This window comes from Populus alba, chromosome 1 (genome assembly GCF_005239225.2).
Source record: "Populus alba chromosome 1, ASM523922v2, whole genome shotgun sequence".
Lineage (NCBI taxonomy): Eukaryota > Viridiplantae > Streptophyta > Magnoliopsida > Malpighiales > Salicaceae > Populus > Populus alba.
This window is the reverse complement of record NC_133284.1, coordinates 31901231-31972557: the sequence shown is the minus strand read 5'-3', so window position 1 is coordinate 31972557 and position 71327 is coordinate 31901231. Positions and strand designations below refer to the sequence as shown.

Sequence of the window (71327 nt, the reverse complement as noted above, 5' to 3'; positions counted from 1 at the left end):
AATATTAAAGAACATAACGGGGAAAAAAATTAACTACAAAAAAAGATTTAAAATAAAAAAATGATAATTACAATAATGAGGGTAAAAATCATAATAAAAAAATTGAGGGCAACTAAATTTTTTTGATTGGAGGTTTAAATTGAAAAGAAAAATAACTAAAAGAAAAGGAAAGGGAAATAAAAGAATGAGGAAAAATTGAAAAAAAATAACACAACATAAATTTGGTTTGAAATGTGAGATTAAAAACTAATAAAAAATTTATAAAAGAGTTAAGGAAAAAAACAGAGAGAAATCCAAAAAATAAAGATCAAATAAAAAAATATATATGAAAAATTAAAATTGAAGTACTAAATCGAAAATAAAGAACACTTACACAAAAGGGAAAAGGATTAAAAAAAGAAATTAAAAGAAAAAAGGACACAAATTTTTGTTTGGAGAATTAAATTGAAGAGAAAAATAACTCCAACAAAAAAAATTAAGGATCAAATTGAAAAAAAAAATAGCACAAAATAAACTTGGATTAAAGGGTGAAATTTAAAAAAATAAACTTATATAAAAGGGACAAGTAAAGAAAATAATAAATAAAAAGAATAAGGATCAAATTAAAAAGGTATTAATATATTACAAATTGAAATTGGAGAAATAAATTGAAAGAAAACAAAACTTTTGTTAAAGAGTCAAGAACAAAAATTAAAAGAAAATTAAAAGAAAATGGATCAAATCATAAATACTAAAAAAACAAAAAAGACCAATTAGCAATTTTTAGGAGATGATAGAGAAAAAAAGAAGAGAAAAAAGAAAGGGCCTAAGACCCCGTTTGTTTGTTGGAAAGTAGTTTCTTTTTTTAAAGTGAATTTTGAGGAAAGTGAATTCCGAGAAAGTGAATTCCAAGAAAGTATTTTTTGATATTTGGTAGTGTAATGAAAAATAAGTTGGAAAACATTTTTCAGTGTTTGGTTATGTCATGGAAAATGAGCTGGAAAATAACTTATTAATATTTTATTTATCTCAAGTTTATTAAAATAATGAGGAACAAATCTTACAAATTAAAAAGTTGAATGAGAATGAAATTGAAAAGAAATATAATTTCATAAATTATTTCAAATAAAATAAGTAACAATCAAAAGAATGAGGACCAAATTTGATAGACAAAAAATTTCAATAAAAAAATGATAACGAAAAAGCAAATAGCAATTATAAAAATAAGGACCAAAATTAATATAAAAATAAAATTTTAAGAGATGAAATTGAAAAATAAATATTCAAAACAAAATATATATAGCAATCAAAAGTTTGAGGATCAAATTTTCTATAATCAACAAATAATGATATTTTTAAATTTTTCACAACTTTCAGAAAGTGTTTTCCGTCCAAATTTTTCAGGAAAACATTTTCCTGAAAACCAAGCTAAATTTTCTCTTTACTGGAAAGTGTTTTCTGTTGACCAACTTTTCTAATAGCAAACAAACACAAGAAAGTTTGAAAAGTGATTTCCTGGAAACCACTTTCCAGAAAACAAACACAGTTAAAAGGAAAAATATTTTCCTGAAAACCAAGCCAAATTTTTCTTTGAGTGAAAAGCATTTTTCATTAACCGGAAAGTGTTTTTCGTTGACTAGAAAATGTTTTCTGTTGACCGGAAAGTGTTTTTCGTTGACCAACTTTTCTAATGGCAAACAAACACAGGAAAGTTTGGAAAATGGTTTCCCGAAAACTACTTTTCATGGAACAAACATGGCCTAAAACAAACCACCAACTCGTTGATGACACGTGCTACACTAGTTGAAAAGGGACACGACAACGCATCTAACTATACATCGAATGGTCAAGTTTAACAATGGGGAGCGCCACCTAAAATACACGGGTGTCTCCCACGTGCCAACACGTGCAACATCCATGCCAATAACTTTTTGAAATCTAATATTATTTTATTATGAAAAAATACAATAATATCATCGATAAAAATTGAAAAATAACAAAATAACCAATGTAAAAAGACATAAATATCCTTTAATTGTTTTGGTTTAAAAAGTATTTTGGTAATCTAACTTTAATCTAAAACCGATAATACTATTTGACTAAAGCCATCATTTTTTGTCTCCAAAAACAATTTAGTATTTTTAATGTTCATATAAAACAAACATAGCTTAATACTATTCTAAGTAAGTCCATTTGTTATTTGAGTGAAGAGTAAATTAATAATTTTACTGCTGGAGTCCAAGTGAAATGTAAGCAGGAAAAACACTGTTAAAACGTCCCTTCACTTTTAGGATATCTGTCACAATAATACAAGATTGCCAATATTATCTGCTCTGGAACGTTTCGCTAACATTGACAAATGAGACTTTGTGAGAGAGAAAGAATTTAATATTCTTTTTTATATAAATAAATGGAAAAGGACTCTGGAATTTATGATAATACAGGAAGAAGGATGTGCAATCTATCACGTATCTAAATGGAAATGCAAGCTGTTGCCTCTTCTCCATCCTCCTCCTTACCATGTAAACGAGGATTCGTTTTTTCCTGTAATTTGGGCGCCTGGAAAGGTAGACTTTCATGGTTTGTAAGAACGCATTGCTAGCTGCTCAGGCTTTTATTTGTATTTGGGAGGGGATGATATATATATATATATATATATATATATATATATATATTAATGATTCTTATTATAGAGAGATTAAATTTATTAATGAGAAATATAAAAAAAAAATGAAAAACAATTAAGGAAATGGAAAGATGTACAGCCAAATAAATGCTTGAATCTATAATGGTGATACTTTGTGAAGTAAAGAAAGTTAATTGAAGGGAGGGAAGCTATTTTAAGACCTTCATTTTTTATTTCTTCAGACATTGTTTCTTATCTGTTTACGTTAACAAATTAAAATAATTTTAAATAAAAATAATGTACCGAGATCCGGGGTAGCTGCCAAGGGCTAACAATCAGGTACACGAAATGAAAAATCGATGCAATGACAAAACGCACCGACTCCTTGCACGGCGTGTTGAGTTCGACTACTGCAAATGTGAATCCTGCACTTAAGGTCTTCTGATTGTGACCTAGAAAAAGACTCCGATAAGATGTCGGTAAAGCACTCCTCTTCATCATCTTTTAATTAAACAAAACTCCATGGTCCCGCTCTGGGAAACATGGTGTGATTTCTCTTCCATCTATCAACCAAGTTAGGTTCTGGACAGTATCCTCCAACTCTCTTTATTTTTATTTTCACCGAGACAGTTTGATTTCCACTGTCCTCACGTTTCATATCTGAAAAGATTGTAGTCAATTAGCCACTTGGGTTGACAAATTAACTCTTCTGTCCACACAAAAATCAACTTGGGTTGACTCTAAAACCTGACCCCCTTTTTTTTAACATTTCACCATTTCTTTCTACCTGTCTCACAATAATTTTGAACTCGCGATGGCAACATCATCCAAACAAAATATGAAAAAACCCCTTTAATTTGTCACATTTCCTCTTTCTCAGGTCCAAAGTTCTTTTTTAAGAAATAATTAAGGAGGAGCTCTTAGTTAGTTTGGCGGGAGTTATTGTAATAATAATTAAGCATGTAGGATCATTTATACTTTATTAATTATAAACCGGCACAGTAATTGTCACAGCAAGACAGTGGCTACTGGCAAGTAGTATCAAGAGCAATGCTGTCACAGCCAAGAAGCAGTAAAAAACAACCCCAATTCCATAGTGAGATGAGATGAATAATCCACTGATCGAGAATCCATTTGTAGTGTCCGGCTTAGAGGAGCACATACAATGCTCGTTGATCCTAAGCAACAAGATGTAAAACTTCAAACGGAGCACGTATTAGCACATTTCGGCTTCATAAATAACACTCCAATGCTATTAAAATTGTTTTTTAATATATTTTTTATTTAAAAATATATTAAAATAATATTTTTTTATTTTTTTAATATGAATACATCAAAATAATCTAAAAACACCAAAAAATTATTAATTCAAAGAAAAGAAAAAAAAATAAAAAATAAATTATTTAAAAAAAGAAAAAAAAAACACAAAAACACATTGTTGTCAAATGGTTGCACGAGCCATGGTGCAGACTTGAATCAGCAAACCTGTAAGTGAAGCCCAACACGTATTTGGCCCGACAAGCATCCATACATTGACCCAAAAGAAAACTAGCGACTTAACAAACATATAGCATAAAAAAAAAATGCATGACTCCAAACATAATAGTGTCTTTGACATAGAAAGGACACCGTTCAATGACTTATTCCTGAAAGTTAGGGTCTGAACCAGGTCACTTGTAACCCGTAAATAACATCATACAATAAAAATAAAAATAAAAAGTCTTTCTTCTATGGACTCTTAAGACCATGCACATGAGACTTCCAATCATCCATATAAAGAACTTCTGATAATATCAACATGCTACCCTCCAGCTTCTGGCGCTGATATCATTCCCTGGCACTCTCCCAACTAGAGCTCTGAAGTTAACTGGCACAGAACTGGTTGAGCAAGCTATAACATATCACTGTAGACTGAGACTATACCAGTAATCCAGAAAACGGAGAGCAGAACGAAAGTTTAGTAGGATGGTGAGTACACCATATCTTTATTCCACCGACTCCTCCGAATATAAGCCCAAAACCAACAGTTGCTCTTATTAACATGTTCTATCTCCAACCCAAGTAACCAGACCAGGCATTTACTTCTTACAAATTTCACATCATCAGGATGTTGCAATACTTGTCTTCTCCATGCAGGAGAGCTCCGCGAAATCTGTTTTTGAGATGGTAATCAGTGCATGCAATATACAGCACATAAATGCACTACTTAACCAAATCAAACAAGTGCTTGTTGAATAATCTAGTCAGCGAAAAAGTAGATAGATACTTACCTGTTCAATAGCAAGTGCCCGCAAAGGAGGCTTTCTCCAACAAAAAGTTAAATTTTAAATTTGACAAGGCTGCTGAGTTGGAGTTTGTATTTGGTAGCAAAAGGATGCAGTACATTCGCCGAAATCATTCTCAAAACCTCAAGATAAAAGGAATTTTGTGAGATCAGGACAACATTCAATAAGAGAGCTTACACACCAATGATGGGTGAGATGCAGTGTGTAAGCCTGAATCTTACCATCTATGCTTCCATGCTGATTCACACAATATAACGACCACCCCAGATGGACTGTCCATGATATTGCTCAGGAATTGGAGAAAACTGCTGGTTTCCATTAATGAGTTGTTGCTGCAGCTGGTGTTCTTGCTGTACTCGTTGTTGCTCAAAACCCAGATAGTTCTGCCAGCCTTTCTGTTTCTCTGCTTGGGTTTGCACTGGCGGTACCTGTTTCCCTGGGAAGGGAAAGCTGGCTGTCCCACTCAAGCCATTGCTGTTACTTGTGTACTGTGGTGCTGCATGAGAAATGACATTAGCAGAACCATTGAGCCCAGAGACTTTTGCTGATGATGGCAGCTGATAGCCATCCAACCAGCTATAATCATCCTGCAGTGGATTCTCAGCCATCAAAACTGAACCAGAAACTGGTTCACTCGCTTGCTTAGGAGGAACAGAATTAAAACCTGGGGGAGGCCCAAGGTGCCTTAGAGGTCGGCTAACTGGACTTTTTCTGAAACCTGGTGGCAAAGCTGCCGATGTCTTCACAGCCAAACTTTCAGCAACAACCCCAGAAGGTGCATAAGTATCAACCTTTGATGGAACAGCAGTTTCTGCCACTTTTGTCTGACCATAAAACATACCAGTATTTACATTCAGAGATTGTTGGACAGAAACTGGACGAACAGCAGGATAGGCCATGCCTAAATCTTTCTGCATCTCATGTTCCATGACATGCCCATTTTCCATGAACCTGACACCTTTCAAGCCATTGGCAAGAGAAGCAGCTTCTTCAACTAACCACTTTGAAGTATGAGGCTGGATAAGTTGGAGATGCGGAGGGACAATAGTACCATGAGATACAGATATCTGAGAACCTGCATCAAAAGCAGCCTGCTGCCGAAGATTATCAAGAGGGGCTGAAACAGAACTGCCATAAAAGTGCAAATCATCTGCTGCATTTCGACTAGGTTTCAGACCTTCATGAGGGGCCCATTTTGGACTAAGCACATCATTTCTCTTCTCAGTCACTACTGGCTTGAAAACAATCACTTCATCTTCCTCTTCACCTTCAGTGTATGGGTGTGGATTAGGCTGCAAAGCTACCAAATTCATTGTTTCTTCAGGCTGCATTTCTTGAATCACATCAGCAGCTCTCAACAACCCATCATCTGAAATTTGAGGCTCAGCACCAATAACAAATTTTTTCATCTTTGAATCAAAATATATTGTTTGCTGATCGACCCTAACCATATTTGCTAAGGCCTTCCCTGCTGCTAGAATCCTTTTAGCACGAGCTATTTTTTCCTTACTGCCATCGCTTCCAAACATGTGCTTCCTTGAAAAGTCTAAAATAGTATGAGCAGGAAGAAGTGGTGAAAACCCTCTCAACTCAAAGTCTTCCCACAAAGCAAGCCGGTTTTCTGTTTCTCCTTCTTCATAACGGCTCATGTTAAAGAAGCACATCTCGTCTTCATTGTCATCAAGAGACATTGAGCAACATGAAACAATCTTGTTCAAAAATGATATGCAGTGATTCCAAAAGTTCAATCTTACAGCTGACTGTTTCTCATCTATGTCACTGCCTGATGCTATGTCAGGACAACAAGCCAACCATTCTACAAAAACCATAATGCCAGGTAATAGGTAACTTGAAGAGGGATCATGAAGCTGTGCACACCTATCTAATATGTGTCCCATGAACTCAAAAACAGAAGTAAAGGCATTCTGAAGCAGAACAGCACGCTGCACGATTTCTGCATATGTCTGACCTTCAGCCTCCTTCTTCACATGGTGAACAGTAAATATAAGAATGGAGATGAGGCGAACAATAAAAAGTCCATTTTCAGAAGCATCTGCACCAAAATTCAGCTCCTCTTCTGGTCCAGAAGAAAGAAGCTCTGAGAATCCCATGCTAACCAGTGCCAGAACTTCCGAAAATGTCTCCATGCTGGACCAAGAAAAAAGTGACGCTAGGGAAATTAGTCATCAGAAGTAGGCTAACAATCTATTAAATTAAGAAAACTTCAAGGTAAAATACCTAGTGCGTGTGAAAAGAATGCCATTCAGTCGGACAAACCGAACACAGAAGGACTTGTACATCTCACGAATATTAGATGTCTTTTCCTTGACAGCACCTGCTTCCAGTTTCATATCCTTAGATGCAGGGTTTGCTTCTCCCTTTCCTCTACCTTTGCCAGTCACGCGCACAGGTGAATCCTTGACACCAGAGACTTTCGCATCCCCAAGCAGCTGAGAGTAGCTAAGACGATTCTGCCAATACACAAAAGATGACCTTAACTTGAACAGAAATATTAAAAGGTTAAACTTTGCATGTAGATGACTATACAATCAATCTGTGCATCTTTTAGCTTTAGCAGAACACTTAGCCTTCAGGACACAAGTCAAGCTACATCTCCATACTCAGAATTTGCTAATCAAGTTTTAAGATGAGGCACATAAAAACAGAAGATCACAATAAAAAAGATACCTTCTCAAAAGCAACAATCAAGTTATCTCTTGCAGTTGCAAAGGGATTATCCACTGCCAGACTCCTAAAATAGCGATACACAGCCACCAACTCATCCCCTGAATAGGAAGCCAAAATGGCAAGCTGCAAAGATTAAAGCTCTTGTCAAACAGGAGATCAGGATCACCATAAAAAAAATTTCAAAAAGAACTGTGATTGTATGTGCTATTGAGACCAAACCTGGTGATGGGGGTTCCCGCTTGATGGCCACAGAGATGCAGCTTGCAAGTAGTAACTTGAAGCTGCTGCATACTCACGCGTTTTGGAGTCACCATCCCCATATAGTCCTTTATACCTAGCCAGGTCACCCAAGTATATCAAACAACGGTGACAAGAGACCAAACCTTTCTTAACATCAGTCTCCGTAACAGCTCGATTATCTGAATCCTCAGAAAAATAACCCAGAGGAAGCCCATACTTTGCTCTGATCTTCAGAATCAGATCGTGATAAAATCCAGTTGCTTCTGAAAGGAATGTTTTAAATTGAAGCCTTATCTTGTTGATTCGATCAGGTCGTGCAGGAACTTTCGGACCTGGAGGTGCATTTGAGCCAGTAGAAGCTAAAACAGCACTATAGTGAGATCTTAGTTCCTCTATGCGCCTATAATGCAATTGCCACAGAGAATATTCTATATTGTGCTGCTCAGAAAAACCATGGTCCTCAAGAATTATCGCTTCATAGTTCTCACGCATCTGTTGCCATGAATTGGGATCAGATGGAACTCGAGCCTGAGCTGACCTCCGGCGCTTATTCTCCAACTCAAGGTTCTGTGCAAGAAGCAAATAGAAATAAGCCCATGATTGCTTCACTCTAGAGAAAAGGGGAGAGGGAAGATCCTTGTTTTGGGTTTTAGATAACAAGGAAAGGGCTGAGTTTGTAGAAGAAGAAAAGGAAATACCTTCTCATACAGGCGTTGGGCTCGCTCCCGTGGTAAAGGAGCAGACATTTTATCCATCTGCACAATCATTATCCATCAAATGTATTTGACTACTTGAAATTGCACTCAATCTGCAGGGAAAAAACTAGAAAAATAATTAGAACAGCTTAGCAACAATATAGAGAGAAATTCAGAATTTATAGAAATAAATGAAAAGCATGGAAAGGAAACGGAGAATAAAAAAAAAAGCATTTGAAAACAACTAAAATAAGTCACCTTCATCCAACATCAGATTCGATCTTTAAGGTTTCATTACAAAGATTCCCATTTTTATATACAACACCACAGACCTTCCACACTCTACAATAAATTCACTTCCCCCTCTTTAGGGCATTTAAAACACCATTCAACATTCAAGAAAAAACTAGAACAAACCGATCAAGACCAACTAAGCCAAACATTAAGATTTCATGTCCTTCTCATGGTCTTGCACAGCACATCCACAACTCACTACGACAAATATTTGATTTCATTGTTATAATATGACTGGCAATCCATTAAAATTGAAACCTCATAAACTAATCAACTACCTTAACGCATATCAATAAAACTTAAAATAAATCATATGCCTTACTTCTCAGTCGACTACCTTAATACACATCAATAAATTTAAGAAAAAAGAAGTATGAAGTCAAGAGTCATTCTCCGTAATTTTGCACAAACTCTCCAGCTTGGTTACTAACAAAAAACAACAAAGAAAATAAAAGAAAGCTGGCTATCTCAAATTTTCCCTGTCCGCAGAGAGCAGTAAAATTAAAATTTAAAAGGGGAGAGAGAGAGAGAACGTTACAGTTCAGTTTATTTCAGATTCTAAAAATTAATTAAAAGAAAAAAGATAAGAAAAAATCATATGGTTCTAAAATTTCTTTTTCTTGCAAGGTTTCCTCAATATCCTCAGCAGCCATACAGAGACTGAATTTCTTAAATCAAATCCATAAACGAGTAAAAATAACGCGTTCCCAGAAGCAAGAAAAAAAAAAGAATAAGAAAAGGAAGAAATAAAACACGACTACTAACCGATCTGCAAAGAGTGGATGATCAAAGCAATAAAAACACATGAAAATCAATCGGTTAGAAACCACAGATTCCAAGAAATAAAGAGAGGGTATAAGAACAACGCATACCAGAACAATCAGATCTGAGACGGAAAGAGAATTTCTTCTTCTTCTAATCAAAGCATCGATGAGTAGAATTTGATTTTCAGTTAGGGTTTGTTTGGTGATGGTTCGCTGGAGAAAGAGGGGGAGGGAGGGGGGGAGGGATGTGTTTTAGGTAAAAGGAGGAGATGATGAGGCTACAAATTCTATGCGTTTTCAATTCCTTTCTATTTCTTTCTCTCTCTTTCTTTTTTTGCTTTTTTCTTTCAGGCGGCTTGCTATTCTCGAAACGCCACCGTTTTGTTCACTATTGACGAATAGGATTTTTAAGTCTTATTATCTGGTGTTATTATTGTTAATTAATTTTCTGATTATCATCAATCTTCACGCTCCGTGCCACCAGAGTTTATCTCACTCTCCTATTACTATTTTTTTAGAATGTAAAATAATATTTCATTAATATAAAAAAGACGTAAATATATTATATATCACTGTTTTTACATTAGAATTGTGCAAAAATAACAAAAGAATTAAAAAGGATATTGAGAGAATGAACTGTGAAAACTAGACTTTTCAAGCACCGAACGGTTATTTCATTGGCTTTGATAAAACTTTTAAATTTAAGCTGCTTTTATGGGAATTTGTAGCAACATGTGATCGCATATGAGTTGAAGTCATCGTGAATCAACGAGGAATAAACAAACATTATTAAGCTTCACTGAATGAAAAATCCATATCCGTCAAAATATCTAAATCTTCATTCAATTGAAAATAGTTTAAATTGGGTAATTAGTTTATAAAATAAAAATAAATAGCTAAGTAACATTGGATGAAAAAAATTTGACGAAATAATAAAATTTGAGGATATTAATGTCTATAATCATGACATTTAATCAGGTGTCATTATTTTTAATCACGACATCAGTTAGCTAACCTTTTTAAAAAAACAGCTAGATATTTTAAAAAACGATTAGGCGATAGTAAAAATGATCGGATTGTATTGGCTATTGTCTAGTTCTAGAAAATTTTGGTGTTTTGGGACTGCAAAAGTTTATAAAATCATAGTTTCTGTTATTCTGAAATTTAATTTATTTTATGATTTTTAGGAAGTTAAAAAATTTATAATTTTGATAAATTTTAGACAAAGTTTTTTTCTATTTAGAAAGTATACCTAAAATTTTATCCCGCTTAAAAAAAATGCTAAAAAACACAATAACCCCAATGAAAAAATTATAACTAAACTCAACAAATTCTTACATTTCATAATAACAAAGTAGCTCCAATAATAGGAAAAAAAATATATACATTTTAAATGAATCAAGAATAATTCAATGATACAATATTCAAGTAATCTCAAAATATATAAACATAACTCATTTATCTATTTGCGTCTACGTCATCCACTAGACGATCCAGGCTTATCAGCAACACGACTAAATCTAGCTTTTTCACCTTCTTGAATGGCCTCGTCCTCTACAATGTCATCATTAAGAATTAACCTCTCTCCAAATGCATCAAGTCCAGTGTGGCAAACATTTAACCACCGAGATGCAACAATGTGAATTTCACTTTATTAATTAACATTACGAAGATAAGATGTGGCTTCTCGCCCCTCCCGTAACATGAAACCAACCTAATATTAATAAGACATTAATGTTAAATTAAAAGATTAATACATAAAACCCAACGTTTAGCATTTTATAGTTATGAAAAGATTTTATTACTTACAAGATTTTGAATTTGTTGGGCATGTTGCTCATACAGCATGTGTTTAGGTGGAGAAACCTTTATGGGATCCAGATTAATGACTCGACATGTGATATTCATGTACCAAATAATATCTTCATCATCTGTAATCACGTGATGCATCTCTACAAATATCACATTTCTCTATGCATCCCATTGTGAAACTTATGCTCCATGCTGGCTTAACCAGTCATAATCATTATTTTTTACCCCGACGAGTTACAGTGTGTAATGTATCACTCGTGTTGATGTTGACTAGAATGTGTTGTATGTTATCGAACTGTCGCATTACCCGATCTAGACAATGTAGCTCGACCCTCTAAAAAAAATTAACGGGACCACTGATGTCCATATGTCCATTCCACTGGTGCAAACAACCGGAGTAACCGTTGATCTTTACTTCGAGTAAGGTGTTCACATGACCTATAGAATATTGATTTTTTAAATATTAAACAACAATAATTTAGTGAAGTGTAATGATTTTTACAACACGAATGATTAAAAAAATACATGAATAGCATATTATGTGTCTAACTCACTCCGGTAAAATACCAACACATATGTTGGATTATTTTAAAACACTTTATCAGTACACCACCTAATATTAAAAATATGTTAGTTTAATTGTATTTTTTAAAAGTTACGGTTATACAATATAAATACATATAATTTCAAAATAACATCATTATAGCTGCACCTGAGTGAGAGATGAAATGTAACCCTTTTCGTCTAGACAGTCATAGATGGCAATTGGGGTATATGGGGTCTACACACATAAAGATGTTCCCACGATTATAATTGTTATTCAATAAAAAAACTTAAAGTAACAATAGTATATCTTCATACCTATAAAAATAGCAAACATCTCTTAACCCATTTGACCCACTTCATGAACACAAGAAATAGATGCTTGAACAAGCATACCAAGATAGTAGATCTCCAACTATATATAGGAATAACATCAAAACCATCAAAGAGAGTCACAAAAATTAAGGGCACATATCTTTCTATTAGGTAAATAAATAACACACTACCAAACATATAGAGTATACATGTTCTAACATACCTATATGAAACATTAAAATTATCATAATAATTCATGCAAACTTAACAAATAATCAACACATTAAATTCATAATTGATTTTGTACCTTCGTAAGACCTCTTTGTTAGTATCAACTAGTGATGTTGTAAATATCTCATCGATCTATTTAAGACGTTTGTTACCCCCTTTTCATTCAGAAGGAGGGGGTGTCAATCCAAATGCTCATTCACATAACATAATTCGTAAACCTATAAAGAAAATACCAAATTGGTGCTCTCTTGCCTTAAATCATCAAGCGTAGTTAATTATATTATTAGTTGATTTCAACAATATACACAAAATTTCTAATTCAACAACTTAACATCAATTAAACAAAACACATAATTAATTAAAAATATTATTTCATAATTAATTTGACTTATTGTCATGTTTAAATATATCAAATTATCTCTAAATAATGATGTTCTTAACTAATTTCACATTAATTTAACAAACCCTAAAATCACAATAAACCTTAAATTCAACCTAAAAAATTATTTTATTTCAACCAAACAAAACACAAATTTATAGCAATGTAGTATATTTACCTTGCTTGTAGAGGTAGAAAAAAAGTTGGGGTGGCGGCGGCAACGGTGGTGGTAGTGATGGCAACGACAAAGAGAACGGTCAATTTTTTGTTGTTTTAAGGGCAAATAAAAGGATTTGGTGGATTTTTTAAAGAGATTGTAAGGGGAGACATATGGTTTTAGAGAGATAAGGAGAGGTTGTATGGTTTGTATGTCCTCTTGATCAGGCTGCATTTAAATTTTAATTAATGTTATGCTTTAGAATTGCGATATCTACCTTGTCGCTCTTTTTAATAGTGACACTTACTAAATGTTGCGCTTCCAAAGCATCAAAATGTCAAACTGTGTTATTTTGCCATATCTTTTTGAAACAGTGCTCTTCCACTGAATTTTTATAATTACTGTGCTAATTTTACAAAAAAAAAAACAAAAACCTTGAAATACTCACTAAATCTTTATTCGAAGGGAAAAAAAAAATCTCTAACAAGTAGAAAAAAAAAACCCCTCTATACGAAAGAACAATTTACAAAAAATAAAAAACTCATGGTAACACAAATATTGATAATAATGAAAATTTATCTATGAGCATTAAAAAAATCCAATTTAAAAACAATTAGATGTTAGATCTTTATTAAAACAATTTTTTAAAAAAGAGGAGGGAAAATGAAAATAAATAAAAATGAAATATGTGATCCTCAAGTACTAAATAATATTATCGTATTAGTTATCCATACTCTTGCGTTGTCTTTTTTATTATCGAGTTTTACTTTATATTTTTTTCTATCATTCTCTTCTAATTTTACAGTCCTCTCTTACCTTGTAGCTTTTTTCCTAATACAATGAAAAATTAAATTAATTTTTCTTTATCCCAAGAGGTTATAATTATAAACTTACTTGTACTCAATTACAAGTTGTCAGGATTCAATGATTGTATGTTTGTGTTGATTATGACAATGTGAGTTATTATTCATTTAAAAGATTCAATTAAATTCAAGGCAATTATCTAAACTTTTTAAATGAAATGTGACAAAGATAGTGATGAAATCTGGTTTTGGTAATATGACCCACCCTTCCTTGGTGAAAGCACGGGTAAATCATTGTTGTTACTTGCATAAGGGTCCTTTTATATATTTGAGAACTCTCAAAAGATTAAATTAGTATTGGTTTAAAGAGAAATTGATTGTACTTTCTAGAAAAAGGCTTCTAAGAATTGATGCAATCATCTTTTTTATCTTTTATTATAGCCCCTTGGGTGCTTCTCTTTCTTGCAAGAGAAATGTTGGCCTACTATATTATGATAAAATATCTCTAATTTACAATCTCATCAGAATAAAATATCTTTAATTCATTATGAGATGTTTGGGCTTAGCGCTTGGTTATGCTCAATAATGATGGATCTAACAACTCATCAAATCAATAGACGTGTAGGCTTAGATATTGGCTACACCCATGAATGATGATCTAACAACTTACCAGATCGATAGGGGTTTGTGTTTAGCGTTTAGCTAAGCCTAGACACATGTGGGTCTGGTGACTGGGGTTTGCACTTGGCCGAGCTCATGGATGATGAGTTTTAATCTTCTCACAATTAATTCTTTGGAGAGCAATTTGAAACAAATAAACAAACAACAAATATAGATACATCACATTGTAAAAAAATCATTTGATGAATTCAACATAGATGTTTTCATCAATTTTAACATGTTATGGTAACTTATTTAAGAAAAATGACCGATATCGCTAAAGAAAAATATAAGCAGCGCTAACATTAATTCACATACAATGCATGCTTACAATAAATGTATTTAGTGGGGTTGTGTATCAATTAATGTTAATATTTTTTTTATTGAAAAAAATCAAAGTTAGTATCTTTCATTTATTATCAATGACACATCATATATATTTTATTGTTCAATTAATTTTTTTTTTATCTCGTAGAGGAAATTGTAAAGTTAAATAGATTGGTTGCAATATACTATTCAAAACATATCATTCTATCTTTTTATTTTCATATTTTTTAAATCTTTAACATTTCATTCTTAAATCTTATTTTCTCAGTGTTTTTTCTTTATTTTTCTCTATGTCATGCCAAAAGCAACCTTAACAAGTAAGAAAACAGGCACATGAAAATGATAACAAGCACAGAATTAAAATGTTTCAAGAGATTATTGTTGTTTTTCATATTAGTAAAGAAAAACGAGTGTTGTTTTGAACGCGCCAGAGAAAGAGAGTGAGCAAAGAACTTGCCAGACGCTGACTGGCTGCAAGATTATAGAGTCGGTCCACGCTTTGATTAGGACAGGCATCGGAAATAACGTAGCGCCTACTCAACCATGATTCCACACCCTATCTCTGCTCTCCATGAACCCATCATGGAAATTTTCTTGCCGCTGTTTGAATTCATCACGGCCGTCAATATAGTTTTATCTTTGACCTCCGACGGTCATAAAATCATGGCCATGTTCTACCTTTTCCGCTTTTTTTTTTCCCTTGAAAACTAACTCTGAATTACTCAGGAAAGTGCCCAGATCACAAGAGCTAATTTAGAAAATCTTTTTATAAAATATTAATATCTTAATTAAAGTTTATCATCATATATGCAGCACACGAATAATCTTAATATGAATTGATAAAAGACTATTTTAAATTAATGAAATACAAACTAAATATATATTGACGTGTAGTTTTCAAACCTATATATATTTGGTTATATATTAAAACTATTTGTTCAATGCTTTTGAACCTTGTTTTTTTATTCAAAGAGGTATTCTTATTAATTCATGTTGAAATTATTGAAATGCTGTGTTTGTAATTGTTAATTTTAATGAAAATAATCCATAAAAAAAAACATAACAGATAACACAAACAAACAAAATATTATTATTGAATGATTTTTATGTAAAAATATCAAGTAGAAAACTGAAAAGCATGGGTTTTGTTCATTTTCGCACTGGATGAACTATATATACAAATTTTTTTGTATTTTCAATTCTTAAACCTCTTTTTTTTTGTGATTGCATTTTTTTTTATCAAATTCAAGGATAATTGAATAAAATTTGCCGGCTAATCATGAAATTGAAAGATTAGGGATCAAAATAGAAAAAAATACCATAAACGGGTGATGGTTTCAAAATTAATACAAAATGTTTAATTTGATCCTCATATTTTATAAATTATAAATGTTCGGTACCTCAATATTTTATCAATTTTATTTTCATATAAATTTTATTTTGTTATTTTTTAATTCTTGTTTGAGAGAGGAAAGAGAGAAGTTGTTGCGTTCCGGTATAGATAAAGAAAATATTGTTGACATCGATTTATGTTATAAACGGTCGATCCTTGTGTTAATGAGTTTTATTTGATGAAGGGAGTTCATATTAGGTGATTTTTTTATCTTGAAATTGCCTTAAAAAAAATCTAAGCCTGGAAAGATTTTTGGTTTTAGATTGATTTGGGGTTTGAGATGATTTTTTGGGTTTTAGAGGCCAATGGTAGGTTTTATCACAGCTCCTATGATGTTTTTTGGGTGTTTCAGGTAAAAAAGAGTTGAAAATAGATTTTCAAGTCAAAGAACCATTTGATCTATTTTTCAGTCATATAAGTGGTTGGATTATGGTCAAGCGATGCATTATTTGATTTAAAAAAAAAAACAAAAAAAAGACCTATCTGAGGGGGTAGCGAATGAGTGAGGTAGGCTGGCCTGACTTGAGAGACCCAACATCGCTTGACTTTTTTTTTTTCTAAATTATTTTTTTTAAAAATTATTATTATTTAATTTATATATATACTAATACCCTTTTGAGTTGAGATTCATACAAACTCCATATTTAAATCTTATTTTAGAGACTCACTTAATAAATTAAATTTACGAGATAAGATAATTTTTTAATATAGTATCAAAGTTTTGATTATCTAATGGTCATGAATTCTAATTTCACTACCTTCTAACTCGAGAAAATATATTAAAAATAATATTTTAGAATCTTTCATTTAAGAGCATCTCCAATGAAAGATGTTATTTTAAAAAGAGAAATTGATAAAATAATATAAATATAATTTTTTTTACAATGTATACTCTAATAAAAAAAACCATTTGAAAAACTAATTATATTATAATAGAATAAATAAGTGTTTTATTTTTTTTAATGATTTAAATGTTTTTTTATCTGACTATATTTAATTGATTTATTCTTTTGTTGGTCTTATTTTATTAGTTTTGATTTTTTTTAAAAGATATATAAAATTAATATTTGCGGAAAAAAATCATTTTACCATTTTATTTGACTTTCTTTCAAGGAAATGAAAAACAAGAAAAAAAAAAGTTAAAATATTATTTTTTTAATTTTTTAATCTCCATTTAACAGCGGCGTTGGAGATGCTCTTTACACTGCTTTCACCACGTCAGCAATCAAGGAGATCGGACGGATGCTGGGGAAGAGAGTACTATTATTGTTAAAGGATTTAAAGTTGAATTCTGACAGAGCAACCCTTTGATCACATCTAAATTAATATAACTTTACCTGCTCGAATGAGAATGCGTCTTCGATGATAAGATAACTGTGGATTAATGAAGAACAATTCATTCATTATCGGTTTAACCTAGCCAGGCTATATCATCCAGTATTAAATTAAATTAAATTAAACAAGGAAGAACTAGCCAATCCAGTAACAGTGCTGACGTAACTGCTCCGGTCATGGGCCAAAACAGGCCCAGGTCGGAGCTCACGAAGGCATATTAAAATCTGCTCGAGGCATGTTTAATGACGTTTTTTTTTAGGTTAAAATTTTGTTAGGAAATGATCTACAATTATTACAATATGGAATGTTAAAAATTAAAGATTAATCTTGAAAATATTTTAAAAAAAGTTGCCAAGATACCAAAATTTTAACCATAAAACTTTGTTCGGAAAAATAAAAACTCATTTTTTTTTCAAGAGTATCCTATTTGTTTTTTAATTTTAAAAGTGTTTTTAAAAAAATTAAATTCTTTTTATTTTTTTATTTTAAATTAATATTATTTTGATTTTTTCAAATTATTTTGATACGCTATATTAAAAATAATTAAAAAAATTATTTTATTATATTTTCAAGTGAAAAACATTTAAAAAAATAACCACATATTAATGCAATATAGCTTTTAACTCCCGTTGGAAAAATAAAAATCATTTTTCTCTTCCAATGCCTATATACAAAGGATTTTAGCTGGTTTATTAAAATAAAATAAAAAGTTGTTATTTTCCTCTTCGTTTCATGTATAAATATAGTTTTTCAAGTTGTGTTTCAACAGGCAATTACGATTTAATCTGTTCATATTTTTAATTTTTATTAATCATTAAATGCTGCTTTGTATGCATGCCTGCTTTATTGCTCGAAGCATGTAATTTGATGTATAATCTAATATGCAGTTTTATTTATTTCTCAAGAGATAAACTAAACATTAGTTGAATTTTATATCTATCTAATACTTGGCTGCCAAGTTTTTCCAAGAATGGCGAGACACGACAGCCGGAGGAGCTCTGCCGGCGGGCCAGGTCGTTATCGATACTGCCGTTCTGATATTGCTTTTATGATTTTACTAGCGGCACCCACGCGGACAGGAAAAGCAATAATTTTAAGACAGTTTCATGCATTGGTTGATCAATCCAGCCAAGTTTATTTTATTTTATTTTATGGACTGCAATTATGATAAATTAAATATAAAAAAGAGCACACAACACATGGGATGACCAAGACCCACGCAGATTGTCTGACCAGTTGAAGATGCTGACCAAATTCACGAAGACGGCACCTCTTTTGGGGTCACGTGAGAAACAGGGGACGACTCCTGTTCACATCTTTTCTGCCGGGAAATGGGCCCTTGATCCAGCGGCAGAGGACTGGAAGCAGATATTCAGAAGGACTTTGAGCCCACCCACAGTATACATGGCTTAAGCCCAACTTACTTGGTTACAGCTGGAAGTGGAGGAGGGTAAACCAGCGGAATTGGATGGCGAACTAGGAGGGAGGGATCTCTGAACCAGAAGTTATAAGAGGTGCAGACCAGATGTATGACGAGTTTTGCCAGAAAAAGCGTTGCAAGCGTGTTTAAAGCAAAAAATTGAAAAGGAAAGGGGCCACAATTGAAATAAGAAAAACAATGGAGGACAACTTTTAATTTTGAGTGGCCTGACATGTTTTCTGCGTGGAAGAGAGTGAGAAAAAGGGTGGAGAAAAAATCAAACCACTGTCTAACCACCACAATGAGCGTCACATGCATCATCCTTGTGGATGTGCCTCTATATGAACTATAGGCAGAGACGGTGGTTGCCACTCCTGGAAGGCCCCGTAGGCGTTGCTCCAAGGGTGTAAACGCTCCACACACACACCAATAATTTTTTTTTAATTTATCAAAAGACTTAAGTGCTCATGATTTTATATGATTTATTTTAAAAGTAACTCAGTAATGTTATCATGTTAAAAAAGTTTAAAAAATGAAAATGCCTTTAAAATATGACTTTTAAATATTATATTGTATAGATAAAAGGCTAAAATACCAATATATTCTTATTCAATCCTATAATAATAAATACGACTCGTGAAAATAATAATTTTGCCTAGAAGCTAGTTATATGATTTCAATCGTGGAGGGCAAAATGATAGTATCATAAGTGTCTTTTAGCTTTTTTCTTATACTCCCTCCGTCCCACCTTTCCATTTTATTAACCTGACTTAAAAATTGAACTACTAATTATTTATATATTATACTTGACCAACACTTTAAGGCAAAAAATAAAAAAAAAACATTTACAGATGTAAGGTGCGCGGAGAATGAGATGGGGCAAAGGCTAACAATACAAGTCAAGCAGACATAACTTTGATCATGAACATGATGATACGCTACTGTATCTTGTCGCATATTAATTTTTCAATTCTCAAAATTAAAATTTTTTCCCGAATTATACTGCTGATTTCATGAAATGATTTGCACCTCCTTTTGACCCAAAGCTTTTTATTTCTTTTCCAATCCAGTATGGAAATTCAGATTTTCTAAAAATTCTAAACCCTTGCCAGATTTTCTCTGAAATTATTTCGGAAAATTACTCGGATTTCCCGTTCTCTAAAGTTTTGAAAGAAAATTTAATTCGAAAAAAATTCAGGCAATTCAATTTTTTTTTTAATAGTGCTGGTATTGTTCAAATGAATCCATGCTATCATATGCTAAAGGATAACTTCATGAAAGATGAATGAATCACTTAAATTGTATGAAAAGAGACTGCCGTAACGAGGAAACAGATTTCTGTCAAACTTAATTTTCAGAATGTTTTAAATCAAGAGATTTCATGGATGAGAATACTCCATTCCAGATAAAAATAAATATAACAAGGGCATATGAACAAACATAACTGTGAACAATAGCAAGCAAGTCCTGGGATTATTTACAATAATACTATGTGTATGTGCAAATTTAAAATGAGATTCAGGCATCTCAATCTCCAAGAGAATCCATGATCCATAGGCACCTTACCTACCTAGAAGCACCAGGCGCCGGGCCGCAGCTAAAACATAACAACGCAACTGAAACCCATGCGCATGCAGTGATTTTGCTTTAATATTGTAACAGGCTACTCTGAGAACTGGTTATCATCAAGTTTTCTGCAAATTCCATCTTCTCCATTTCACTTTGCTCAGCCACTCAAAATTTATCAAAGGTTGACCAGACCGTAATTTCACAAGGTGTGTTCTGTATGGTATAAGCATGTTCTTTAAACCTATAACACATTTTAAGACAATAAAACAGTTAGCAAACGATGTCATTTCTCTCTTTCCATAACCAAGTAATGCAAACACAAATTTCAAGCAAGGAATACCTGTGATGCACATCGTCTTGTAAACGTGAGCTACGTGAGCATCTCCTTTGGTAGCCATATGCGGCCTCTCCAAGCACTGAAGAAATGCCAAGTCAGCCTTCAACAGTTCAGCTTGATCATGAGAGTCGTAACCAATATCATGGCAATAACAACAGTAATCCAACCAATCAATCGGTCGCTTATCCCAAAGAAGAGAACCCCCATCTTTTCCACTTGACCAATTTGGCCCACAATAATGACCATATCGTGGAAATAACTGAGAAAGAAAGGCTCTTGCACCAGTATGCCACGGGACCTTAGAAACATAAGGTCTAAACCGCAAAGGATTGCCCCTACCACCACCACTGTCAGCAACCCCACGCGACTGGGCGTGTCTTTTCAACTTCTTGTTTATGGTATCTGGTGCTCTAATTTTATCTTTCGCATTGATAGCCCATGGAACAATCGTTAAAAGCGACCATCCCCAGAACTTGATATCAAAACGTGGTTGTTGCCCCGGCGGTCCCATCATCGAACCCATCATAGAACCCATTGATAAAACCGCAGTTGCTGGTTTAGGATTTGTTCCCGAATCCTTATTTGAAGTCATCTTGAACCATGGGGTATTAACCTTAAACTCTTCAAAGTTCATTATCGAGAAACACAATAAATCACCATGTCAAAAAATTCAGAACTGATGTTCTAGTAAACCTGCCAATAGATAATTTTTAGTATTATCAGAATCTATCATTTGATTAATTCACCAAGAAAGAAAAGGTGTGATTACCAAATTACAAACGTAACCTACTTTCCTTAACCCTGTTTGGTTGCTGAGAAAATTGTTAGTATTAAAACAACACGGACAAACTTGAAATTACAAACATAATTCAGTAATTTGAACTTCACGGCCCTTTTCTTTTTTCCATCCGTAAAATTTTAAGAAACGGAAAAAAGAAGAAGAAGAAGCTGAGATTAGCAGAAAAGGAAGTAACTTTGTTATAGTTTCATTTTCCTCCGTTTTCTCAGCAACCAAACAGAAGCGAAATCACAATTTGCGAGAATCAACAGTTACAAGCTGAAATTAAGAGAACTTACTTCATCTTTCTTCATCGATTATGTCTGCTAGTCTGACAATTTCTGTTGGCGGACAGAAGTTTCGCGAGTAAAGTTTTTGGTTTTCTTTTTTTTATGGTCTCGCTGCCTTTCTCTGGTTCCGGTCCCGTCCCTCTCTTTATTTCACGGAGTGGATCACGTATGACCCCGCTCCCTGTTTATAATCCACAGGAATCCAAGAGTAACTATTATCGTGGGATCCACCTGGCTTAACGTGGCATCTCCTTACTGGATTATTGGGATATAGTGTACTTCTCAAATCGTTTCTCGTAAGGGAAAGGATTCGAGTGCAGTAAAAGTTATTTTTAAGTGTTTTTTAAATATATTAAAATAATATTTTTTTTAAAATATTATAATAATTTAAAAATAATTTCTTTTTACTTAAAATAAAAAAACTCCAAAATTTAAAAAAATACAGTTGAACATAGAGTCAATGAGCATCTAGTTCAAAGAACGTTAGATTCCTCTCCTTTTCAAAGATTTCATGTTCAAGGCTCTCTCTGTTATAATTAAAAAAAATCTATTATCGTGGGATACACATGGCTTAACATGACATCGACTCACTAGATTGTTGGGATATACTGTACTCTTAATAATCGTTTCTCACATTGACGAGACTGTTTAGATGTTGTTTTTAAAATAATATATTTGAAAAATAATATTTTTAAAAATACATTTTAAAATCATTTTTATATTTACAATAAAATATTAAAAATATATTAAATTATTGTTTTTAATGTTAGTACATTAAAATAATTTTAAAATAAATTCTTTTCCTTAAAAAATACAGGTATTAAACTGCAATGCTAAACAGACCAGTAACTTCGTCCACATGACGTCGACAATATAATACAGTTGAAGCGCAATGCTAAGGTAACTTCCACTCTGATGTCGACAGCATGCTGTTCCTAATTTATCATGTATCTATAACGAGAATTGGAACCCACCAAATTAAATCCAAAAATTAAAATGGGATCAAACCGTCATAGCGGGTCCAGAAGATTCGAATAATTAAGCTAGCATATTCGATAAGTTGGGATTGATAATTTTGGATGATTTGAGCAAATTGGATTGGACGAAATAGAGATGGAACTGGAAGGTCTCCTCTGGAATCGAAATGCGCGAGGCCAAGTCAAAATTACCTTCAAAATAGACTAGATTGAGTTACAAGCATTTGAACATGAATATGCATCCATATTGTTCAACAAAAACAAAAATAAAAATAAAGTCTCTTCCAAACTGTTCAATTCACATCTCCACCTAATATTGACACGATACAGCATACAACATTTTGTGACAAAAGAAAGAGCAATGCGATGACACTGAGTACACTAGATCATTACGAATTCAACAATATCCGCACTAGAAAAATGCCCGCAGAAACGGAAACAGGAAGAGAGAGAAGGAAAATTGAAGGTAAGAAAGGGTACAGGGACAGAACTATATGCAACACTGAAGAATGTACAAGACCACGAGTGAATTTCGTGGGCATCACCATATTTGGTCAGTTCCATGGAGGGGATGATGGTCTATAAATAAAATCTTGTGAAGATGTTGTGCCGTAGTTCAGATCAAGGTTGTGGAGTTGTTCCATGAGCTGAGAACGCCTTTCCTTGAAAAAATCCAGCCGAGTTGTTAATTCTACCAAAGCTGAAGATGCTGCTGATGGATGTCTTGGATAGTCCATCACCTGCAACAATGGTGAGTGACAACATGGATTAAAAAAAATATATCATAGCATGGTATTACTGAAAAATTAGCTCTCTCAAATATGCAAATTATAGGACCATGTGACAGGTTAAGGTCTTGATAATAGTCAACGCATCCGTGTGTCGAGCTTAACTATAGTCGTCAAAATAATTGTAAGCAAAGAGTTACCTCCACCGCTCTGGAAGTGGAGGGAGCAGAATCAATACCACAAAGCTCATCCATGGACATATTTGTTGATGCCTCGGTACTTTTTGAGTCACTAATACTTGCTGATTCCATAAATTGATTTCGAGGATGTTGCCTGCTGCTGCTTCCCGTTGCTAACCCCGGTCCTTTAAGAAGTCTCCGATCAGTCCCCAACAAACCCTCCTGCAGCATAGCAGCCATGTCACATATTTAAGAGCACAAAACAGGTATTATTTGAAACAAAAGGTCATGCTATAAATAAATGACTTCAGGATGAATTAAACAAAGAGGCACCACATTATACAGGAAATACAATTGATACATCACCAGGCTCAAAAGACTTTCCATCAAATGCACTCTAAGTTTTCCTAGAGAATGTTTAACTGCTCATCCAAAAAGTATATTGTTTTTGAAGGTGCTGTTCCCAAAGTTATGTGGGTCTTACCTGTCACATATCTCCATTTGTTTCCTGTTTATTTTTATTTTCAATTTTATAAATCATTTTGGAGAAAACACAATGAATCAAGAAGCCCTAGAAAAGGAGCTTCTCCATCTCCTTGATCAATTAATGTTCCAGACATTTATCTCAACCTTAAATGATGTCTAACTCAAAGCAGGTTCATAATCAACATCATAGTAAAATGACCAGAATCTCTAACACAACATATTGGCATGATATCCTGATCAAGGGACCTTATTAGCAATAAAGCTTTGGCAAAAAATGCAGAGGAACATATGAGAAGGAACAGTTCATTAGTTAATACTAGAAAGCCTTGCATTGAAATTTTCCTTCGTCATGCCATGAACTTCAGTTTAATCACTGTACTTTATTTATCTCTATCTCAAAGGCCAAAAAGTTGGAAGATTTTTTGGCAGCCAGGCAGACAATCCTAAAAATGTTGAATAACAGTTAAATTATTGGTCATTTTAACTAACAATGGAGGAGTATGAGAGTATGAGTAAAAAAATTGGAAATAGGAAAGCAAATGATGATGATGATGACCACCTCATTGAATAACAAGTGAGATGCATGGGTAGGGTGGATGAAAAATAGAAGGTATTGCAATTCAAAAAAAGGATGGCACAATCAAACAGGCTGCAAATACCATGTTAAATAAGAACCCATTACTATAAATGCTTCAAGCACATGCAACTATGTACATCAAGACCAATAAACTTAGCTTGCGGTAAGGAATACAAGATTAAGATGAGTTGGAGTGATTCATGCATCTCCTTTCTCAAGCTCATAAAATACGATTTTTTTTCCTTCTTTTTTATGAAAATCTCATATATGCCATTCAACTGTAAACGGAGCTCCACAATACCTCAGTTCTTTGTTTCCTCTCATGATTAACAAAAGCAAGGGTTGTATCAAAATCTTGCTGCAAAAATCTCCTGCAGAAGTCAAACACAATAAAGGAAATATGATAAGAATTTGATAGCAGTGAAACAACCTATCTCATCTTGGTCACTGCCACATACGCCACTAGGTGAAACAATGCATCTCTATTCCTTGATAATGACAACATTGTTGTTCTGTTTAACAATCATTGTTACCTCAAGGAAAAGTGACATGCAACTAATTGTAATTATTGCCACCTTAGGTGGATAAATTACAAAGATGATATGACTTTGCAGACTCACTGTTGAGGGTTATGATTTTGAACATGTTGATAACAGTCACTTGCATCCGAGAGTGAACCATAATGATGCTGTCTTTGCTGATTAAGTTGATGGTGAAGTTCTGCAACTTTTTGCTTCAACCTGGTCACATCTGCTTCAGCTAGAGCAATCTCCTCAAGCTCAGCCCTTGTCTTCACATCAGGTAAGTCATAAGAATGATTGTTACTCCAGATTTCAAAGAAAGAAAAAAAGAAAAACAAAAGAGGGGGAAAATGCAAAGCTCCTCAGGATCTACACACACTTTAGAATCCATGCCGCGAGAATTGGAAAACTGTCCAGAAGACATGCTCAAACCAACTTCCAATGCAGCTCTAAGATCTCTTTCAGCTTGCAGCTGCTCTTGCAATCTTGCAACCTATGAGGTAATTTGCATTCAGTCAACACAAACACAGTGTAGCAAAACAACGCTATTAGTTTTATTCCATTGTACAGGCTGATTAAGTAAGCAAACAAAGGCAGAAGAAGACCATAAAAAAATTCAAGGGCTTGAGAGAAGATGATCACAATGCAGTTCCAGAATACTAGAAACATGCAATAAGGTGTACATTCAACATGAATCTGGCACTAAGGATAGCTAAGCAAGCATAAAATGCCTTTACTGTCAAAATTGCACAGATATTGGCTAACTGGTAGTGTTCTTCCTTATTTGTTCTGTTCTTCTATGGTGGAACTGGATTGAATTAAATTGTGTATTCCACACATGTATATTGAAGTAAAAATACCGCATTCGAAGTAGGCATGCCAAAGTTTTTCCATCACCAATTTAACATTCAAAGCAAAAGGCAGCACACAGATAAAACCTGGTTACATTGGAAAGGGAAAGTAGCATGTAATGAGCTAAAAATAATTACATCTTGTTCAAGTGCCAAGCGACGCTCATGCAAAGCTTGCTTTCTCCTCTCTAAGCTTGCTTGTAAAATTGCATTTCCACGAGCCTGGAAAGACACAATAGTCTATCCTATCAGGAAAAACTGCCAACATTTCATAATTGAATAGAAAACACATTTAAAGAAAGTATTGAGACCTCCTTTGCAATTCTGTGCCTCAAGTCATTCTTTGCAATCTCAAGCCTCTGAATAGCAAACCTAAAAGGAATACAACTCTATATAGTTAAATAGAATAGCACACAAATATGGATCAGGTTAAACATGAAAAAGCTATTTAGTGACAGTAGATCATGCTTCAGAGAAAGACTCAGAAGCTAATGCAAGAACCTATTGAACAATTACTTCAGCTCTAAAATAGAATAGCACGCAAATATGGATCAGGTTAAACATGAAAAAGTTATTTAGCGACAGTTGATCATGCTTCAGAGAAAGACTCAGAAGCTAATGCAAGAACTTAATGAACAATTACTTCAGCTCTAAAATAGACTATCAACACTAGAGTGTCTTCATGTATTGAGGCAAGGATATGATGGAAAGCAAGAGCTGCAATTCAGAGTAATTTTACCAACTTTTTTTTAAGAGAAATGGAGACAGATAATGAAAATAAAATCATAATTAAGAAAAGCATAATCCAATGCATGTTGGTTCTGGTAAGCTCAAATTCTTTACTTAGATACCACTATATAATTTGTGATTCACATTTGTCTACCCAGATTTAACTTAAGAGAGATGTTTTTTCAAATATATTTTTGGAAGGGAAACGAGCATATGATATGCCAAGTTAGAAAATTATGTCACTTGAGAACTTTCAAGGAGAAATGAGGAAAATAAATGATTATAATTGAAATGAGAGAAATGTATCATGTTAGGCCCAAATGGAATTTATACCAATGACAATACCAATGCTATACTAAATTACTTGGAACACTACAAGTTGATTTTAGAGCATTGAAATGCACAATATCAAGGAGGTTACATTGATTTAAACCAGCTTGGCAGCAAGGGCTGCAAAACGATATACATAGATATGGATTTTCAGCTTTAAAATGTCAAATAGCATATATTGATGTTGTCAAAGGCAATGCATAAATTGAGTATCTTACTCCTCTTCTGCAGAAGAATCAACTGATTCCATTGATGGTGTCTTTCTGGCCTGCACATAGATCAATAGCTTCTAATTACACTCTAGGAATATAAACTGCACGAGCTCAACTGATACAAAGATCACACTTTCTTCCTCCTCAAGAGAGAAAACCTATGCCACCCCACACCCTGATTGCTATAATACAAGGTGCGGGAACAGTTTTGGATGAGTGGGGAACCAATTTGAGGCAATTAAAAAACTCACTCCAAACATCCTTCAAGGCATCTTATACTTTCCTTAGCAATTATGTTCCACACCTGACCATTATATGCCTACAACCACATCAAGTTTACAGCATAATACATGACAATAGTTATATTGTGCAAGCCTTTGATGTTTGTCCCTGCTTTGCATTCATTTGCCCCAATGAGTTGAACTTGCAATTCTTGATCCCTCAGAAAAAACTTCATCAGTTCCTTTATGAAACTTTAAATGCTTAATCAAAGTGCATCACTCTGAAATCCTTCCATTTACATAACATAATGGGTGATGATTTTACAAAAACATTCTCGCTGCAAATTTATAGGAATTTCTTTCAAGCTGAAAAGGAGTATCATTGACTGCAACTGATTTTAGGGTTCTTGGTAGTTAATAAGTGACTGAAAAAAAATCAATAGATGATAGCTTACATTACTTCTTCCCCAGAATGTTGATCGCTTCCCATTGAGATTGGAAGCTGAAACTTTACCCACTGACTTCTCAGCAGATGATTCCAGTCCAGATATGAGTATGGGAGACACAGGATCCGCCGAGGATAGAATTTCACCCATTGATTGGTAAGATTCACCAATCGGTAACACACTTGAAGCATCCATCTCGCTTGTTGAATTTTCATTTCCTTTCTTTGGTTTCCTTTGTTGTCCTATGAGTTGAGCATTGGAATCTCTCATTCGTACAGAATCAACAGAAATATTTGAACTCTCAGCTGGAGCATTATTGGTTCTAGGTGATCCAATATCTGAATCATCACCACCAAATGCCTGCAAGAGTAAAATTGAATATATACATTGGGCAAGATAACCATAGGTCAAAGCTGACAAGAGTTTGAACAAAACAGAACCAAAAACAAAACTATACAGGATGTCAATATGAAATTTGAACAGTTTAAAATATTTGTTCCATTACTTTTACCCTCGCAGTTAGCATAACAAGGGAAATTTAAGACTAGTCACCAGATGGTTGTGTGGGTCCTAGTAGCATAAAGGAAAGATCCTTGATGACCATAAACCAATAAATTATTAGGAGATTATCATTCATACACTTTATAGGCACAAGTACGCCATATGCCGAATGCATAAATCTCAAATATCAATGCAAATGTAATCATCTCCAATGCAATAAAACCAACTTAAATTCAAGAAACTTCCTCCACTACAATTTTCCACTTCTTCATTGTCATTGGAATAATTAAGATGCTCTGGATAGAACAGAAGATGGAATCCTTAAAAGTTACTCCACAAAACCAAACTTCCATGAATTGTGCAATTATTTGACTCGTTAGAAAGAAGTTTCAAAACAAAAACTAAAAGAAGGACCAATTAGGAGAGACAAGGACCATTCAAATCCCAATTATCACAATTGTGCATCCTTGGCCACCAACCCTTTGATGATATTAAGTGTGTAATGTCTAAGATGAGTTGATGCAATTTACAAACAAATCTACTGAAATGATATAGCATAACATAACGGGGATGAAATTTAGGACACTAGTACTCATCACTCCACACATAAAATCCAAATAAAAACACCATGCCAGTATTTGTAAATGCCAATTGGTATAACATCACCAGAAGCAGAAAAGGAAAAGAAATTATCTTGCCAGGAAGAACAGAAAAATCCAACCCATTGACAAACAGTTAAACTGATCACAATATCCCAGCAATTTCAGGCTAGAGACATCGTCTTCCAGCACCAAGTGACGTTGCAGGAAATTTTATCTTCCTAAAGACATGATCACTACTAATATCACTAATTCAACATGAAAGAAAGAAAGGAAGAGAAATCAGTGGCATATGCATGTGTATATGTATATAAGAGAACCTTATAATCATAGAGATCACTGCTAGCAGAACCACTGGTTTCACTCAATTTTCCACTGAGAGCACGTTCAGGATCATTATCTGTATCTTGATCAACTTCATTTTCTGCATCATGATAACCATTGTCTTTCATGTCCATATTTTCATCATCGCTTGAATCATCACTCGCACTGTTTTCTATCTGGGAATCAGCTGAAATAGAGCACCTGTGTAGATTTTCATCCTGAAACAACATGACATGCAAAGCATTCAGACAGGGATCAATAATTGTCAATAATCCTCATTCCATAATAATCACACACTTTTACCCATTTATGTCATTTTTTAAAAGGACCATTAAAGGTAAAAATGTACTAAATGAAATTTAGAGGAAAAACAAGATTGTTGAAGAGAGTGGTGGCTTGGAACTGCATTAGACTCAAAGAGCTGTGCCTTTTTCTAGAATGAGATATTGTCATGGAGTCAACTTGACCCATTTATTAGGCAAGTTCCATATCTTAACCAGGTAAACACTAAAGTCAGGTGTCACTCCCTATACATTACAAGCAAAGGCATCTTAAACAAGCTGAAACCAAGAATGATTGACCGTGCAAAAGAAAATTCAGCAACATTTTCAGTTTTCATAACAGCAGCACACTTTGTACCAAACACACAGAAGTCATAATACCAGGACTTAATTACCAATGTATCTTACATCAAAAATATTTTCATACTCCTCCAGAAGTGTTGTAATGATGGCTTGAGCATTATTAGCAGCATTTGCAGCAGCAAGCAGCTGAGCAGAATTATCACCATTAACATCGAAGTCATCCTCCAGCTCACATTCCCCAGCTAATAAAGGACGTAGTAGCAAGGGTGCCATGCAAGCAGCAACAGCAGATGGATTCATTCGATTTTCATGAGCATGTGAAGAGATTGCGTGCATCATCTTCAGAATCCTGCAATAATACCCAGAACTTAACTACCAGATTCAAGCAAGTATAAAATGGATATACCAAAAATTATTGCTGACGGGAACCTAACAATATTTAGTAGCAAAATAAGTAAATTTGCAGTCATTTGCAAACATGGAAAGATTACCTCTGTAATAAGCGCCGATTTGGTTCTGGAAATGTCTCCACTATTGCAGACCGCATTGCATTAATCCGAGCTTCCTTCCGATCAATTTCTTGTGAAATACATGGCAAACAAACAATATCAGTATCTAATCATGCCGGTAAAGTTCTAGTCCACTATTAAGAAAGGGAGATACTTCAATACCGTACATGAACCCATATAGGAAATAACTTAGATCTGATAGACTTTTATTTTTCCATTCTGAAGACTTATTGATTCATACACTTGACTGGTTGATTTATTTTTATGCACTCAATGATGATGATTTAATTTCATGGTGCATGAATAAAAGGAAGGTTTTAGATTGATAAGTAATACTTTTAGCTTACCTTGATGAGATCAAAGCTAGCACTTAGCATCCTTGAATTAACCAAAACTCAAAGTAATCTAAATATGTAAGCATTTTGAGCATACATTCAACATGAACCAATTTGACCCACTTCTTTAGATTATATGGATGAAACATTTCATTATAATCAAATCTAAATCTGAGCTATACATCTGCAATTAGAAGGAAAAACAAAAGCTCCAATTCATGAACAATGGACATGATAGTTTTTCTATCATTTGAAGTGAAGTTTTGTTAGAACATCAATGAGAGAATGGAATGTTGGAATGGTTCCACAAAATCATTCAAGAAACAACACTGAGCAATATGCATCACTCTAGCGTATGTTCATAAAATATAAAATAAGATAAGAAGGGAGATACAGATCTGAACTTACTATAAGCCTCCAGCAATGCAGTGCAGCAAGATGCAGGAACTGGAGAGGAGGGCAGTTCCCTTAAAACATGCTGCATTTAAAAAAAGTGGGATGGACATGGAATAAAGTGTATAATCTAAAAGGCAAAAGTTATATCATGAAAGCCAGAAAGTACCTTCACACAATCACCAACAACATGAGCATCCTCATCTGATTCAAACTCGGTCTTGCCTATAAATGATCAAGAAAATTTGAACAGAAGTCTCAGTTTAGAGGGTATGCAAGCATTTTAAAAACAAATGAAAATAAAATTAAGCTGGAATCTCATACAAGAGTTCCCCAGTTCATAAAAAACATTCAAGAAAATTGCTATCTTGAGAGGAACTCTACCTTGTTCGTATTCTTGTACTCTGCGGTCAACTTCCTCAACATCTGCAGACTGACGTAATATTCCTTCAACTTTGGTTCCTGATGGAAAGATAAACACCATAAGCATGCAAGCACGCCGCAAGTGAGGACAATAATTGACCACAAGTTACACACATGCACACATATAAAATGACGAAACAACCAAGTGCACAGCAAGTGAAAAATATACATAAAAAAAGTATGCAGCAATTAGGACTAAACGAAGAAGAAAAAATATCAAGTCCAAAAACTGCTAGCCTGCTATTTTGTACCATTTTTAACCATAATGCCACACTTCTGCGAAGCATATTATCATCAGATTGAGCATGCAAACGCTACTCGCTACTTGATATTGTAGCCACTTACATAAGCACTTGTACTGCTGAAATCAGTTTTTTTTTCCTAATAAAGAAAAAGGCAAAAAATAGAACACCAGTTTTTCTAAAACAAAATGCCAGAAAGGCCCACATTTTTCATTAAAAGAAAATTGCAGATTATAGAACAACAAGCTCAGAAAAAATGGGGATTACAACTTTACCAAACTTCTCAAGAAATCGGAGAGCTTTCTCAAGGAATGATGGACCGCCATCAATATCTTCGAGGGCAAGTAAAATGGGTCTTCCAACAACCATTGACTTAACAGGATGTTTATCCCTCCCTGATCAAAATGCGATTTAAATGCAAAGCCAGCATAGGAGTTAGCATGTCACTGGCTGAAGTGGAGATCATTTCCAAATTCCAAAAGAAAAGGAAAGGGGAGAAATGAAAAGGATAGTTTTTTATGGTTGAGGAGAACAAACATTGATGGAAAGACCCTTCAACAGCTTCATTTGTGTCACTTTGGAAAACCCTGTTGTGTCCAATTACAAGGGCAGCACTTGGTGCTTGTGAAAGGGCATGTTCAAGGGCTGTCTTCCACTCATACAAATCCTCTGATGTTTCAGCCTGAAATTTAGAACAGGAAAGCCAAAAATGACTTACACATCAAACACACTTGAAGAGACATGCGATGTTGAAAGGAAAGAGAAAAATACATGTCAAGAAAGAATCAAGCTTGAAAAGAAAAGGTATAAATTAAGTACCTTAAGGGTGAACGCTCGGCCATCACGTCCATCAGGAAACAAAACAGTTAACAATTTCTTGTCTTCTCTAACAACGACACTGAAAATAAGAATAACAACTATTACCAAGTCTTCAGAATACAAACTATAAACAGTATTTAGTAACCAGATGTACCTTCCAGTGTTATTCAAATCAATGCCCCCCAGAGTAAGATTTACTTCACCTCCTCTTTGTGGTAGAGCACTCTGCATAAAAATTAAAAATGAGCGTTATTTTAATTAGTTCACAATCATGAAAAATATTCAAGACAGGTGAGTTAGGTAGTATAATGAACAAGAGACGACACATGTTAAAGTACCAAAATTTTTTTACCAAGAAACTGAAATTTCCATCGAATACTGCGAGCAATAAATCATCATCACCATCATATAACCAAAACGTGTAACTAGATCAAACATCATTTATAAACCAATAACCCAATGTTTAGAGGGGTAATCTACATGTCCATCACAAAAATAGACAATCAAGCAATGATTATAAAACATATCCAAGTAAAAAAAGAACATGGGATGAATAAATCATACTAACAGGGTCATTTTTGAAAAACACCAAGGAAGTGCGTGTAAGGATAAACCACCGCTTCTTCCATGACTTCCAGCCTATTCCTGCAGAAATTCAACATTAACTTAATTGAGTAGCAACAAAGGGTTTCAATAAGCTCTAAAGACAATTCAATGAATTATAATAATTTTTACCAATGTACTTCAACCTATATTGGTAAAAGAAGATGGACTGTATACAATTGATAATTAAGCAAATATCTTTATCATCTGAAAAAAAATGTAAAGCTGATGGGTGGGGAAAAGGTAATTGTTCGAACTGAAAATGGATTGTAGAATTTTTAGATAGCATGTAATTCTACCTAATTTGCCATGGTTCTCAAAAATCCAGTTCTGAAAGTGGATGTAAAGCGTACCGAAAATGAATGTTCACAGCACCCATTACTCAAGAAATTGGAACAGCAATTCAAATTCATGTATATATCTATTTGCATACTTCATTGAAGAAAATCGCTATAGCTGAAACATAGCATTTGCACACAAGCCAAGTTTCACATAAATATTTACTTGCATCAAACAAGGAATAATAATAAAAAGTTCGAGAACCAAATCAGGACATAGAAAAATAAAACCGAAATCAGCAGGAAAAAAGTTGTTACCAACCTTTCGAAGAAATGAAAAGTGGGCCACTCTTGAAAACCTGCAAACATATGACATAGAAGATATGAATAATTCCTACCTGCCTAATATATAGAGACAACTAGAAGGAAATAACCAATATACTTGCTGCATTCCCCAATAATATCATCAAGTGAACAGCCAAAGTATTGTACAAGCTATCAATAAAACACAGATATTAACATAATTTTGGTTTGGTAAAGCAGATATTTCCAGAAAAATCACGTAGCGAAATGTTCAGTCTCTTGACCATTAAGTATTTTTGACAAGCTATATAGTGAACAACCACAAATTAGCATTCGATATATACATGGTTCACCAACTAGTTTTGGAGTCTGATGAGAGTTTGCACTGAAAGCAGCTCTATCTTAACCTTATTGTTGTATGATTATTTGATAAATTGCACAAATTGAGAACAAGAATTTGACACAGAGCAAGGGCATTCCAGCAAGAAATATCCAGACGACAGGAAATCCAATTATGTTCAAGTTTCTCTCTTTAAAACTTCAAATTGCCAAGTCTCACCACTACATGTTTTAACAGGATTAAATACATATCGATCCCAAATTAACCCTCAACCACAACTACTTATCTAAAATCAAAGAATGATCCATTCTTGGGGGTGGCAGATGAACAATCAATTAGCTTCAAGACCCACAATAGTCGGGATGATACCATGTATCCTGTCCTTCCTACTGCATTGGTAATTGCGGGTTCAGTTTCTTATGATTATGAAAAAATTAGAAAACGTGAGCACAACTCAGATAATTTTGCATCACAGATTCCTTATCGTTTTCTGCATTTATTCCCATTACAACATGAAATATCCTAGTTTTTATTTCCTTATCTCCGATATTCCTCGTCATCAAAAAAAGAAACACGTTGAGAAGCAAATGCACTTCAAAATTCTATTACCAAAAAAAAGCCAATGAACCTCTCTATCCGCACCAAAACATATAAATTCGAGAAAAACAAAAGAAAAACCGTTTCGGTTATTGACTAAAACAACGATCCAAGAAAAAACCAAATCAAATTCAACTCACATTTTCAACCAAATCAAATTTAAGAAAAAAATAATAATTACGAACCGTATTGGAAGGTCCGGCTCTTGGCCGCTCGGGAGCCGCTAAGGAAGCCGACGACATTAAAACTGAAGGACAAAAAACCACAATAATCCTTGAAAATGCTTAGCATTTCCAGATAGAATATTGCAACTTCTCCATTGAGTCAACTCGCAGTAACCGAGTTCCGCGTCGTAGGTCGGCTCCTTATGTTAAACTCGAGCGGCAGTTCAAGATCTGACTGGTTGTGAAAACTAGTTAGGGTTTTTTTATTTGATAAAAAAAGGGCAATGAAGAATAAACAACAACAACAACAACAACAACAACCAGAACTACCAAGCGGCAAGCAATAACTATAAATTTATTAGTGTTTTTATTTATTTATTTATCTCATTTGGTTTGAATTTTACTTTTGATGATAGTATTGGTTTTAGGTATTGGATCAGGTAGAGACTACCGAGGGGGTGTAGTGGTTGTGCAGTAATAATTTTGTAATCTGGTGTGCGTGAGCGATTGAGGAGAGGGAGTGACTTTGGCTTTGCTTTTCACTCACTTCTCTTGCTGGCTAGAGAGAGAGACAGGTGAGTGAAGGGAGTGGTTTGGGCAGTGGGCAGAGGGCAGTGGGCAGTGGGTGTGAAAATCACGTCAGGGTCCACATAACATGAGACCATGTTTACCACATTTGAACTTGTTTTGAAACCCCTAAGCTTATTTGTGGTTTTTTAGTTTTTTTAGGGGGTGCCGGCGCGGGCGAGCCGGCGAGGAGCAGTTATTTTCCTCGTTTTAAAATCTTTTTTTTTTTTTTCAGGTGGAAGAGGAGAAAAAACTATTTAGCAGAAGATGAGACGTGTTGTTGTTAATGGTAGGTTAAGGGGTGTTTGAAAAAACGGGGGAGATTATTTTTTAAAACATTTTTTTATTATAAATAAGTTAAAATAATATTTTTTATATTAAGATGTAAAAACAGTTCAAAAAATATAATTTGAAATAAAATAATTAAAATATATAATAAAACTCCAGTTGAAACGTGGGGCAAGACATCTTGAGACATTAAAAAATATATATTTTTTAATATCTTAAATTCAAACTTTAGAGTCAATAATTTATTTGAACACGTCAAATTAATATAAAATTACGTATTTATTTAAACAATTGATACAAATCAGATAGCCTTTGATTGATGCATAAATTATTCAGTGGTAACCATGTTAGGTAACTTAGGTTTGATTAGCGAATCTTGGATCAAACTTGTAAATGAGTTAAAAGTTACATGGGAGTGCATGTGAGCAATGTAGAGAAGTTTGTTGTTAATGAATACTTTGTACTTCCTAGACATCTCAAGGGTTTTTATTTTGTACTTATTACAGAGGCCCCCTCTATCCTTTGCTGTCCGTGTCAAAATTCAAATCTCAAGTCAGGTTAAATGCGTTTTTTAGAAATATAGCGGTTATTTGATCAATGTCGTGTTTCATCATTGTTTGTTTTATTTGAAGTAAATTGATTTTTTTAAAAAAATTATTCTTATTTATTTTTTTTATTTATCAAGTATTGTTTTTGTTCTTTTAATTATTATTTTTTTATTTTAATAAATATTTTTTATTTCATAATTTAATATTAATCTGGTTAAGAATCAAGCTTCTTAACTCAATTCAGATCTAGAATTTATGAATTGTAAGTCTGAAAATCAACTTAGATTTAGAAGATTCGAATAAGTTTTTTTTTTTTGAAGTTTATTTTTTTTATTAATGTTATCGCTCAACATGTATTTAATTGAAGATTGAGTTTTTTTTTATTTTATTTTTATATAATTTTCACTCATTTTGAAAATAAGTCGAGTTACTTTTGATTTTTTTAGTTGTTGTTCTTTATTAAACTTAGATTTTTTATAGATAAATTTTGTTTTTAATTAAATTAAATCATTTGATTGAATATAAACTGGACATGCTCACCTTGAGATATTTTGTTTGGTTTGTTATCCAAGTTATTGTTCTGATGGTGAGTGCGATTTCTTTAGGTGGTATTATAACCTTATTTGTGAGCTCTTTTTGTTAATGAGATAGTGTCTATTGTTGAACAAGAGTAAGTTTGTAGCAATATTTTCTTTCTTTGTCTTCGAAGAAGTATAATATTGATATCTCATTTTTTATAATTAATTATTATTATTTTTTATATTTGCTTTATCTACATGCGATGCGATGTTTTTTTTTAATTATATTATTAAATTAATTAAGCTATTAAATTTAATAGAATTAATAGTTTGGATCTCAAATTTTTCTTGCTTCTTTAAAAGCACCGACATTGCCTAAGCAATTTTTTTACACTAGAAAAAAATATATCCAATTTAAAGCATAATACGGATATCTATCTACTATTACCTAAATAATCTAAAAGATATAGGGTTTCTTGCAGTGATTGACAATTCATATGAACGGCTAAGCGCATTAATGTATTTTTTAATTGTATTGTAATAACTTTACTAATAATATCTATACATTTCGAGGGAGCATGCAAACTAATTTACATCAATTTACTCCTTTGCGCGTATATCATCACCACCGCCTTAGTATTTTGTTTTTTATAAGCACAACTTTCAAATATCATAAAAAAACATATTATTTGAATACACAGTCCAAATCATGTCTCATAAAAATTAATTTTTTTATATATTTTAAATTGTTTTGATATACTAATTTTAAAAATAATTTTTAAAAAATAAATAAATATTATTTGAATATATTTAAGTATAAAAAAATATTTTAAAAAAACAATCACAATCATATTTTTTTAAAAATAAAAAAAAATATTGAGAAAAAAGTGAGGTGTTTTTTTTTTTAATGAGCAGTGCAAGCTTTTATTTAGAGACCGTTTGTCTCTGCGTTTGCACATGCGTTTGGTGCAAATTTGAAATTTTTTTTTTTGTTAAAATTGAGTTCGGTTTGTACTTTTTGGATCGTTTTGATGTGCTGATGTCAAAAATGATTTTTAAAAAATGAAAAAATATCATTGACATGTATTTCGACACGAAAAGCTATTTGAAAAGCAACCACTATCACACTGCCAAACACGCTCTTAATCCATCTAAGGCCCGATTTTAGAGTGACATTCGCACTCTAAAACGTGAAAAACCAATATGCTTTACGGTTTAATTTTAGAAACCAAAAACCCCGTGCTTTTATATAAGAAAAGGTTTATTCGAGAAGCTTTGAAGATATTTAACATAGCAGAAAAAAATTCTCATGCTTGACTAGATAGAAAAGGCACCAGGGCTATTGGATATTTTTTTTTTTTTTGGGGTTTTCAAGAAAATCTTACAAAAAAATTTAATAGTCAAAAGCTCTTTTTTAATCTCTTCAAATGAAACTTTCGCCAAAACATAGCATGGCATATCTATGTAGAAAAATCAACACCAGACTGAAAGGCCACCCTTGACTTGGCATTCCTTTATCGGTTACTTTGGGACCGTTTATTTAGCTCTAATTTTTATGTTTGTCGTGTAAAAAATACAATTTGTTGTTTGATAATATATTAAATTATGTTTTATACTATAAGGTTCATTAAAAAATTAAGTTTGAAACGTAGTTTTTATGAAGCAAATTTTACATAATTTTTTAACTGAGTTCGTAAAACTTTGTTTATTTTTGCGTTTCAAAAGTATTTTTAAAAAAATTTATATATTTTTTTATACTTTCAGATCATTTTAATGCGCTAATATAAAAAATAATTTTAAAAAAATATTTTGATATATTTCCAAGTAAAAAATTCTTTTGAAATGCAGCCACAACCAAATATTTTATACATGCTTTTAGCAATACATAAATTTCAATCATAATTTTTATCAAATATATATCTAAATCTAACAAACTATTTTTTTTTAATTTATTTTTTATATATATAATTACAATCACAAAAACTACTTAAAAAAAAAATAAAATTGCTGAAACCAAGTGTCTTCCTTTCGATCAAAACAAGGAACCGCCGTCTGTCCTTCCAAAACAGCACACAAAAGCATGAAGGACGTATCTCGCTTACCTCTTCAAATCTTAATTCCTTTCCGAAAAACCATACACAATTCCGTACCGAGATGACTTCCCGGTGCATGTCAGCCACGAGCCACCTCTCAGGGAACGGGCCAACAAATTGTCCTTCCGGGACCACGTTCTCCGCGTGACTTATCCTCTAGTCTCGCCTGCGATCAGAGCGTGTAAAACAAACTCTAGTTGTGCGAGTTTGTATGGGCAGTTAAACGGGTGGTTACCGAGTTAAGCAGTAACAGGTCTCATGCCTCCCTGTACCGTTTTGTCTATTTCAGTTAAAACAGGAACTAAAGCATGTGATAGACAACACCTCGTGGTTTATTTTTATTTTAGTACCCGTCACAGCTGTCCGGTCAAAGCAGTGGTCCTCCCGTGGCTCCACCATCCCGATGATCCTGGGACAATTGGGTCTCGGCCCGCAATAAGTGCCATTACATAGCATTGGATCCTCCTAGAAAGTTCCAAGCTTTACTGGACCACGCCCAGGAGTCTTGAGCTTTATCGGGTCTAAGGCCTCATAGCAAATCAAATCTCTGGTACCGTGCTCCGCCTCGTCTCCATAGCAGCCTTCTATTCCATACATCACCGTGCTCACATTGAAAATAATTTGCAATCAATGGACTATGCAAGGATGGCCGCATTGGAGATGCTTTTACTATCTCTGAAACAATGATCGAGAAGGGAAAGAGGCCGGATGTGGTTTCTTGCAATACTTCGATAATGGGAGCTTGCAATAGCGGCAATGAAACTTTCTAGTTCGTTGTTGGAGGATGGGAATTACGTTGAACCAGATGTAATCACACCCAACACTCTGATTCAAGGGCTGTGCAAAGGACGACGCCTTGACGAGGCTGTGGAAATATATGATACAATGATTGAGAGGGGGAGCTTTGGCAACTTGTTTACCTTTCATATTTTAATTGGAGAATATATAAAAGCAGGGATCATTGACAAGGCCATGGAAGTTTGGAAACGTGTACATGAATTGGGGTTTGCTCCGAGTTCAACCACTTACCGCGTCATGATTGATGGATTTTGTAAAACACACATGCTTAATTTTGCAGAAGGAATGTTTAGTAAAATGAGAATTTCCGGGCTTAGCCCAACATTAGTTGATTACAATACATTGATGGCATCCTTGTGCAAGGAGAGTAGCTTGGAGCAAGCAAGAAGATTGTTTCAAGGAACCAGAAATTCAAGCTGTAAACCTGATATCATCTCTTTCAGTATAATGACTGACGGGATTCTGAAAACAGGGGATATTCAATCTGCCAAAGAAGATGCATCAACCTTATACTTATTCCTCGTTTATAAACAGGCTGTCGAAACCTGGACAGATGGAAGAGGCAGAAGGTGTTTTTGACAGCATGATTGCCTCTGGCATTACACTGGACAGCCGTCTATATGATTCATTAATAAAAGGCTTTGGTTAGAAAGACGAGACAGAAGAAGTCATAAAACTCCTTCGTCAAATGGCAGATATGGGTGTTGTTCTTGACTTAGAAATAACCAATAGCATCTTGACACTTCTCTGTAATAGCTCGGAGCATCTTGATGTTATGAAGCTTTTGCCTCATTTTTCCTTAGAAAGGTCAGGAGGGACAAGCATCTCTTGTGATTAGACTTGTTATTCAGTTCCTGTTTTCATGTGTCCCAATCAAGTGTTCTTTGCAAAAGTGCTTGTGCCGCGGTCATCACTGGCTTGGTTTTCCATGTCAATACTAGGTAAGTGTTCGGCACTGTGGTAACGGTTGTTTTTCAAATAATTTTTCATGTTAAAATATATGTTAATGATATTTTTTTTATTTTTTAAAAATTATTTTTAACATTAGCACATCAAACGATTCAAAAAATACAAATCACATTAAATTTTAACAAAAAAAAAATTTTAAATTTGTTGGGAACGCGGTTTGCACCGCGTTCCCAAACACGTTATAAGTGTATTGATAAAAAAATTAATTTAAAATAAAAAATATAAAATTTGTAAAAGTAAAAAGAACATGTTGCCGATCTACTAATGATGGATTACCTATCTACTAATTCCAAATAAAAAATATTCTCAATTGAGCATCTAAATTGTGGTTAAATGACGGAGATAAACTTGATTAAGATAGTATTTGAAAATGCAAATTAATTCGTATTTTTTTTTAAAATAATTTTTTATTAAAAATAATTTTTATATATATTTTAAATCGTTTTAATGCGCTAATTTCAAAAATAATTTTTTAAAAATAAAAAAAAAATCATTTTAATATATTAAAAAGCACTTTAAAAAGAAAAACACAAGGAAACAAAAAGTATTCTCAGTTGAGTATCTAAAGTGCTGAACATTATTCAATTGAGTCCTTCCATCCATGTTAGTTAATTTATTCCATCTAAATTTACAAAATTATACAATAAAAAGAAACCATCTCGAGGAGAATTAACGATTCATATTAAAAAGAAGAAGAAGATGGTCCATCCAATTGAGGAAATTCTAGTACGGGGAATCAACAGAAAACATTTTAAATTTTGAGAGCTGAAATGAATATAAATTAATAGTCGGGGAATGGAAATAAGGTTTGCCCAACCTTAAACCATTCACAAAATTACTGCCGGTACCTGAACAACACAAGCGAGCATTTCACGTAGTCTAAACCTGTTTGGTTTCGCTGAGAGTCTTGGTTTCTTCCGAACACAGTTGTATTGACTATTGAGGTTCTTATGTGGCGTCTGGCTTCAAATTTTCTAGGAAGAGCCTCCCTGTCTAGAAAACCCCATTCTCTCACCCAAAAACATCAATTTTTGGTGTTTTTTCGCTGCATTTACAATCATTCAGCTTCAAGGCCTAGCTTATCGATATGGAGACGAAAGAAGGAGATGGGAAAAGAAGGATTGATGGCGGCCAAAGAGCTGAAGAGACTCCAATCGAATCCTGTCCGACTCGACCGGTTTATTAAATCAAATGTTTCTCGCTTGCTCAAGTCTGATATTCTTGCTGTTCTCGCTGAGTTTCAAAGGCAAGACCAGGTCTTTCTCTGCATGAAGGTTTGGCCCTGTTAATTGTTTCCTTATTTACTTAGTTCTTAGAGATTGATTAATAATCAGCAAGCAAAGCCCATGTGATTGAATTTGAAATCTTTTCTGATTATCTTCTTAAATTATTGCTTTAATTTATCAATTCATTTAAATTTGATTTGTCTTATGCTTTTGATTTTGGTCCTATTCAAGACCGTAGAACTTTGGAGCTATAAATGTTTTTAACTTATAGGAAACTGAAAGATGCTTATTTGCAAAGCTACATTTGGATTGGTGATGGTGAAGTGGTGTCAAGAGATTGCTTTTGTTTTATCTATTGGTGAGACGAAAGGGAAGGTGCTTTCATGTTGGTTCATCTCGAAGAGGGAAGTGGTTTTTGAATGGTTTGTCAAAAACAATATGTTTTATTCTTTTGGTTTTATGAATGGGTGCTGCGAAAGCATGTTTTGCGTTGTTGGGAATTTGAGGCGGGGTTGAGTTCTAAGAGACAACATGGACGAAGCTTGTTCATTTGCTGTAAGTATATTGGTGTTGTAGTCCGGCGGTGCTCGCTGATGTGGCTATTTAATGAAGTTCTTAGCCGAATCTTGTAGTATGTATAAGTGGTAGTTGTATGATCATAGTAAAAATCATGGCCCGTAATTTATGCTCAGGCTGCCTGGATCTGGATGGGTTATTGTGCACTATTTTGTTAGTGTACAAGCCAAGTGTTCAAACTTTTTTCTTTTTGCCTGTGGACAACCAGAGGTGGCTTAGCTTCCACATTCTGTTTTGTTGGATGGTCTATCTTTCCATCACTTTGGTTTGTTCTTCAGGAGCAGTACTGGTTTTGAGAAAAAAATGCTTCTGTCGAAGTGTGTTCGGTTAGCTTCTAGAGCAGGTTTGAATATACTGTTTTAGGCACGTAATGGATAATTTATTTGCACTGCTAAAGAAGTTTCCCATTTGGAGTTTTGGTTTAAATTAGTCGAGTATCCACCATATGAGTAGAATACAAAAAAATGCATCAAAATGAAAGCCATAGGTATTTGCAATTATCGTATGCACAACTGACAATTGGATGCCAGTGGATGTGATCTAAGAGTTGGGGCATGAGTATGTTTAAGTGTTAACTTTTTTCATGACCATTAACTGCAGTTTCAAAATAGAGGATGCTCTATGCAATCATACTCAAAATGGAGGATTTTTGTTTGCATAATTTTCCCGATGATTTGAAGATAAATTGATGGATGTGAGAAACTCTTCGCTTTAGATGAGGTTAAAATTACGTGGATTGCCAAGTCTCTGGTGGTGAAACTAGTAAATGGAGGGAAAAAGAGTCATGCACATTGCACGTGCAGGCATTTGACTCTCCCAGTGTGTTGCTAATACTATGAACCACCTTTTCCTTCTGTATGATCGCACAATCTTACTGGAGAACTTGATACAGTTCACTAAATGCTCTATTTTATGCACGAGTGAGTTATGAGTGGATGGTCAGAAGCCAAAACTTTGTTTGGAGTCGTGTTTGCTCTTCCTGTTGACTATATGATAGCTCAACTATGTCAAGGGGACAAATATTTACGCTGCTGTCTTAATTTTCACTGATATCTATCTTTCATGCATGTGTGATTTTTATTCATTCAGCTTCAGTGTGTATTCTTCAGTTATATGATGTTGTGCGCAAAGAGATTTGGTATCGGCCAGACATGTTCTTTTTCAGGGACATGCTTATGATGCTTGCAAGAAACAAGAAGGTAGATGAAGCAAATCAGGTTTGGCGAGATTTGAGGAGAGAGGAAGTTCTGTTTGATCAGCATACCTTCGGGGACATAATTAGAGCCTTCTTAGATAATGGATTGCCCTCTAAGGCAATGGACATATATGAGGAAATGAGACAATCTCCTGATCCACCAATATCTTTGCCTTTTCGTGTGATCTTGAAGGGGCTTATTCCATTCCCAGAATTAAGAGAGCAGGTAAAAGATGACTTCCTGGAGCTTTTCCCTGACATGATCGTGTATGATCCAGCTGAGGACTTGTTTGAAGATCAAGAAAGGGAGAATGATAGGGAAGATGACTAGGGGTGGAGCGATCCAGCTCTATGATCTACTACTTCACAAGGAATGATGTTTTTCCTCGTGCAAACTTAACCATTTGCTAGAGCGAGAAGAAATTACTTATGGCAAATAGCTCCGAGATGCTCAAGGACTCACTTTAGGGTGTCTGAAGTTTTGAATCTCAGTCAGCACATGATGCGAGCATTATCTTCCTTTCTGCTCCTAGAAGCATCATCAAGTGCCTGTAATTCAACTTGGGAAGCGTTGTGGTGGGATAAAAAAAATATCGCTTATTGAGTTAAAGACAACAACCTATATTACAGAAGAGAAGTTCTACTTCGTTAATTTTGCTTTTTCAGGACCATTTGGAGAAATCATTTTGTTCTCATTCCAAGTTTCTTTTACGGCTCTAAATTGTGTGGTGATATGTAATTGTCGTAAACTTTTATCTGGATTTTACTAATAGTATTTTTTGTTTATATATATATATATATATATTAAAATTAAATATTTAAAAAACACGCTGATTTGAAATAAAATTCCAAACAATCCCAAGTTAATTGCAGAAACTAATCCCCTGTGAGCTTCATTCACCCACATGTTGCCATTTATGGAGTGTCCCCCAAGGCCCAATGGTATTTCTCTTGAGCACCTACCCGATCAAATTAGAGAATATTATTTTTTTATTTGGTTTGATTTTTATTAAAAAAAAGTAATTAAATTGTTTTTTTTTAATTAAAACCGGTTCAAACTAATTGATTTTGGTTCGATTTAATTATTTTAAAACAAAAATTGATTCAAACTGATGTTTTCAGTTTAATTCGTTTTTTTTTTTGTTTGTCTCAGTTTTTTTTGTTTGGGGTTCGTTTCAGTTTAGTTTTTTTGATTTTATGCTTAATTTAAATAAAATATAATCAATGTCATTAGTGAAGTAATGAAAAAAATTAAATAAAAAGAAAACCTCTTTGAGTGGTGAAATGGAATGGCTAGTAAAATACCTATCTTTTGTCCATTTTGATTCAAGTTACATGATATGAAATGGATAGATATTTGTTTTGTTTTATTGAAACACCTTGAATATTATAATAAAAGTTAAAAGACCTCGATGCTTTATTGTATATTTTACATTGCAAAATTATTTTTTTATCCTTGAAGAGTAAACTTCCATAGCATAGTGTCAAGGGTAGAAAGATATTTTTCATGGGAAACATTAATTATTAAAGGAAAGAAGAGGGTTAGATGGTCTTTTTATCCATTTGATATACAATGTAATTATTAACTTACTCTTTAATAACAATTTTTTTTTGTCAAGCCGCTTTTCGGGTTTTTCAGTTTTTTTATGTAGCAGAATTACTTGAATATCCCTAAAAAAATAATGTTTCATGCAATGACACTTTAGTTATTCTCATGTGGGGTAAGAAGTGATTGGATCTTTTAATATATATAAAATATTATTTAAATTAAAAAATATATGGCGCTTGCTTAGCAAGCGCAGACATGTGGGTGAAGCCTGTGCCTTTAAGGTAGTGCATGTGGCATTAAAATAGATCCGAACATTACTGTTCGAGGTGACATTCAATGCGCTTCATTGCCCCTTTCATGTTGGTGAGGCGTGTGTAGTCAGAAGACCACTGTTTGAGCTCTGGTCACATGTTTTTTTCTTCTCTCCCTCTTTCCTTTCTCCCTTTCTAGAAAAAAATATGTTGGCATTTGAAAAGAAAACAAAGAAATATGATTATTTGTTTGTTAAATCAAATTAGATCATTTGATTTTTATATCAGATTTAATTTCCATTCTTTTAATTGCAATGTAATTGGTCTTGAATTATTTATTGAGTTAATTTTGTTTTTCAATCTCATCGATTGACATTTGATTTTTATATCAGATTTGATTCTTGTTTTTTTAATTGCAATGTATTTGGTCTTGAATCCTTTATTGACTTAGTTTTTTTTTTTCTTTCAATTTCATCCATTGACATTTGATTTTTATATAAAATTTAATCTTTATTCTTTTGATTATTATTTTTAGTTTGTCCTATCCTTTTCTTAATTGAAATTGTTTTTCAATTCCAACATTAGGATTTGATTTTATTTTTTTGTGTCAAATTCGGTTTTTATTCTTTTCAAATCTACAATTTTTTTTTTCTTTCTTGTTCATTTTTTAATTTTTTTTCAAGTTTATCCCTATTTATTTTGGTTTGTTAGGAATTTTACATTGTTGTTTTTTTGGATTTACTTTTTATACTATGATCCAGTCTTATGATTTGTGTCACAAGTTCTGAAGGTTGAACTGGGTTGGCTTTGTCATTGTTTATTTTTTTTTATTTTATCTATAATCATTGGGTTCGTTGAAAACTGATGTTATTTTTTTTTTTTACCTTTTCTTTTTATAATCATCTCGATATCATGTCTCGGGTTATGAATTTAGCAGGTTTACTATATTTGACTCGAGCTTTTTTTCATTGCTTTATTATTATTATTATTATTATTATTATTATTATTTTGAGTTAATCCTCATAATCTTAAGATTTTTTTAAATATTTATATCGATAATTTTTCTATGAAAAATAATAATTAGGAAACCCATGACATAATGTAGACCATCCAATCAACTCATGCCTTCCAATCCAGTACCCAAGCAATTATCTTATGTTAAACGGCTATGTTTGTGTTCTCGAAAAGTGGTTTTCAGGAAATTACTTTTTAAATTTTTCAATGTTTATTTATCATTAAAAAAGTTGGTCAACGAAAAATACTTTCCAATAAAAAAAAATTTGTCTTGGTTTCCAGGAAAGTGTTTTCCTAAAAAATTTGGGCGGAAAATACTTTCCGGAAGTTGTGAAAAATTTAGAAATATCATATTATTTACTGATTATATCAAATTTGGTCCTCAAACTTTTGACTTCTATATATATATTTTGTTTTGAATATTTATTTTTCAATTTCATTTCTTAAAATTTAATTTTTATATTAACTTTGGTCCTCATTTTTGTAATTGATATTTGCTTTTTCGTTATCATTTTTTTATTGAAATTTTTTATCTATCAAATTTGGTCCTTATTCTTTTGATTGTTACTTATTTTATTTGAAATAATTTATGAAATGTTAATTATTATTATTTTAATTTCTTCACCTTTTATTTTTTTAAAATTTGATCTCTATTATTTTGATTATTATTTATTTTATTTGAGATAATTTATGAAATTATATTTTTTTTTTAAAATTTCATTCTCATTCAACTTTTTATTTGTAAGATTTGTTCCTCATTATTTTAATAAACTTGAGAAAAATAAAATACTAATAAGTTATTTTCCAGCTTATTTTTCATAACATAACCAAACACTAGAAAATATTTTTCAATTTATTTTCCATTACACCACTAAACATTAGAAAACAATTTATTTTTCCAGAATTCATTTTAAAAAAAAATACTTTCTAGTAAACAAACATAGCCAAATGAGACAATTTTACTTTATATATTTATATTTTCATTGCTATGTTTTTTAGTCATTTTTGATGAAAAATACCCTTCAAACAATTAAAAATAAAAATTATCTTTCACAAACCTTAAAATGGAGATTTGTTTTTCAAAAAAATAAAAGGAAAAATTTGTAAATGACAGGAATTTAGAAAGATTTTCAAAACTTTATAATTTCTACTTGCTTATATATATATGGCAATTATAAACCACACCCCCCCCATATATATATATGTTTTGTGGGGCCGTGCTAATAGTTAGCAAAGGTAAATGAATGGGCTTTTATTGAATAAATACCGATTAAAAAACAATAAACTCAACTCCGTAGTCCGTAGACAACAGGTATTTTTGGCGCTTTTTTATTGTGAAAAACTCAGGCCACCACACGACATTCGTGTAAATTGCAACTACATAATTGTTCTCCAAAATCAGATAATTGGGTATCAATCTCGAGAAGAAATACTTCTTCTCATAGAATAACGTAGAACCCAAAACAAAGACCAAGTAACCACGTCAACAGTGCCCTTATTTCGGATGCAAAGTGAAAATATTGGGGACTCGAGCAACTGATATTTCAATCGATTTCAACTCGATAACTTGACAGGCTGCATCATAAACAAAAATTACGGACATATTATATCTAATAATAGCACAGAAACTAGAACAATCAACCAGATTTCCTACAAAAAAAGAGTGCACATCTCCCAGCTGCTTTTCCTAGCTTATATGCTACAAACTCGTATTTTTTTTACAAACTAGCATGATGTACATTAAATGCAGAGATGGACCCATCTGCTGCATATCATGGCTAACACAAGTCATAAACCCTTGTCTACCCCCACAAATTTGGAATATGTGCAATACTCTTTCACGCAAATCATGACTGAATCACTTGGACAAAATGACAATATCTGCAAGGCCTCGAAAGAAAATATTGTGAAGAAGAAATGAGCTCCACCTAACCTGCACATGATCTTCACGCCCTTCCTTCACCAGTATCTTTAATTATGAGATGAATAATATATCAAACAGCCTAGCTGTCCGTCCTGTTTGGTGGAACATTTTGCACTGATATGCCTTTTCTTGCAGTGATCACTGCACTTTCTTACACTGCTGGCTCTCGCTTTAGCTTGTATCACATCCAGATTCAATACAGACTAAAGTTGCTATCAAGCAATACCAGAGCTCTCATCGAGAATTATATCTGCTGGGTCTCCAATCCAAGGTCGTCCTTCTCTCCATTTGAATTTAATTCGTAGCTTTCCATTAGCATCCACCCCAACTACTTGGCCCTTGCTAGCACAGGTTTCCATTCCCCATCCCCACCTGGGCTTCACCAGTCCTTCCCTAAATCTCACACTGTCACCTACCTTAAATACCCTTACCTTTTCCATTTCCCATTCTTTGCAAACCCAAAGCTGATCCAGGAAGCAAAATGACACCAAAAGCTCTCCTTCCTCCATCTTGTGCACCACTCCAATGCTATCACGAGTGACCTCTCCCCATTGGTATGCTGGGGTAGCTATAGATGATTTGACTCTTATCCAATCTCCAATTTGTATTATCTCTTCCTCCACCACGTCAACTTCTGATGGATCAAGCATCCAAACCTTGGAGCCAGCTGGTGTAAATATTCTCAGCTTTCCATCTAGATCTATCGCTGATATAGAACCAATGCTCTCATGTGTATGGCCTGACCAACCAAATCGTGGCTGCTTTACGTGGGGCTTCACCTTCACCTTTTGGCCTACTGCAAGTTTATCCACAGTTTCAAGCTCACATGCTGGTCCTGCCCATAATTCAGGTTCACCACAGAACCCAACAAGGAAAGTACTATCCCAACCATCCTCTTGATGCCTCACTCCTTGTACAACTCCAAGGCTTCCAGGCCCCAAACTTTTCCACCTGGCAGCACTGTCTTTTATTTTTACCCATTCTCCCACCTCGAGCATTTGATCTATCTCAAAATCCGCGGGATCTCCTCGCCACAAATTGTGCAACCCAGAGAATGAAACTCTTATTTCTCCATCAATATTTACAGCAGTTACAACACCTCTTGAATTGTGGCATGCGCCTCTCCATCCCCACCTAGGTTCAACCAGTCCAGTACGAAATCGAACATGCTGCCCTATTTTTATGTGTGAAACCTTTTCCACCTCTGTGCAGTGAGCAGGCAACTTTCCTTTACGAAAACAACAAACCAAATCTAGATGAAAAGATTCCTGTATACTGTGCACTACAGCGATATTCTCCTTCCTAAAACTGTTCCACTCATAACTTGGTCTAGACCCCAGACATTGCTTCACCCTAACCCAGTCACCAACAGCGAGTCCTGAGAGCCTTTCAGCATCACCTGGAGCAACTTTCCATAAGCTTGCTCTACGAGCCACTCTCACCTTCACAAATAATTGTGAGTAAAACTTTATTAAAACAGTTTAAAAGTTCTGAAGGTCAAAATGCAGATATACACAAGTCTGGCACACAAGAAAAAAGAGGACGGTCAACCCAGCCAACTTAAATTGTGGAACACATGCTACGTTATAATTAATGGTCCATACCATTGATTCAGATGCATATACTGCACCTATGAATTTACAGCCAGCAAGGCAGTAAATGCACTGTGGGGAACTCAAACTCAAAAACATGATCAAAGTGTTGGTAATAGGAATCACGCTACTACTAGACAAATACATGCAAGAACACAAACAAGGATTGTAATGTAATGCAAAATATAAGCATGCTCACATTGAGGGTTCCATCCATGTCGATCCTCTCAACAGTCCCAAAAGTAGCTGGACTTTCATTTGACCATCCAAGCAATGGCTGAGTGATAGATGGCATGACACGGATCTCTTGTCCCACTTTGAAAGGTGACACCTTCTCCATGTCTGTCATTGAACATAGAAAGGGCCTGCTTCTAAAGGAGAAAGCAACACCCATGTCACCATCATCCTCTAAGTTATGGACAATACCAATGCTTGTCCTGGTGACATCATCCCACCCATATTTTGGAGAGGGTACCGAAGCTTTTACTCTAACCCAGTCACCAACCTGATCATGTAAGATGAGATAATAAATGCAAGCTACTCACAGCATAATCCGATCAGTAGTCAAATGAGTTAAAAAATAAGCACAAAATATTACCTTAAAGTCCTCCACCTTTTCCATATCTGAAGGATCAGCCGTCCATGGTATGGACCGATTTTGTATTTCGATTATCAGAAGACCATTACTCTTTATGTCAAATATTCTTCCAACACTATGATGTGTCTCACCACCCCAAGCAAAGCTGGGCTCTGCAATAGATCGTTTCACACATACTAGCTCACCTATCTGTAAAATAAAACAGAATTAAAAACAAAAAAAATGTATAGATGCTTAGTGAATAGCATGATGTAGGGGAGGGGGCTGGAGTAGGAAGATACATTACTGTTCTTTAAGAAAACGTGGCAATAAAAAACAAAAATGTTCTCACTACCTTAAAAGGCACAACTGGTTCAACCTCCTCTGGTTCAAATATGCATGGAGCAGGTACACAACTGAACTCTATCAACAAACTACTATCGGATCTGATACCATGCACGATCCCTATGCTTCCAGCAGTCACAATTCCAAAATCATGCTTTACAGCCTGAGGTGTTTTGCGAACACAAACCCAATCACCAACCTTGAATTCTTCAAATCTTTGAAAATCTGCAGGATCAGCTTGCCACCCCTTAGAGGCACCGTGAAAACCAATACGTATAAACCCTTCATCCTCAATGCACAGAACAGTGCCCTGACTGTCACGTAATTGTTCATGCAATGAATATCTGAAAACAGAAGAATCAACATCTTCAAGCTTTCATAACATTCTAATGATTAAAGAATGTCAGAGATTCTTATAATGATTATCAAAATGTTGGTTCATATCATGGAAATAACCCAAAAAATAAACTTGTACATAAGCTGTATTTCAATTTTTGTCAAGGTTCCATTAGCTAACCATTGTCACAATTCTCAATGGTTGCATAAAATAAATCTTAAAATAAATATATAATTTCCTCTTTTATTAAATATAAACAATCCAACGAATCATCCCATGACTTTCTTCGTTTACTTTTTATCCAGGTTCTGTTTCTTAAGCAAGTCTAGAGGTTAAGTTTAAAAAGGTTCAGCAAGAATTGAGCCCTTGAATATCCACTACTAACCAGCCACCCTTGTAGTTAGTAAGTCTAAAGCTTAAGTTTAAAAAGGTTCAGCAAAAATTGAGTCCTTGAATATCTACTACTAACCAGCCACCCTTGTAGTTAGTAAGTCTAAAGCTTAAGTTTAAAAAGGTTCAGCAAAAATTGAGTCCTTGAATATCTACTACTAACCAGCCACCCTTGTAGCTTAATGCACATCCCCTTACATCAAGGGTTCAGAGGCTAGTGGATGATGATGAGTAAATTGAACATCTACTAAGGAAGACAATTAACAATCAAGCACATCATCACTCTAATATTTGCTACAGCAACCATGATCATACCTGGGCTCTATAACATCAGGTTTAAGTTGCACAAGTTGGCCACTGTCAAAAGGAATCACTTTTACAACTTCATTTGCCAAGACATGAGCAACTCCTGTGCAAAATGATACAGTAAGACTGCCATTCTCTGGAATACTCTGTACAAAACCAACACTGCCACACGTTGCACCTTGCCACCCATATGTTGGATTCTTCATGCCCCTCTTGAATTTTACCCAATCTCCAACTTCAAACCTACAGTCAAAATGACAAGCTGAAGGTTATCATATTGGATTAAGCATCAGTAATAGTTTAGAATTGGCAAATAATTCCCCCAAAAAATTGCACTCACACTGTTGGGTATAAAGAAACTCCCTTATTAGCTAGTGCTTCCAAAAGCTCTTCTGAAATCCATTCTCGGGGCAGGCTTTCCAGGAGGTCACACAGCGTCTTACCACTGTTGCCCATAAGACAAATGCATGGTCACAGAAAGACACAACAACATGCATATTCATTCAGTCAAAGTATGCTCAATGTTACGATTGGTAACATGAGAAAACTCTGTATGAACTTAGATCAGAAACATAAGTTAAGAATTAACTGAGAAAACAGAATCTCCAGTTTTATCCTGGCAGAAAAAGAATGATAAGCAACCACATTACGCTTCACTCACCTGTTGTTTCTAATTTTAATGCTTGCATTTGGGCACTGCAGCATAAGGATGATGCAGTCAAGATTCTCACGTATCAACCTTGCAGCTGCAGCAGCTATATGGAAAGCATTGTCACCATCCTCATCCTGATTATAATTACAAAGAAGTTGCTTCAGTATATGATCATGTAAACAAATTGCAATGATCAATATTTGAAAATAAAAGGGCTGAGTTTTTTACACATAGAAATCCTTGCAAATGAAAGTGGAATAATGTGGAAGATTTAACCTATGGACTAAAACGTCAATCCACCTTTTTGTTATCCAAGCAATATTATACTACTTAATGTATCAAATTCGTCAAACTCTCATCAGAACCAAGATATAAATGATCCATGGGCATCAACAAGGTTCCTTGAGAAAACATTTGAAGCACAAAAATGAATAGTAGATCTCATTCAACAAATCACCTATATACACATAAAAGAAAAGTTTCCAAATCAAGACTATTTGTGAATAAAAATCCCAATTGCAAATCAAATACTGGACTAAATTTGCAAATTTAAGAATCACAAAAAAGTTCCATCAGTTATATCATTTATGAATGTAAAACAAATAAAATGCTCATGCAGGTAATTTTTTTTTATTATATATTAAGTCAATGTAATTATATTTAATATCAAACAATAATTTGAATAGTTAATAAATCAAATTCTAACTATGTGTACAACCCAATTTCCAAATAGATGAACATTTTTTGTGACCTTTTCTCCAACAAGGTTAAGATCATTTTAAGTTAATGTTCAACTCAACAAGTTGTAGGAGCAAATCCTAGGAAGCAGCATTATAGCACCATACTCTAGTGTACTGTAGATGTTGCTGTAGCAGCTTCATACAATTAGTTTTTTCCTTAACTAGTTTATTTATGGGTTATTTATTATCCTTGTTTGGACGGTTAAGATTTGTTTAGTTTTAAGGGTTAGAATTTCATTTCATTTAGGCTTTTTTCATAGTAATCAAGGGCTGCTACTACAATAAAAAAATTATGAATCAATATTTAGAGAATTTTATAAAGATTTTTGTTGTCTTTTCTGGCTTTACAATGACTGTACAGCCAGAAAAGAGGAAAAAAAAATCTTTATAAATGTTGTTTGCACGTCCCTTCCTACCTTCCCTTCCCCAAAGCCACAATACCCCCAATTAGAAAAAAAAAAAAAAAAACCTGTTGGGAGCAAAGGAAAGAAAAGGAAACTGTTTACAAAAGAGTTGTGCTGAACATGTATAATATATCAAGTTCTTCTGAAAGACTTAAAAAATATCATAAAGACATGCTAACTATGAAGAGCTAAGTACTCACGTTCATCCAAATCAATTTTCTCAACATATGAATCTTAATGGCATCTAATTGATGATAAGTTTGGATCTTTGAATCACTTCTTTATAACTTTTCATTAATGAAGGGCTCTGCTAGAGGTTGTGAAGTTTGAGATTGGATTAGCACAGTAACAATCTGTTAATTACATGGAGTGCTATTAACCGACCAGACACACATAATTATCATTGAACGCTCTACTTCTGTTATTGCTTTTGACTTCTACATTGTCATAAATGTACATTATCAAACACATAAGGAGATACCAGGCTTATTTAATAACCACAACATCACAGTGACGATAGAATTCAAAAGAAGAGGAAACATCACAAACCTGCAAATTACAATCTGCACCAGCAGCCAAGAGCAATTCGACGCAAGGCTTTGCACCTTTAGCCAATGCTAAATGAAGAGGTATTGTACCATGCACATTTCGTAGGTTAGCATTCACTCCAGCATCAAGAATGATCTACTTGGAAACAAAAAGTAAACTTTTCATCAGAAGTTAAAGGTCATGTCTGATCTGGAACTGGACATTCATAACAGCTTTATAAAATTAAATACTTAATATGTCCAAACTCCAAAATGAGTTTCTAAATCCTTTTTGCTTGATTTTTTTGGAAGAAGCCACTATTGTCATTTACCATCTTTTGGTTTCCTTTTCCAAATGTACATTCATCATAAGTTATAAACTGAAAAGATTCCTAACAAATAAATTATGTTTCAATTTTTTTTACTGTACATATACCTTACGAGAAGTAAAAAATGGCAAGTCACTGTGGAAGTAATAAGTTAATTTAAAGTGGAAAACCCCACTGAATTACCTTGACCAACTCAACATCATTTGCTGCCGAAGCTGTATGCAAAGCTGTTTGATGATTTTCAGCATCTTGGGCAGCAGGGTTTGCCCCAGCAGCAAGAAGTAATCTCACCAGCTCTCTGCCCTCTACAATTTGAAACTGAATATTAGCTGAGGTAAAACAAAACATGTATCTATATTTGTTACTTCCAGGGAATGAGGATGTGGGTTTGCAGCAAATCTTCTGCTGTTTGTCCACATATATGTACTAAATTGAGAGCTTTAAACCAAGATCTATAGATGAAAGCGCACATGGCAAAAATACAGAACACATGAGTATATACAGGCACGCCAAAGTCTAGTAAAATTTGGAAGCTTAAACGAAACATTACACAAGATGAAACTCCTAATTAATACTAACTAATAAGTATCAAATAGAAACAGTTACTAAATAACATAAAAATAACCACTATAAGATCATAAAATTTATAAAACTAAAACAGTTGATGGAAACTCTTCTATAATACTGAATTGCCAATTAAACAACTATTGGAACATTACTTATCCAACAAAAATGGCACAAGGAGCAGCTTTAAAAGTAAAAGACCATTTCTCTGGGTTGATGAAGATTTACAAATATATGTCAGAAACTGTAATAAGAACCATTCCACTTGATTGGAAAAAAAAAATAGCACACGAAAACCAAATGAAAAAGACAAAATTTCCTATAAGCAAGATGAGAAAAGATATGTACGGGGTAGAATCTCACATAAAGTTCAACAGATTAGAATTAAATAATGAAATACCTGTCTCATGATCTTTTCTTAAAGCAGCTGCCATACATAATGCAGTTCCAACTGAACTGGGCAGGTCAATGGCTCCAGCAATTTCTTCTTCTGATGCAACTTCTAGCCACCTCTTGACAACAGTCACATTTAGAGCTTCTATGCACAAATGTAGGGGTCTGTGATAGCAGAAGTGTAATAAAAAGCAGCTCAGAGTGGGATCGGCACATCATAGAAAGAAAATGGTAACATTTGAATAGAAAAATTGTCATACAACACGCATTTCTACAGATAATATCTAAATGAATGCACAGACACACACAAACATCAGAAACACATTCCAGGTTTCAGTAATTGACCTTCAAATGATAAGCAGTCTATGAAATTTGAAAACTTCCTTTTTTATCAAAAAAATTGAACATGCCAAAAGGATGTAGTTTTAACCCAAAAACCCTTCAAAGAGTTGATCATAGATTCTTCACCATTGCATTATTTTGTGCTACTATTACTGAAAAAATTAAAATATTCACCAAAGGCAATCAACCCTGTGTATTACAAAAGCAACAGTAACTCCAAGCATTTAGCTCATAATCACGCAAAACCTGCCATGACCAAACAGAACCCACAATCATATACCTCACCCAATTAGTGTCAATGTACTAACCATGCTCAACCAACCTTGTACTCCAAATGGATGAGAGATTCCAGTCCTTGATGGTTTTTCTCCTTGTTTGTATGTTTATGCCTCTCCAAGTGCTTTGGATAACAATTTTACAGAAACAGATAGCATTTCATGAATTAATTGCTGCAAGTATTGCTGCCTAAATGTAGTCTGTAACTCAATCCAACCACATCTTAGTCCCAACTAGTTGAGACAGCTACAGGAATCTCTTTTCTATTCTCCAAGTAGATCTTATAAAACAAAAAAAGTAGCCACAAGCTTCCTTTCAAAAATATTCTCAAAGGTGTTATTCATGCCCACATTCTTCACTGATTTAAATCTATAATAACTCTTAAGTTGGATGCACTAGGGAGACAAAACAATGCAAATTAAAAAAAAAGACGTGAAAATACATATTTGATTCTTCCAGTAGTCTAACATTCATGTGTGACAGATCAACAAATAACCAGGAACAATCTGGAACTGTAGATTTATTCAAGGGAAAGGGAAAAAAAAAAGAAATATAGCAGAGCTTCAGCAAGATTTGAAGATCTCTATTGAACAGACATCAAGAAGACTTTTATTATATTAACATTCATTAACCTTAAAAAATAAACCTCCCGAATACTGAAAACATGATAATTATGAATCAAACTACATTATAATCCAGTAAGTGATGATGAATAGAAAAGCATAATCTTTTTTATCCAGACGAATGAAATTAAGAGAGGCCGAGGTGCAAAAAAAAAAATAGTGACAAAAATGAAGGTGCAATGGCTACTCCAAACAATTTTAACTCCTAACCAAAACAGGTTGGAAAGCCAGTGGGTGGACCCATATGTCAGTTTCATAAATAAGCTAGTTAAGTATAGAATATCTAGAGAGAATCAATCATAAAATTCCCTCAATAAAAATCTACCTCAGTGAGATACTTCATCTCAGATAATAAAAAACCTTAAATTGCATCAAAAACCAAAAAAAACCTCTTTTTTATCACATCAACAAGAAAATATCAACCATAAATGATATGCAAACTGGAATTAACTCTCACGTCAAATTTTTTGAGTTCACAAAACTCATTGATCTGCATCCACTATTTTCCAATATGACAATAGCACATTCTGTATGTTTGTTGGCGATGGCTACATGCAGTACAGATTCACCATCATCATCCACTGCATTGGCATCAGCACCAGCCAAAAGTAATTCCTGTAAAAATTGTTTGAGATGATCTAAACTGAAGAAAATAAAGGACCAGGTCTTCCCTATAAAACATACAGGTTTGGGAGCTTACCAACATGCAGTCTGGTTGCCCATAATATGCACAGACATGAGCTACTGACCGGCCAATGCTTTCGCTCATCCTACAAGTTGCATAATCTGATCTTCTGATAAGAGATCTTACACATTCTGGGGATCCAGCTGCTAAAGCAAACACTATTGGCGGATTACCATCTTTGTCATGAATATCCACATCCACAGCGCTGTACTCCAAAATGGCATCAACAAGTTTAAGGCAACCCCGTCTACAAGCCAAGTGCAATGCAGTTTGACCATCAGCATTATGTGCTTCAAGCAGAGAAATAACTGAGTTGCCATCGTTACCCGATGCAGACTTGGCAAGAAGATCTCTGCAAAAACAGTGAGGGCTAAGAAACAAACCTGGAGGATTTCTATTAACATGTTCACACAACAAACTGAGTTTCTGTTAAAACAGACCTGACACCATCCACGTCCCCGTCAGATAAAAGTTGATGCAGATGGTTGCTTTTGACTGGGAAAATGTCCAGGACGGATGTCGGAGATTGTTCCAGCATATCAATTCCGGAACAGTTTGCAGGTTCTCTAGATTTGACAGATGAAAGGGGAAAAAAAGGACATGGTTCAAATATCAGACAAAGTTTACAACTCAATCTAGAAGACAAAAAATAGCAGTTATATCATAGCCAACTGGGTAGAGAAATGGAAAATGCTCATAAAAAGAGGTATCTAGCTTATTCCTTGTCTAACAATACAAGTAGACTACGCAGTTCCATCCTTATCATTTGACATCGAGCTTAATGTTTCATTAGCAGAGTATTTTACTGCACTGACAGTCTTTGCTGTACTCAATATGAATCTATTCCCACTTGAAGGATAGTTTGCAGCTTATTCTCCCAAGAGTTTTCTTGTTTACAAGAAAACTTTCCCCGTCCTCTCTCGCTGTTGCACCATTGTCTTTCTCTAGTTGCACAAACTGATGACCCTTATACCACTGATCAACCTCCATTTTACCACTTACATTTTCTCTTGGCACAATAAGGACAGTCAGGTGCCAACCACCACCATCGGAGCCAAAAATCATAAAATCAGCCAAATGGTACCACTGTATTGCCACACCATCTACTGTTCTGAAGAGTTGGTATTCCATGCATAGCCATGATTGGCTGTATCTTCTAATTAAAAGGTTATTGCCTATAATCTCTCCAGACAGTAAAATCCAAATCTGAACGAGTGTGATCAACCAATGACCAACATTAACTATATATCGAAACACAGAGGAAATTCTTACGTATTAGGAATTGCAGAACTTCGAGGTATTCCTTGCAAATGGCGCAGAAATATGGCAAGCATTGCATGAAATGTGGGTCTGTTCGATGCCTTAAATTGTAGGCACTCGCCAATCATCTTCCATAGTTCTGTAGGAATCCCATGACCTACAACTTTTTCATATTGTGGAGGTGATCTTCCTTCCTTGACAACAGCATGGTAGATCTCTTCTGCACTTAAACCAGCCCACCTGAATAAAATATCCAAGTAAGACAGAAAGTATTACCAATCAATCAAATAATAAAACAAAAAGTTTTGGTTCACATACGGAGTGAAGCCAGTGCACATTTCGACGAGAGCACAACCAAAACTCCAGGAATCTGATTTTTCAGATATGCCAATGTTACCATCCCTGAATAAGTGCAAAGACTTCTTTAATGGCTCCCATGCCTCTGGAGCTGAATAATATGGACTTAGAGACAAACAATCAATACACCAATGTGTTTTTAACAGATCAGCCTCAGGCAGAAGAAGACCCTTTGAGCAAGAAGTTTTCTTAAGAATCATCGGAAGTCCATAATCAGAAACCACCACATGACCACTTGCATCAAGAAGAAAATTGGATGGCTTTAAGTTCAGGCACACAATACCCGCAGCATGAATTTCAATTACCCCGCGTACAATGTCAGCTCCATACCTACAATAACGTAAAAAAAAAAAAAAAAAACATAACACGCTTATCAAAAACTAATTTTCTACGCCTGATGAGATCAGTAGATAATCAAGTTAGAGTTTTAGAATAGACAAGAAACTAGGCCCCCTGGTGTAAAAAAAAATCAAGAAATATCCTCCCAATATGAGCATGTTTTAAACAAAATAGTAACTTATGCTTAGTTTTCCTTTACAGTCTTTTTATGTTTCAGTTAAAGTGGTAACCTCAGGCTGATTACGCCAAAACTAAATCCACCTCTCTAGCCTAATAAAATGCAGGCCATCCACAAGATCTTGATGCTATCTGTAACCTTACAGAGGAAAGTAATTTCCAACTAGTGATTGGCAATTAGAAAGGCAAACATCATGTTCTCTAAGCTTAAAACACAAATATGTCCTCCTAATAGCCAACTAAATTAAATTAAAGATAACAAACAACAATCAAACTAAAAACACATTCAATTTCACTTTGAAAAAAAAATTAAAGAACAAGACCTTAAGATTTGATCGAGAGAGAGGCGGCCGCCATTCCCTTCCATCTGTTCCTTAACAGAACCAAAACATTTTTCCATCACAACACACAAATCATCCTCTCCACTCTTCACTACACCATAAAATCCACACACATTTCTACACCACATAACTTTCCTCCTCAAATTATCCAGCTCCTTCTCCACCCAATTACCATCGGCCACGTCATCAACCCTAACTCTCCTCACAACTACCTTATGCTTACACTCCTTCCCCTTCACCAACAAACCGCTCCACTTCAACTCACTAATCCCCTTCACAATCCTCAATTCATGATCTCTACACAAATTCCCAGCCCATCCGGCGCCGCTTGTTGTAGAACAATGAAATCGACGAGGATTGGCATCGCTCTCGTCGTCGGAGGAGTCGGAGTCGGAGTCGGAGGCGGAGGAGGAGGGAAGGAGGGAAGAGAGGAGAGAGAAGTTTTTAGGGAGGAAGAGGAGGGAGTTGCCGAGAGGGGAGACGTGGCGGCATTTAGGACAGGTAAGTGAGGATTTTTGTGATGGTTTACAAGGTGAGGAAGAGAGGAGGAGGCGAGAGAGACAATTGAGACAGAAAGAGTGGCCGCACTGGAGAAGCAGAGGCGTGTGAGAGTGATCGTTGTAAACTGTTTGGCAGATTGGGCATTTCGGTATCGGAATCTTTTTGGCGTTTCGGCTTCTGGTATCAGCCATTGCTGTTGTTGGTTTGCCAGAGTAGTTGTTTTTTTAAAACTTCAATTATAGAAGGAGAAGGGAGGAGGAGACCTTGAACTGGGAGTTTTTTCCAGAGGAAGGAGTGGAAAGGGAAGGAAATCGCAGGTGAGAGAGAGAGAGAAGAGATTGACTGAGAAAACGGATTTGATCTTGACTTTTATATGTTATACTTTTACACGCGTCTGCAGTTCAGGTCTTGGAAGAAATTTCATCTATGGGGTCCCTACCGTCTTTGAAATTTTTGTATGCTACGGTTGAGTTTTTATTTCTCAAAAAAATAAAATAAAATTAACAGAACTAGTCAAGATCAGAATTGAATTACAGTGATTCAAAAATTCAAGTAACGTGTAGAAAGCAAATCCAACTAACAACCAGGTTGATTTTATTCTATTTTTTTGCTGCTTATAGACTAGGTCTTGTTTGGAATTAGTTTGAAACTGTATCTATTAAAAATTTTAAAAACAATTTGTTTAATTATGCATACAAGTAAAGACTAAATAAGTTTTAAATCAGTACTTAAATTAAATATAATAAAAATATGAAATATATATTCTCAGGGTCTATGATGGACTGTTAACAGCATAGTTTGCTCATTTCATTTGTTCTTTACTATTCCCGCTCATTTTCTGTTAATTCTGTTACCATACTTCCTATTATTACGGATGGTAGTTAGTCTGTTAGAAGTCAGTTACAGTTAGTAGTCGGTTATTTCTTAGCTATCAACATGCACAATGCATGCACAACATAAGCCTTCTGTCAATGGCTATATAAGCCATATGTTGATAATGAATAAGTGAGTAAGAGTGAAATACAATTCTGTTGATTCAAGAACAGTGAGTGTTACAACAATTGATATCAGAGCCTGCATCATAGGTGACCTGAGTGTGAGTGTGAGGAACAAAAGAAATAAATCCAACTTCTCCTCGTAGTCTAAGAGAATTAACAAAATCATGGATAACAACAATAACAGCTTTGTGCAGGCAGTTATTCCCAAATTTGATGGATATTATGACCATTGGGCAATGTTGATGGAGAACTTCCTTCGCTCCAAAGAATACTGGGATCTCATAGAGAATGGAATATCAATGGAGGTGCCACAGAAGACTGAGCCCGAATCCATGTCCACAGTAGGAGCAGCAGAAGGACAACATAAATTGATTGAAGGGCAGAAGCTGAAGGATTTAAAGGTAAAGAATTACCTGTTCCAAGCTATAGATTGAAATGTCATGGAAACCATTCTAAATAGAGACACTTCAAAAGGAATTTGGGACTCTATGAAACAGAAGTGCCAAGGCTCCACCAAGGTGAAAAGAGCTCAGCTACAGGCATTTAGGAAGGATTTTGAGATTCTGCATATGAAGGAAGGAGAAACTATTAACATTTTCTTTGGTTGCACTCTCACTATAGCCAATAAAATGAAGACTCATGGTGACACGATGAGTCAAACCACAATCAACGAAAAAGTTCTGAGGTCTATGACCTCAAAATTCGATTATGTGGTTTGCTCGATCGAAGAGTCAAATGATTTAAATACTTTGACCATTGATGAACTACAAAGTAGTCTATTAGTTCATGAGCAAAGAATGAATGGTCATCGAGGAGAAGAGCAGGCTCTCAAGATTTCTTATGAAGAAAATGCTGGCAGAGGAAGAGGTCGAGGAGTGTTTAAAGGAAGAGGAAGAGGTACAGGACGTGACAGACTACCATTTAATAAGGCTGCAATCGAATGCTTCAAATGTCACAGATTAGGACATTTCCAATATGAGTGTCCTACTTGGGAGAAATGAGTTAATTATGCAGAAACAGATGAAGGAGAAGAATTGTTGTTAATGGCTTATGAGGAGTTTAACTATGAAGAAAGAAAAGAGATCTGGTTTCTTGACTTAGGATGTAGCAATCACATGAATGGAAACAAAGAATGGTTCTCGGAATTGGATGATCAATTCAGACACACAGTAAAGCTAGGCGACAATTCAAAGATGGCAGTTACGGGGAAGGGAAATGTAAGAATGAAAGTAAATGGAATCACTCAAGTGATCTCAAAAGTTTATTACATTCCTGAGTTGAAAAACAACCTATTGAGCATAGGGCAACTACAAAACAGAGGAGTAACTATTCTGATTCAGCATGGGAAGTGTAAAGTTTTCCATCCTACCAAGGGCTTAATCATTCAATCTGAAATGAGTACAAATAAGATGTTTGTTGTACTCGCAACAATGATTCCTAAAACTAATGCTTGTCTACAAACTGTGATAGAAGATGAAAGTTACTCATGGCACTGTAGATTTGGCCATGTAAGCTTCAAAGGGTTGAGAACCCTTCAATCAAAAGGAATGGTCAACGGATTGCCTGCTGGCTTGCCCTCACCAGCAGCCTGTGCACAAGTTTGCACAACATGTCTAACTGGCAAACAGCACAGAGGATCTATTCCTAAAAGGAGTCTATGGAGAGCATCACAGAAGCTAGAATTGGTACATGCAGATATATGTGACCCTATCAATCCAGCATCAAACAGCAACAAGAGGTATTTTTTGAGCTTTATAGATGACTTCAGTCGAAAGACGTGGATTTATTTCTTGCATAAAAAATCAGAAGCTTTCATCATGTTCAAAAGATACAAGGTATCTGTTGAGAAGGAAACATGAGCCTACCTCAAATGTTTAAGAACTGATAGAGGTGGTGAGTTCAATTCAAATGAGTTTGAGGAGTTTTGCAAGGAAAATGGCATCACTAGACAATTAACCACGACCTATACTCCTCAACAGAATGGAGTTGCCGAGAGAAAGAACAAGACTGTGATGAATTTAGTACGGTGCATTCTTACAGATAAACAAGTTCCAAAAGTTTTCTAGCCAGAAGCTGTGAGGTGGTGTGTGCATGTGCTCAACAGGAGTCCTACTCAAGCCGTCCAACACTCAACTCCAGAGGAAGCATGGAGTGGCTTGAAGCCCACTGTAGAGTATTTCAGGGTCTTTGGGTGTTTGGCACACGTACATGTACCAGACCAGAAGAGAATTAAGTTGGATAATAAAAGCATACAATGTGTTTTACTAGGAGTAAGTGATGAATCAAAGGTTTACAGATTATTTGATCCAACTTCTAAGAAAATAATTGTCAGCAGGGATGTTGTTTTCGAAGAAAATAAAGGCTGGAATTGGGACATGAGCAGTGAAGAAACAGCTTCAGATGCACTAGAATGGGGTGATCCTGAAGAAGAAACTGATGAAGCTCAGAATGCACAAAAGCTGACAATAGAGGATAGTAAGATTGAAGAAACAAGTTCAAATGGGGAACTTGGAACAAACAACAACAATAATGAAGAGACCAACTTCAAAGGCATGAATGAGGCAGGTTCTAGTGACAATCATGCACATTCCAGTATGACACATGAAGTGAACCCTTCAGGATCAGGAAGGGTAAGGCGAATTCCACCCTGGATGTAAGACTATGAAACAGGAAAGAATCTGTCAGAAGAAGAGGATTTAAATGCCATGGCTATTCTTACAAAAGATGATCCATTCACATTTGAGGAAGCTGTGAAAAGCAAGAAATGAAGAGATGCAATGAATAAAGAAATTGAGGCTATTGAACGCAATAACAAATGGGCTCTGACTATCCTACCCAAAGGAGTAAACAATATTGGGGTTAAATGGATATTTAAAACCAAACTCAATGAGAGTGGTGAGATAGATAAATGCAAAGCTAGACTTGTGGCAAAGAGATATGCACAATAGTATGGAATTGACTACACAGAGGTATATGCTCCAGTTGCAAGATTAGATACCATATGTGTGATACTTGCTCTAGCAGCTCAAGAAGGATGGAGTGTCTTTCAACTAGATGTAAAGAGTGCATTTCTGCATGGTGAGCACAGTGAGGAAGTCTTTGTAGAACAGCCTCAAGGATATGAGAAAGAGGGTGAGGAACACAAGGTTTATAAACTCAACAAAGCATTATATGGCCTCAAACAAGCTCCACGAGCTTGGTATAGCAAAATTGAGGCTTACTTTGTCCAAGAAGGCTTCAGGAAATGTTACTATGAGCACACTTTGTTCACTAAACTAGAGGGAGGAGGAAAGGTATTAATTGTCAGTTTGTATGTTGACGATTTAATCTTCACTGGGAATGACAGGAACATGTGTTCAGAGTTCAAGAAGCTCATGATGCTAGAATTTGACATGTCAGATTTGGGGAAAATGAAGTTCTTTTTAGGAATTGAGGTGATACAAAATCCTGAAGGGATTTATATATGTCAAAGGAGGTATGCTCGAGAAATCCTAAAACGATTTGGCATGGATAAATGCAACTCAGTGAAGAATCTTATAGTTCCAGGCTGCAAACTGTCAAAGGATAAGGAGGGAACCAAAGTTGATACAAGCATGTTCAAACAAGTGGTTGGCAGCCTTATGTACTTAACTGCAACCAGACCTGACTTAATGTATGGTGTAGGTCTTATTAGCAAATTCATGTCAATACCAACGAAGCAACACTGGTTAGCAGCAAAAAGGCTACTCAGATATCTGATGGGAACAGTAAACTTGGGCATCTTCTATAGGAAAAGAGGGTGCAAGCAACTTATAGTCTACTCAGATAGCGACTTTGCTGGAGATATAGATGATCGCAGGAGTATCACAGGTTGTGTGTTTTTAATCAGCTCTGGAGCAGTGTCATGGTTGTCTAAGAAACAGCTTGTTGTTAGTTTATCAACAACCGAAGCTGAGTACATTGCTACTGCATCATGTGCATGTCAGTGTGTTTGGCTGATAAGAGTTTTGGAGCAGCTTGGATGTGAACAAAAGGAATACACTACAATTCTGTGCGATAACAGTTATAGCATAAAACTTTCCAAGAATCCTGTTCTCCACGGCAGAAGCAAGCACATTGATATAAGGTTTCATTTCCTTCGTGAAATGGTGAAACAGAATATGGTTAGCTTGAGTTACTGCAAAACTCAAGATCAGATAGCCGACATTATGACAAAACCTCTTGGATTAGAGGTGTTCTTAAAGCTTCGAAGACTGCTGGGATTGTGTGAGATTCCACACATAAATTGAATAACAGTTTAAGGGAGGGATTGATGGACTGTTAACAACATAGTTTACTCATTTCATTTGTTCTTTACTATTCCCGCTCATTTTCTGTTAATTCTATTACTATACTTCCTATTATTACGGATGGTAGTTAGTTTGTTAGAAGTCAGTTACAGTTAGTAGTAAGTTATTCCGTAGCTGTCAACATGAACAATGCATGCACAACATAAGCCTTCTGTCAATGGCTATATAAGCCATATGTTGATAATGAATAAGTGAGTAAGAGTGAAATATAATTTCATTGATTCAAGAGCAGTGAGTGTTACAACAATCTATAGAAACAAAAATCAAACAATTAAATGAATTTGAATATAAACAACAAAAGCACAGATGTTGTAAATTCTCCCTCGCCAAAAAAAACAAAAAAAACCTCTCCCATTTCCATCTAGAATAATACTTAACATAACTATTTAGTAAGTGATTAAGTTATAAGAATTTAGAATTAAAAGATTTATTTTTCTTATAATTTCAAGTTTGAACCCTGTAGTTATTAATATGATAGCTACTAATGCTTACATGGTTATTAACTTTATAGCCCATGATATTGGTCGAGATACACACAAACTAACCTGTATATCTATATTAATAATAATAAAAAAAACAAATACATGGCCTCTTTGGGAAGAAGCATCAACCTCCTAAATTTTTATCCACTGTACCAAATAAGGTTTAAAGAATATTAACAGTTTACTTTTTAACCTTATCTGGGAGTAAAATTGTTTGTGTTTTTAGATGATTTTTTAAAATATTTTTATTTTTAAAAAAGATATTAAATTAATATTTTTCATAATTCCACTCTTCCAAACGTGAAGTAAAAAAAGAATAATGAATCAATGTCTTTCACACATAAGAGAATGTACTCTTTATAGCTATTTCCTCGCAGGTGAAGTGTGCAGGAGAATGATGAGTTCTGGCTACAGAGGAAGACAGGCTCGTAGAAACTCTGATTACTTGATTATGTAGTGTAAGCGAAGTTAAAGCCTTGCTAATTTTGCAAAAAAATGTCTCGTAATCAGCTTGGCTTGCAATCCACAGAGATCTTCAATCTCCCTATCATTAACCGCAACATATCTTGTGACAGGGTCTAGCCAGAGAAAGCAATGACAGTGTGCTTCGCCCAAATATCATTAATATAAAATGGTGTGCAAATTAATCTATCATCATTCTCAAAAGCAAGACGATGGAATTCATGCTCGTGGACTTGAGCCATGGGTTTGGGCTCGTGGATATGAAATATCAAACAAGGCCCTTAAATTGGGCCACAGCCCGTGATCATGGGCCTATTCCATGGACACATATAGTAATCACTATGGGCCTATTCCATGGACACATATAGTGATCACTGCTTCTTATTCCTTTCCCTCCTCGATCTCCTCGCTTCCGTTGCCATTGACCGTATGGTTTAACGGAAGTATGGTATTTTTAGGGTCACTTTGTATAAAATATTTTTCATAAAAATATTCTTTATTTTTTTTTTTCGTGTTTATTTCTTAAAAGTATTTTATAGAATGCATTTTTTTTCAATAAATATTTTTTAAAAAACTAATCAATAAAAAATATTTTATAATCAATCTTTAAATATAGTTGATTTATTAGAAAATATTTTCAATTTATAAAGTTACAATCCATTTATAATATCATTATATTATCTCAGCTATCATTATTATATCACAACCATTATCGATATATTTTTTATTTTTTTTACTATTATTATTGTTATCTTATCACCATTTCATTAACAACCACTGTTATCTCACCATTACTATCATTTTTTTTTTTTTTATCATCATCAGATCATCTTACTACCTTCTTCCTTATCACTACCATTATTAAAGAAATATTTAACTGTAAAATATTTTTCAAGCTAAATATTAAAAACATTTTAAATCAAAATTAGTTTTCATTTGTAAAATACTAGTTACACAGCCTTCGTGACTCCTGGTCGGGATTTCATATCTCATTAATGGGTGGTTCGCCAGGAACAAATGGTTTACAGAAGGATCGATGGTGTTTTTAGTTGCATTGCTGTTCCCTTTCCTGCCAGGAAGGAAGGAACATTTTATCAAAAATGTTTAGTAGATGTATCACAGCTGGCCTCATCTGCAATTTTGCGAACAAGTCCCGGTACCCTTGGGAGTGGAGGTTTTCTGTGTTTAAGCAGTTGCCATTTATGAATTGTAAGTCTTTGAGTAAAACGAGCCTTTGAGAGTAATGACTTCCCAGTGCCATTTGATAATTCGTTTGTCGAAGATCCTACGTTTGTTGAAGAAGCTCAATTGATTGATGTTCGAGAACATGATGAAGTGTATCATGTATGATTTTTATTTTATTTTTTCGCATTTTGTTCTCCTACTTTAGCAGCCGTTTTTTTTCCTTCTGATGTTAAGTTTTGCAGATGACTGAGATGCCCCTCAATTTATTTTATATTTTTACCCATTCATGGTTTTACGTACAACGTTTGTATTGGTTCAAAATATTGTTATTATTCTTTGGGCAAGTATTCAAGGAGCAATTTTTTTCAAGTATCGCGTGGATCAAAGATTCTACAGCAATCCATGTTGAACGAAGAATCACGTCTAGTTGAAGAAAAACAATCTGATTTTTATGTTGCATATGACCCTAGTGAAAATGATCTGTCAAAGAAGTGTTCTTCTTTGTACGAGGCTGGAGCAATCCCTGAAATGCCCGTGACAGCACAGCGAAGAACAGCTGATAAGTTTTGCAATCTCTTGGCGAATAAAAAGATCCGACAATCTACTCCCTTGCATCATGGGTAAGGATAGAGGTGTCTCTGTCTTAGCATTTAGCTGCAGTGCCAACTATGACAATAGCTATGTAGTCTATTAATATCTTTCCAATAGGGATTATTACTACCTTAAATTTAAACGGTTATTTAATTTTTCCGGGAAATTCTCTCAGCCAGCCTTGGTCTTGAAATATTTGTTTCCTTCTAATTTCAAAACAGATACCAAAAATAGACTCATCCAACACACTTGGCACACGCCATACCCTAAAATCCCTCACTGCCGATCCTCATTCTGTCCTTGCACCGAAATCCAACCTGTTTCCACTCTTTTTCCCCCTTACATTTTTATGAACTTTCTAATTATCGCATCTCTCCTTTCCACCATCAAAAAGATTAAGGAACTCTCTCCTTAATCCATCAACAGCACCATCATTGCCACTCATTATTTGTTTCCCTTCCACAATGGGCAACTGCTGCTCCAGAGGTGGTGCCCAGGATGCCTCAACTAGTAAGGAAGATAACACCGAGGGTGCTAATCCCACCAATAGTCGGACAACTGCTCCCTCCACCACCCCACCTAGGACTGCTCCACCTTCACCCCCTCTAGGAGCTTCACCTAAGCCTGCCAAGGTTGCCCCTATTGGACCTGTCTTAGGCCGTCCGATGGAAGATGTAAAATCCATTTACAGCATTGGAAAAGAACTTGGTAGGGGACAATTCGGTATCACACATTTGTGCACTAACAAGGTTACAGGCGAGCAATTCGCATGCAAAACAATAGCCAAGAGAAAGCTTGTTAATAAGGAGGATGTGGAGGATGTTAGGAGGGAGGTTCAGATTATGCACCATTTAACGGGTCAGCCTAATATTGTGGAACTCAAGGGAGCCTATGAGGATAAACATTCGGTTCATTTGGTGATGGAGTTATGTGCTGGAGGAGAGCTCTTTGATCGCATTATTGCCAAAGGTCATTATACAGAGCGTGCTGCAGCCTCTTTGCTTAGGACCATTGTTCAAATTATCCACACCTGCCATTCCATGGGAGTTATCCATAGGGATCTCAAGCCAGAAAATTTCCTTCTGCTCAACAAACAAGAGAACTCCCCACTCAAGGCTACTGATTTTGGCCTTTCTGTGTTCTACAAGTCAGGTTGCAATCCTGTTCATTTTACCTCTTTTTTTTCCTCATTTTATCGTGTATCCAACCATGAAGGAAGGCATGAAATAAAAGCAAGCATGTCATTGGTGCATGTAATAACAACGGTTTTTTTTCTTTCTAGCAGGAGAAGTATTCAAAGACATTGTTGGAAGTGCATATTACATTGCACCTGAAGTCTTGAAGAGGAGGTATGGGCCAGAAGCTGATGTATGGAGTGTTGGGGTCATGTTGTTTATTCTTCTAAGTGGTGTTCCTCCTTTTTGGGCAGGTAAATCATGCTTTTCCGTTTTTCGCTTTTAATCATGGATAGCATCCTAAGATGTTTCTAAAAAAAAATAATCTAAATAGGCCAGTAATAAGGCTCCCTAATTGTATAAATTATATTTGGTACTTGGTAGGTCAAGATAGTTTGTAATTAGAACATCTAAAAGATCTTTTTTTTATGGAGGTGGAGATTTTCCAATTATAAAGTAAATAATTTTATAAAAAAAAAGTGCAAAATATTATAGAGAGATGTTTTGAAAATATATATACAATAGAAAATAAAGAGATTGTGGGGTTTTGTTCTAAAGGTCTCATGGTGTATTTATAACCCATGAGTCTTGTCCTTTTATGAAGAGAAGGGTCTGAAGTGTAATTTTACTCTTGCTATATTTTGAGTTGTATTCTACTCAAAATAATATGTATTCAATCATTATAAAATACTAAGGGACCTGCGTAATGTTCGGGATAAATTTTCTAGTGAGTGTTGAGCTTGGGCAAGGTGTCTGAACCCATTAAAGGTGAAAGTAGACTTAAACATGTTGACTGAACCCAAATACACTAAGCTTGGGCATGATAGCCCAAGCCCATGAGGATGCTCGGGTGCATGCCCAACATCAGCTGGGCGTACACCCACTAGGATATATTAGGTGTGTGCCTAGTGCATTACTCAGCTTGGTTTACTTACTCGAGCACATGTTCATTAATATTTTTAAAGTTTTTTTTTTTATCTGGAGAATTTCTTTAGATTTATTTTTGTTCTTTTTACTTGGATTAATCATTATGAGATTTTTTATACTAAGAAAAAAATTGTTGGTTAATTTGTCAGAATCGGAACACGGGATATTCAATGCAATCCTACGTGGCCATATTGATTTTACTAGTGATCCCTGGCCTTCAATTTCACCTCAAGCAAAAGATCTTGTTCGGAAGATGCTAACTTCAGACCCCAAGCAAAGGATGACAGCCATCCAGGTTCTCGGTAAGTATGCTTTAGCTCTACCATCTTCAAATTATATGCAGTAATAATTTCACAAGACATTCGGTTTGTAATGATGTGTGGAAATACATCACCTATTAGCAACTATTGAATTA

At 34.6% G+C, this 71327-nt stretch overlaps 6 protein-coding genes across 10 annotated transcripts in view; 2 read left to right on the top strand and 4 right to left on the bottom strand.

The window, feature by feature from the left end:
• Nucleotides 1-4180: 4180 nt before the first annotated feature.
• LOC118055539 (nonsense-mediated mRNA decay factor SMG7) lies at nucleotides 4181-9840 on the bottom strand. Of its 4 annotated transcripts, XM_035067462.2 has the most exons (8): nucleotides 9680-9840; nucleotides 8517-8626; nucleotides 7798-8385; nucleotides 7579-7701; nucleotides 7129-7361; nucleotides 5112-7038; nucleotides 4876-5012; nucleotides 4181-4757 (listed from the first exon to the last, which is right to left on the bottom strand). In XM_035067462.2, exons 2-6 carry the CDS (start codon nucleotides 8583-8585, stop codon nucleotides 5133-5135), a joined length of 2919 nt encoding a protein of 972 aa, XP_034923353.1. In that variant the 5' UTR covers nucleotides 8586-8626; nucleotides 9680-9840; the 3' UTR covers nucleotides 4181-4757; nucleotides 4876-5012; nucleotides 5112-5132. The 4 variants fall into 4 exon arrangements, with proteins under 4 accessions (XP_034923353.1, XP_034923354.1, XP_034923352.1 ...); XM_035067463.2 differs by having other exon boundaries at nucleotides 4876-7038; nucleotides 8517-8640; XM_035067461.2 differs by having other exon boundaries at nucleotides 4876-7038.
• Nucleotides 9841-20377: 10537 nt separating this feature from the next.
• Nucleotides 20378-22091, bottom strand: LOC118055538 (uncharacterized). The gene is made up of 3 exons (XM_035067460.2): nucleotides 21930-22091; nucleotides 20856-21545; nucleotides 20378-20756 (listed from the first exon to the last, which is right to left on the bottom strand). The coding sequence occupies exons 2-3, from the start codon at nucleotides 21484-21486 to the stop codon at nucleotides 20632-20634; spliced, it is 756 nt and encodes a 251-aa protein (XP_034923351.1). The 5' UTR covers nucleotides 21487-21545; nucleotides 21930-22091; the 3' UTR covers nucleotides 20378-20631.
• A 1015-nt stretch (nucleotides 22092-23106) lies between these two features.
• Nucleotides 23107-35927, bottom strand: LOC118055537 (rho GTPase-activating protein 7). Of its 2 annotated transcripts, none has more exons than XM_035067459.2 (22): nucleotides 35213-35927; nucleotides 34110-34146; nucleotides 33475-33551; nucleotides 33061-33131; nucleotides 32907-32985; nucleotides 32625-32769; nucleotides 32363-32482; nucleotides 31807-31884; nucleotides 31592-31647; nucleotides 31438-31507; nucleotides 30677-30764; nucleotides 30291-30534; nucleotides 29598-29819; nucleotides 28187-28537; nucleotides 27517-27566; nucleotides 26551-26611; nucleotides 26378-26461; nucleotides 25768-25881; nucleotides 25488-25657; nucleotides 25169-25238; nucleotides 23864-24026; nucleotides 23107-23637 (listed from the first exon to the last, which is right to left on the bottom strand). In XM_035067459.2, the coding sequence occupies exons 1-22, from the start codon at nucleotides 35267-35269 to the stop codon at nucleotides 23519-23521; spliced, it is 2526 nt and encodes an 841-aa protein (XP_034923350.1). In that variant the 5' UTR covers nucleotides 35270-35927; the 3' UTR covers nucleotides 23107-23518. The 2 variants fall into 2 exon arrangements, with proteins under 2 accessions (XP_034923350.1, XP_034923349.1); XM_035067458.2 differs by having other exon boundaries at nucleotides 23165-23637; nucleotides 23826-24026; nucleotides 35213-35920.
• Nucleotides 35928-41765: 5838 nt separating this feature from the next.
• LOC118055536 (pentatricopeptide repeat-containing protein At1g62350) lies at nucleotides 41766-44670 on the top strand. Its single transcript, XM_035067457.2, has 2 exons — nucleotides 41766-42246; nucleotides 43884-44670. Exons 1-2 carry the CDS (start codon nucleotides 41923-41925, stop codon nucleotides 44298-44300), a joined length of 741 nt encoding a protein of 246 aa, XP_034923348.1. The 5' UTR covers nucleotides 41766-41922; the 3' UTR covers nucleotides 44301-44670.
• Nucleotides 44671-48366: 3696 nt separating this feature from the next.
• Nucleotides 48367-61110, bottom strand: LOC118055535 (E3 ubiquitin-protein ligase KEG). Its single transcript, XM_035067455.2, has 16 exons — nucleotides 60246-61110; nucleotides 59368-59736; nucleotides 59062-59289; nucleotides 58230-58355; nucleotides 57805-58141; nucleotides 57562-57719; nucleotides 55871-56028; nucleotides 55090-55211; nucleotides 54600-54734; nucleotides 52916-53040; nucleotides 52595-52699; nucleotides 52264-52497; nucleotides 51232-51565; nucleotides 50898-51086; nucleotides 50499-50804; nucleotides 48367-50149 (listed from the first exon to the last, which is right to left on the bottom strand). Exons 1-16 carry the CDS (start codon nucleotides 60953-60955, stop codon nucleotides 48923-48925), a joined length of 4863 nt encoding a protein of 1620 aa, XP_034923346.1. The 5' UTR covers nucleotides 60956-61110; the 3' UTR covers nucleotides 48367-48922.
• An 8093-nt stretch (nucleotides 61111-69203) lies between these two features.
• The window catches only part of LOC118055533 (calcium-dependent protein kinase 34), a 3453-nt gene continuing 1329 nt past the window's right edge, over nucleotides 69204-71327 (top strand). The window contains exons 1-3 of the mRNA XM_035067453.2: nucleotides 69204-69962; nucleotides 70096-70239; nucleotides 71062-71214. Of these exons, the coding sequence (XP_034923344.1) occupies nucleotides 69275-69962; nucleotides 70096-70239; nucleotides 71062-71214 (985 nt within the window). The 5' untranslated portion in view covers nucleotides 69204-69274. The remainder of the gene's footprint in view (nucleotides 69963-70095; nucleotides 70240-71061; nucleotides 71215-71327) is intronic.

Bases quoted from the DNA above. Each gene is read 5' to 3' on its own strand.
- LOC118055539 (XM_035067463.2), bottom strand. From the start codon at position 8,585: ATGATTGTGCAGATGGATAAAATGTCTGCTCCTTTACCACGGGAGCGA. The intron at 7,702-7,797 runs GTTTGGTCTCAA...TAATCTTTGCAG, and splicing joins GCGGGAACCCCCATCACCAG to CTTGCCATTTTGGCTTCCTA. The intron at 7,039-7,128 runs GTATTTTACCTT...TTCTTGGTCCAG, and splicing joins ATTCTTTTCACACGCACTAG to CATGGAGACATTTTCGGAAG.
- LOC118055538 (XM_035067460.2), bottom strand. From the start codon at position 21,486: ATGAACTTTGAAGAGTTTAAGGTTAATACCCCATGGTTCAAGATGACT. The intron at 20,757-20,855 runs GTATTCCTTGCT...AATGTGTTATAG, and splicing joins CAAGACGATGTGCATCACAG to GTTTAAAGAACATGCTTATA.
- LOC118055537 (XM_035067458.2), bottom strand. From the start codon at position 35,269: ATGTCGTCGGCTTCCTTAGCGGCTCCCGAGCGGCCAAGAGCCGGACCT. The intron at 31,885-32,362 runs GTAAAGTTGTAA...TCTTTCCATCAG, and splicing joins CCGATTTCTTGAGAAGTTTG to GAACCAAAGTTGAAGGAATA. The intron at 27,567-28,186 runs GTAAGCTATCAT...ATCTATGTGCAG, and splicing joins CATTCTGGGGAAGAAGTAAT to GCCAGAAAGACACCATCAAT.
- LOC118055536 (XM_035067457.2), top strand. From the start codon at position 41,923: ATGTGGCGTCTGGCTTCAAATTTTCTAGGAAGAGCCTCCCTGTCTAGA. The intron at 42,247-43,883 runs GTTTGGCCCTGT...TGTATTCTTCAG, and splicing joins AGGTCTTTCTCTGCATGAAG to TTATATGATGTTGTGCGCAA.
- LOC118055535 (XM_035067455.2), bottom strand. From the start codon at position 60,955: ATGGCTGATACCAGAAGCCGAAACGCCAAAAAGATTCCGATACCGAAA. The intron at 57,720-57,804 runs GTAAGCTCCCAA...CAATTTTTACAG, and splicing joins GGCAACCAGACTGCATGTTG to GAATTACTTTTGGCTGGTGC. The intron at 53,041-54,599 runs GTTTGTGATGTT...AATTATAATCAG, and splicing joins GTGCAGATTGTAATTTGCAG to GATGAGGATGGTGACAATGC.